General features: G+C 57.1%; 1 protein-coding gene across 3 annotated transcripts; it reads left to right on the plus strand.

Moving 5' to 3' along the window:
• Positions 1–3353: 3353 nt before the first annotated feature.
• Positions 3354–46870, plus strand: KCNJ12 (potassium inwardly rectifying channel subfamily J member 12). 3 transcript variants are annotated; one of them, XM_074388324.1, is made up of 4 exons: positions 3354–4072; positions 28891–29092; positions 35377–35498; positions 42322–46870. In XM_074388324.1, exon 4 carries the CDS (start codon positions 42378–42380, stop codon positions 43677–43679), a length of 1302 nt encoding a protein of 433 aa, XP_074244425.1. In that variant the 5' UTR covers positions 3354–4072; positions 28891–29092; positions 35377–35498; positions 42322–42377; the 3' UTR covers positions 43680–46870. The 3 variants fall into 3 exon arrangements, with proteins under 3 accessions (XP_074244425.1, XP_003929371.1, XP_010338258.2); XM_003929322.4 differs by lacking the exon at positions 28891–29092; XM_010339956.3 differs by lacking the exons at positions 3354–4072; positions 28891–29092; positions 35377–35498 and adding an exon at positions 37365–39540.
• The last annotated feature ends 22658 nt before the right edge of the window (positions 46871–69528 follow it).

The raw sequence follows: 69528 nt of genomic DNA on the forward strand, positions 1-69528 counted from the left end.
TGGATGGCCAGCCAGTGTGTTCAGAAGAGAGTGGCTGAGGGGAGGGTGTCTGTGGCCTCAGGGACTTTGGCTATCTCTCCTAGAAGGGTGAAACTGGGCGTGCTGACAGCTCATTTCACATCTTGACAGTGGGAGGACTTGAGGGCCAAAGCCAGGCCAAGGTCTAGGGCAGACAGGGAAAGTCTCAGTGGGCTCTGGGGAGTAGGCATTCCTGGCTGGAAGGAGATGCTGGGACTCTGGGAACACTGGGTGCAGCTGCCTGCAGGCCAAGCAAAGCCGCCGGGGAAGGACCGTCTGGTTCTCACATCTCACTCGGTGATGGCCTTAGGCCTGCCACAGGCACATCGGCATTGTGGCATCAAGACGTGATTACCATGAGAGGCTGCAGCTCTGGGGCTCCGGCACACAGGGTGGCAAACCTAGCCTTTGGGACACCTGCCTTGGGCAGCTTAGTGGTCACAGAAGCCACCTCCCCTCTCTGGGCCTTGCTTTCCTCAAAACAAAGGCAGGATTCCAAATGAGCCCGGGAGCTCTTCCGCCTCCTGGGCCTGTGGCTCTGAGGACACTCAGATATGCAAAGGTATCCTGAGCAGCCAGTATGCCCACCCGAGGCTGGGAGAGACTGGGTGCAAGCAAGCCTCAGTCCCACTCCTGTCTTGGAGAAACTCCTATCCTGGAGGTGAAGAAAGAATCGGGATCAAGGGGAAGCCAGGCGCAGGGCACACAATTCAGGGCGTTGGGAGGGTGTGTGCGTCGTGGGACACCCGACTGCTGTTCGTCTCCTCGGCTGCTCCCATGGCTGTGCCGGGGAACTTACTACTCTCACGGCCTCGGTTGTCACTGTCAGCCCCATTTTACAGAGAGGGAAGCAAATCGTCAGCAGGGGACGTGTCCCAGGTCCCCTGTTGGGCAGTGTTGGCTCTGGGCTCAGTCCATTTGGCCCCACCTGGCCACCCTTGATACTGCCCCCTCCACGCTATAGGGGGCATGATGTCCCCTACTCTGGCTGCAGGCACACCCCAGGAGGGCTGTGAGCCCCTCTGCCCAGGTGAGGAGCCCTGAGGCAGATGTGTGAGCTGCCTAGAGAGAGATCTGCCCACATCCCTGCCTCTCTGTGTCCCAGCCCCTCCTGGAGGGAGGCTGGTGCCCAGCGGCCAGGCCCTTTGCTTTGAGGGGCCCGTAATGGCTGCTCATGGGTTGCAATTACAATTAAGAACTGAACTCTGCCCTGCAAGTGGGTTGGGAAGGTGGGACGTGGAGCTCAAGGGCAGTGGCCCAGTGAGTCAGGCTTGCATCTCTGCTGGGTGACCTTGGGCAAGACACTTGCCCTCTTTGTGAAGTGGGTCTCATAATGGCTCTGGGGATGGGAGAGGGGACGGGCTGACACCTGGCCTGCCTCACACTGGCCATCTTGGGTGGTGACCCCTAGGCAGGGGCCCTGTGTGTGTATGGGGGCGATGGGGGTGTGTGTTCCAGGCTTGAGGATGCCCTGGGCGCAGCCCCTCGTCCCAGGAGCTATCAGAATCTTAGACCCAGAGGAGCCCTGAAGTGTTCCCGTTCATTCCCTTGCCCCTCTTTGGGCCCACAGAGTAAGGCTTCAAGGGAGGGGTGTCCCAGGCCCCATTCCTCTTGGGACAGCTGAGTGGTCTCTGAGGGTGGAAGCGGGGCTGGTGAGAGGCTTCTTCCGCACTGGCTTGGGCTTCCCCATCTGGGAAACAGAGGAGGGGCAGGTGGGGAGCTGAGTCATTTCCCTCCATGGTCACTTGGAGGGAGAAGGAGGAAGTTTCCTGAGAGCTTTCAGTCCCCTGGGAGGCTGTTCTCCCAGGAGGAGGAGGAAATCAGGACACAGTGTGCCAGGCAGGGCGGGGCGGGGGCTGCAGTCTCCTGCCATGCCCCTTCTCTCTCCACTGCAGGTCTAAGTTGGGGACACACCTGGTTCTGAGTGCTGGTTCCACCGTCCAGTAGCTCTGTAATTAAGCAAGTGACCACCCCTCTGTGCCTCAGTTCCTTCATTTGTAAAATGGAGCCAACGAGCTTGTCTCCCCCAGAGGGCCACAGTGGTAACGAAATCATTCTAGCTGGGGCCGTAGCACAGAACTCAGCACATATTGAGTGCTCATCCTGACCGTCTGACCCCAGGACAAGTGCTAAGCGCTTTAGGTATACTCATCTCATTTAATTCTTGCAGCAGCTCCGTAAGGATAGTGAGTTGTACTGACAACAGGGAAATGGAGGTGCTGAGTGGTGAAGTGACCTGTTTCCGCAGCTGGTCAGTTGAGGAGGTGGGATCCAAACTCAGGGCAGACTGAGGTCAGTGAGTGCTGGCCTGGACTGCACCCACCAGCTGCCTGGGGCCAGGATCCTTGGGCTGGTGGGACCTGCAGATCACTCTGGTCTGAGCTGCCAGCAATCTGGGCGCGGGCCAGAGAGCCGTCCTCCTTGGTTAGAATCCTGCAGCCAGCCTCCCTGCTGTGCAGACACATAATTATATTTCACATTAAAGGGGAAGCTGGAGGCCAAGGGGGCCAAGGAGCCCTTTGAGGCTCATGCTCTGGGCACAGATTGGCCTCCTCGGCCCAATTCTGAGGCCCTAGGGATGAGCTGGGGGTCAGACCAGTGACAAAATGGGGTTTCCCTGGGTCAATGTCCAGGCGGGCAGGTCTGTCTGCCAGGATGAAAGGCTTGGCCCCTGCAGGAGGCCCAGAGATATGAGGCCCAGACAATAGGCCTCAGAAGGCTGGGAGGGCAGGGCATTTGGGGACAGGCTGGGAAGAAAGCCTGTGCCTCCAGAGACAGGGGTTGGAAAGAGAAGGGGGTCACATGGGGGATCCGGTCGGCAGGGAGAGGTCCAGGGAGGAGCACAGAGAAGGCAGGAGATGGGAGAAGTCAAGCAGAGCTCCTGATAGAGAGGAGAAAAATGCTGTTAGGGTGGGATGGTGTGTGTAGAGGGGTGTGTGCCCGGTGTGCAGGGGGAAAGGGTTTCGTAGGAATGCACGAGCTTAGACCTGTGTGTGCGTGTGCACACGTGCAGATACCAGCCTGCATGTGCACATATAAGCGTGTGTGCCCCTGTGCACCTGCGAACATCATGCATGTAGGGGCATGTATTTTGCATGTGTATATATGACACCCGAGATTGTGTATCCGGCTGTGTGGATGCCTCTTCAAGATTCCCTTGCCTGTATGTTTATGCCTGTATGTGTGCTCGCCATGCACCTGGGTGTGCGCGCGTGTCCCCCGGGGGACGTGCCTGCATGTGTGTGTATGTATGTGTGCGCGCATGTCCCCGGGAAGACGTGCCTGTGTGTGTGTGTGTGTGTGTGTGTGTGTGTCTGTGTGTCTGTGTGTATGTGTGTCTGCGCGCGCGCGCGCATCCGAGTGCGCAAGTGGCTGGCGGTGTGTGTGTAGGGGGCGGCCCGGGACTAGGAGGGGCTCCGGGCCAGGCCGGAGCCGTGGTAGGCGGGTGCAGCGGCGGCGCGGCGCGGGGCGGGCGTGCTCTCCGCGGAGAGTTAGAGGAGTTGCCGAGCTGAGCTCCGGTGGAGCTAGGCGCGGAGCTGGGTGCGCGCCGAGCCTCTGCCTCCCGCCGCCTCCTCGCCCTCCATTCCTCGCTACCCGTCTTCTCCCGGCCACGCCGCCGCTGCTGCCGCCTCCCTGGGAACAGTAGCCGGGGGAGGGGGATTGGCGCGGTCGGAGCCTGCGAGGAGCTGCGGGGCGCCGGGGCGTAGGGGAGCGCGCCTGGCCCTGCCCGGGATCAGATAACAGCCGGCGGGGGAGGGGGTGGGCTGGCCGTGCTCACAGCCTGACCGAGGGACAGACGCCAGCCGCCCCGGCCCGAGCGAACGCCCAGCGGCCGGGGGCGCCGTCCAGGCGCGCGCCCCCGACCCGTGGCTGGACCCAGGCGATCCGCTTAGCGGACCGACTAGCCCCCTCGGCATGGAGCGCCCCCGGGGGCTGCCCTGAAGCGGTGGCGGCAGCGGCGGCGATGCAGCCACCGCGGCAGCTGCCGGGGCCAGGAACGGCCGCCCGGAGCTGGGAGGACGCCGAGCGCGCCGCGCCCCGGCCACTGACCGAGGTAAGTGCGCGGCCGTGGGCGCATGGTCCCCCGGGGGCCCGGCCCCAGTTCCCCTCAGGCTGCCCCCCGCCACTAGCCCGGCCCGGAGCGAGCACGAGGTGGTGCAGCAACAGGGAAGGTGGAGCGGGAGGGTGTTTTCTTCCTCTGGTTTTCATTTTTTTTCCTTCCTTGGTGAGACATCGGAGGAAATGCTGACTGTGAGCTTTTCTTTCCCTGCCATGTCTCCGGCTACCACCACAAGGAACTTTGCTCCTGGCTAACCTTCGTCCTGGGGGGCGCTCCGGGAAACTTTGAGGAGCCCTCGGTTCCCCTCTGGCTGGTTTGCACTAGGGGGCTCGGGAGGGAGCCTGCGGAAGCTCTCGGGCGCGACGCACGGGTCTTAGGCTTGACCTTCCCAGAGACCCCGCGATCGAGGTGGGGCTCAGAGGCGGGCGCCGGGGCTATATGAGCCGCCCCGAGAATGCCTCCCGCCAGAGACCTGCGGGTCCCTGGAGTCTTGTCTCTTTCTCACCTCCCGTGCTGTAACGGAGTAAAAATATTCTGGAAATGATTCCATGCCAGCTAGTCAGCCAAGTCCAGAGGCTCCCTTTTGCTTTTAGAAGTCGGCCTTGATCTCCGAGGGGATGGCCGCTGGCTGAGAAGCTCCCAGGGTTTCAGGGCCAGGGTCTACCCTGCACGCGCACGGCCTCTCCGAGCGCCCCGGGGGAGCGGGGCAGGAATCGGGGACTCTTGGACAGAGGCGGGTGGGGTGGGGCGCTCTTTGGGGGGTTAAGATGGGAGTGGAGGCCCAAGCGAGTGCCTGTGCCTCGTTTTGATCCAGCGGGCACATGTCATGTGAATATTTTGAAACCTGTGTTCGGAATGGGGGTCAAAGTGTTTCTTTGGGGTCGGTCTTGTTCTGGGAGGTTCTCCTGCCTCCTCACAGCCTGGACTCGCTGGGACCTGGGACCTCCCCCTCCCCATTTCCCAGGGGGCGTTCCCATCTCCGAGTGCGGCGCTGCCTGTGGCCATTTCTAGTTTCTTTTTTGCTCCTCTATACCCAGGCTCGAGCCCTGCAATAAAGCGTTGGGGACCTCCTGGCCCCCACATCCGCGCCCCCAAACCCCGGCTCCCAGGCTCGGTTTCCGAGAGTGCCGAGGCGCCCACACACCGCTGAAATCGGCAGCCGCCTTTGGAAGGTGCGAACCCGGAAGGCGTTAGCCTTCGGCCTAGCCTTCGCCCCCTCTGACGTGCCAGAGGAGGGCCGGTCCCGGGCCGCGCGGCTGGACCCCAGCCTCCTTCCGCGGCGCTGCCCCTCCGCGGCCCCTCCTCGCGCAGCTCCGCCCTGGACCGCCGCCCTGTGGCGGGCGAGGGTCAGGGAGGAGAGGTGCATCTCCGCCCTTGGCGCCTGTGGAGGCTCGCGCTCTTTTTGAGGGGTACTCCTTCCCGTATTCTAAGAAGAGCCCCTCAGTGTCTGCTGGGGACCCCCGCAAGAGACTTCTCAGCAAAGTCTGCCCCTCAGTTCTCTGGTGACACCTCCAACAACCAGGGGACCTGAGGTTGGCGGCCCTAGGATGGGGACTCCGCGGGGGCCTGCCATTTGGTGGTGCCACGCCCCCTGAGAGAGAGTAGGGAGTGAGGGGTGAAGGGGCTCACTCGAGCACCCTGGGGACGAGGATGGTGGCTCCAGTGTGCTGGGCCACAGGGACATCCCTCTTCTCCACCAGAGCGCTGCTGTGGGCATACAATAGGCACTCTGTAAATGCTGGCTGTTGACTCAGAGCTGGCAGGTAGGGACTCCAAGTCCCCTATCACCTCCTTTTAGCCCTTCCAGAGGAGGGCATGGCTGACACCCCCCTCCCCAGCACCGAAGGGGTGGAGCCTTCTCTGGGAGGGGCAGGACCTGAGCTGTCAGTCCATCTCTGGACACTCCCCCTGCAGCTACTCCGTCAAACACCCAGAGGGTTTCCAGGCTGCCGGAGGACCCCTCCAGGAATGTGCCTCACTGCGCTGGGAGGAAGAGGTGCCTGGGAGGTGGTAGAGGGGTCTCGCCTAAATCTACCCTGCAGTGGGTTGTGTTTGGACAGATGCCTTCACCTAGCTGTCCCCACCCCAGGGGCTTGCCCCACCAGCCTTCCTGCCCCAGGGCCATGGTGTCCCCATCCTCTGGTCTCCTCGAAGCAGGACAAGGTAACACTGAGTGGCCATGCAACAGCAAAGTAATGATGGCAGTGATCACAGTAGTCGAAGCAGCAGCAGCTGCAGCTCTGCAGCACAGGGCCACTTCTGCCTGGCCAGGCCTCCAGTACCCTGGGCCACAGTTGGCAGTACCAAGCATGGCACCCGGAGGCCTTGGCATACGGCTGGATCGGAAGTGACTGCATCATCACTGTCATCAACCTCTGTGGCCCTCGCCAGGTCCCCAGGCAGAAGGCTACTGGTACACACGGTGCCCACCCAGTAGCCACCCTCAGCCCCTGCTCCCACGCCCAGCTCTGGGCTGTGCCCTTCCTCCAACAGGCGCAGCTGGTGCCTGTGGCTGGGCCCTGGCCAGGGCATTACTGTGAGAGACCCGTGGGCACACCTGCCCCTCCCTGGGCCTACCCTTGGAGCCCTGCCTCAGGCTGGCATGGAGGAGAGTCAGGGAGGGGGCAGCTTGCTGGTGACAGGAGGAGTGGAGGCTTGGCCAGCCACATGGGAGGTGCGGTGGGCAAGGGCTTCAGCCCCACGGGATGGCTGTGCCGGGAACTGGCAGCGTGCTAGGGACACGGCAGCAGGGAAAGGCTGAAGATGAAAGAGAGCTGGCCTGAAACTGGGCCGTGTGCAGGTTGGCCAGAGCTTCAGAGGCGCCACGGGGGTGGGGGCGGGGAGGCTGGGCAGAGGCAGGTGGGTTTTCCGAGGTGCTGGGCTCAGGGCAGGCCCAGAGCCCCCACTGGCCACTGGCCAAGGACCCATCCCTCAGCCAGCTGACTTAATTTTCTAATGGCCTGCCAGTGTAGAGGGTGGCATTAGCTCCATTTGTGCAGACAGGGATTGGAGACCCAGGAGGCACTGGAGGCAGCAGCCTGCCGTCCTCAGACCCGGAGCCCTGGTGCTTTCCCAGGAGCAGAACTGCTCCTTCCCTCATTCCGCAGACAGGCCGCTCAGGGGCGCTTGACTGTCAGGCTGGCCTTCTCCCTGCCTCACCACCAGGCAGGTCCCACACAGGGACTGGGGCCTGCATGCCATCCCAGCTCCCGGGAGTTCTATCCCTAGGACCTAGTGAAGCCCTGGCATACAGTAGGTGCTCAGTAAATGCTCCGTGATTCCATGTCTGGACTGTTTTTTTCCAGCCGCAGAGGCCCCACTGTGCTGGTAAGAACTGTGGGGGCTGTGAGTTCTGGGGCTGGAGTTCCCAGACCGTTTCCTAGCTGTGACTCTGCGCTGGGTAGACATACAGAAGTACTTAATAAGTGGGTATTGCATTTGGGGAGATCCTGCCCCTGCCCTCAGGGATCTCACTGTCTCAGAGGAGACTCTTGGGCAGATGGGCGGGGCAAGAGAGGCAGGTGTTGCAGCCGAGATCGGGTCACTCTTCCTGGCCTCAGTTCATCATCTGTGAAGTGGGACTGAAGCCTGGGCCGGGAGGCTCCCGAGAGTGCCCATGATGGGGCAGCAGGAACGTGAGACTTGGAGTATGCCTCTAGGAGGTGGGCGTGGGGAGGGGCAGGTCTCAGTAGAAATGGGCGAGTGGAGAGGGGGATCTGGGAAGGAGAAGGCGTGAGCGTTTGTGGAGCGGGAGCCTGGGGAGCTCATTTCCATCCAGGCTTCCCTTGGACATCTGGGAAACAGGCCCAGGGGAGGGCAGCACTTTGCTGCAGCAGTGGGCCCCAGATGGCAGTGGGCCCCGAGGCAGGCCTCCTGTTTCCTGGTGCGTCCTCAGTGTCCCCCAGACCCCGCCACCACTGGTGCTCCATAGCTCACGCCTTCCTGCCCGGCTGCTGAAGTGGCGGCGTGAGACTGTGGGGACCTTGAGGACCCCCGCCCAGCCCTGTAATTAGCCTTCAGCTCTGCATGGTTGGGCATGGCTCCATTTGCTTGGCCAGATAAGAGAGGGAACCCCCTTCTCAGCTGCCCCAGGGAGCACTTCCTCCGTGGCTGTGCATTAATGCTGTCCTGGAGTCAGTGGGCACAGCCTCCTGATCCTGCCTGACTCCCCACCCACCTGGACCGAGCCCTTCCTCCTGCCTGGGCAGCCAAAGCCTCCCTCTCCTGCCCTCACCTGCAGGCCGGGCCTCTTTGAAGGACTCAGGCTTGGAGAGGGGCCAGGGAACAAACAATAAAGATTATGGAGTGGCGGCTCCCACTAGAGCCACTCTGGGCATTGTTCCTTGAGCACCTACTCTGTGTCTGGTGCACTCTGGGTGTTAGGGCCCTCCGCCGATTCCCACCAAACTCCTCCCCGGGGCCCTCAGGGCCCTGCGCAGTCTGGCCTCCCTCCCAGCACTCTTGCTGCCTCCCCGGGGCCACCCTGCTGCCTGCCTTGCCGTGCCTCCAACAGATCAGGCCCGCTCCTACCTCAGGGCCTTTGCACATGCTGCTGTCTCTGCCTGGAATGCTCTTCCCCAGATCTCTGCACGGCCCCTCCCTCACTACCTTTATGTCCTGCTCAGATGCCACCCTCTTTATTAGGCCCCCCCTTACTGCCCAGCAGGCCGCTGCAGCCTCGCTTTCCCCCATGGCCCTCTTCCTGCCTTATTTTCCTCTGTAGAACTTCGTGCCTCTGCCACAGTGTCCTTTATTTGCCTATCTTGTTCATCGTCCATCTCTCCCTTGGAACAGGAGCTCCTCTTTGCGGGCCTGCTCTACCACAGCTGTGTCCCCAGCGCCTAAGCGGTAGGCAGGAGACAGGAGATGGCAGGCACCCAGTACACACGGGGCGTGAATGTGCTGCTTCAGCCATGCCTGGTGCCTGACATGCAGCGAGTGCTTGGTAGCAATGTTAGCTGGCATTGTCAGCCCATTCTGCAGATGAGAAAACTGAGCCCTGGAGAGGTCATGTCATTGTCCTAGAACTGTGGCACTTGTCTCTGAGCCTTTGGCCTGCCATCTGCCTGGGCGAGCGGGAGGGAGCTGGGGCTTCCTTCAGGCCCCCGCTCCGGGTGGAGGGCTTTATGTCTGTAACCTCGCTGCTTCAAGCTCCAAGCCCTGCTGTGTCCCCTGGCACTCGGCCTGCTCCGGCTCAGGGTGTCCGCGTCCCACTCCTTCCCAGGATCACGAGCCATTCCCGTGGTAGATCCCAGCAAACTGAGGCCCGAGGCGTGGGCCTGCCGTCTCTCAGCTGGTGGCTGATGCCTTTCTCCTGCCTTCGGTACACACCTCTGGGGGGGTGGCTTTGGCGGGGGGAGCTGGCAGGGAGGGGACAGTGTTTCTGTTTCTTGCCCAGTTAAACATTCTAGACTCCCAGTGGTCACTGAGTTTCATGTCAGTGCATTTCACCTCGCCTTTCCAGTCTTTTTTTTTTTTTTTTTTTTAACATGACCCTCAGGTTTAAAAATTTTAAAAAATGTTTACAATTTGCAGTGTAAAGTCAACTCCAGTGGCTTTAGTGAGCAGCAGCGATCACCTCTGAACTGTAGAGACCGGAATGCTTTCTGCTTGCCTGAGCACGGCCTGGCCCTCCTCCCCCGGATGTCCACGTTGCCTCAGAAAAGACAGGGCTGGTGGCTCCATTTGTGGGGAGCAGACAGGTTCTGGACCTGGGCCTCAGCCAGGTGTTCCCTGTCAGCCAGGTGTGCCCAGACAAGGTGTGCCAGGACCAGGTGTGCCGGGACGGGGCCTTGTCTCCTGCGGCTCACCTGGGGAGTAGGGGCAGAAAAGGACACCAGGTAATGGTGACCGGCAGCAGGGATCCTTCGCAGCCCTCCCTGCCTGCCTCCACCCCAGAGGGTGTACATGAGGGTGCGACGGGGCACCTTCACCGTGGGAGCGGGCATCCTGGGGCCCAAGAGGGTCCCCACAGCCCGAGGTCACACGATTCCCAGAGGAAGCCTGGGGCGCAGCCTTGAGGCCGCAGACCCTCTGTCCCTGAAGCTTCCAGGCAGCTGTTTGGGAACTTGGCAGGGGAGGGGCCGGGGAGGAGGGAGCGTGTGAAGACTGGGGTGTGTATGACGGAGAGGCTGAAAGGCTGGGGGCAGGAGAGGTCACGGGGGATGGAGTGGCCTGGTGGCCGGAGGTGTGCCCTCGCCCCTGCCCGCCCCAATTGCTCCAGCTGCAGCCGGCCCGAGCTGGCGGCTCCAGGCCTGCAATTCTCCAGCACTTAAAGCAAAAATAAATCGCTGCCAGCAGCTGGCGTTCTGTGTGGCAGCAGCCGAGCCGCCCCCGCCCCGACCCTCTGCCTCGGGGCTCCTGGTTCCAGGCCAAGCCAGGCTTCCATTCAGGCCTGGGGCACTGAGGCCAGGGAGGGCCATGGGGAGCTGGGCGTGGCCCAGAGGGGGCGGGTCCTGGCATGATCACAGGGAGGCCAGAGGCGGATGGACAGCTGGGGCTGCAGGGGTGCTGGGATCTGGGGCAGGTTGGGGGTGCTCAAAAGCGGGGCTTCCGGCAGTCTTGGGTCTTGTGGAAATACGGGCCGGGAGGGGCAAACTCGGGGGTCACGGCCACCTGTTTGGCTCTGGGGATCCCCATTCACAAGCTACCCCCAGCCTGTCCCCTGGGTGCCCCTTCCTTTCCATCCCCTCCCTTCCCTTTCCAGAGAATCCTAGAGGTCCTGACTTGTCAGGTATTCGTGTGGTGGGCTCTGAGCATGTAGGATTTTGGCCTCATTCCTGAGCTCAGCAGGTGGCTGGGGACGTGGCCTGCACCAGACCCCTGTCTGAGGGGCTGACATCTCAGTGGGTGGGGCAAGATGAAATAGACAAGAAACACATGAGCCATCACAGACGTTGTCGTGTTTTGTTGACTATGACAGTTTTTAATTCTAAGAGTGTTATGTGCTCACAGTAAAGTGATAAACTATTGTAAGGGGAAAAGCGAGTCTCTCCTCCTCACCCCCTGCCTCCCCCACCAGCAAGCTTCATGTCCTCGCGGTGACCATCACTGGAGAGCCTTCTGGGTTTCTCAGTGCTTATGCAGACGTGAATATGTGAACGGAGGCATAGAAACGTGCTAATGTTGAAGTTGCCTTTGCTTTTCAATTCACGTGGGATCGGTGCATACATGTCATGGCGTCCCCTGCACCATGCGTGCTGATGTGTGGTGCCCGTGCCCACAGGACCTGGGGTCTCAGCCTGTCTTCCTGGGCATGGGTTGAGGGCTGAGTCTTGGGACTGTAGTGTCATTTGTGGTGTCTGAATGCACAGAGCCACCGAAGTCCGTGAGTCATGGGTTCTTTTCGTTGTCGTCTTAGCTGCGTTGAGACGCAGATCCTGGAATTGCAGAATGGGTGCTTTAAGAACCAGGAGAGGCGCTGAGTCCTTGCCTGTGCCTCCTTCCTCGGATCCCTCTGGAGTTGGGATAATCCAGATCTCCCGCCTCCATCCCCAGAGCTCAGAGGGTCTGGGGGACTTGGGAGTCACAGCCCAGCCCCGGCTGCAGTCGAGTCCCACAGGGCTTTGGGACCCCTGGGCGAACCTGGCTCCCATGCAGGGCAGAGTAGACACGGAGCTCTGAGGGGCGCTCACTGCCGCTCCAGCTGGGGTCCTTGCCTCTCTTGTTCCCTTAGCCTTGACCTCCTGGAAGCAGGGTCACTTGCTCTTTCACTGTCTTCAGGCCGCACAGGCCTCTGAGTGGGGAATGTCACTTTGACCTGTCTCTAAGCTTCCACATCAGTGCTTGTCCCCGCCTTGTCATTCCTCGGAACTCGGCCTGAGACGCATCAGGAGGGTCCCGCTGGGCTCCACCAGGACCCCTTATTAGAAAAGATCTGATACACCGATTGGGAGAGGGACCAGTCCGTGTCACTCTCAGTATCTGTGTCAGTATCTGTGGGGATCAGATACTGACCCCTGGTCCCCTTCTTTCATGAGCCGCGGTTTCCCTGTTTGTGAAACAGGCAGGCAGTCCACTCCCATATCTGGGCATCGATTCTCTCCTCCCCTCTGGGCTCAGACCCTGCAGGCAGGACAGGGCAGCTTCCTGGCCTCCCTGCTCCCCACTCTGCTGTGTGGCCGGAGGCTCAGCCCTGCCATTACCTCGGCCTGCTGGGCTGCAAGCTGTCAGCAGCACCTGCCCAGCCAGAGCAGCCAGGTCCCTCCCCAGGCCCTGGGAGCCTTGAAGACCGCTGGAGGCAGTGCCCCAGGAGCAGCCATAGAGTGGCCCAGGCCCTCCGGGGGTGGGAGTATGTAACAGAGGAGACCCTACTGCCCTCCTCTTCTCCTCTGCGGGGTGGAGGCTGGCCTGGGCCCTGGAACAGCCTCCGGGCCACCCATGGGTCCTGGCCTCCATCCCACAGTGGATGCCCTGACCCTGCAGCTCCAGGGCCCATGATCAGGGTCTTGGTGGCCTCAGGACCCGCTGTGGCTGGGTGGGGATGCCCCAGTTCAAAAGCAGGTAATAGAGAGGAGACTAGGAGGACAGTGGGTGCGGAGCAGGAGCCCTGGGAGCCTCAGTGTCCCCCCTGGGAAATGGGAACACCAGAGAAAGTGGGGTGGGCAAACCCACACGCCTACCATTTTGTCTGGGGTGTGGCAGGAGCACTGGGGCAGGAGTCTGGCGGCACCACCAACCAGGTGCCGGAGAGAAAGCAGAGGCAGGGATTGGGGGGGCGGCAAGCCAGTGAGACCCGTGTCCGTTTCCCGCTGCCACCACCTAACAGATGCCCACGGACTGGGTCCCCTAAAACAATGCAAATGCAGTGTCCCCGGTTCTGGAGGCCAGACATCTGAAACCGAAGTGTCTGCAGGGCTGGTTCCTCGTGGAGCCTCGGAGGGAGAAGCCGTTCTGGGGCTCTCCCCCTGCTTCTGGGGGCTCCCGGCAGTCCCAGCGTTCCTCAGCTTGCGGGCCTCACTGCGGTCTCTGCCTGTGTCTTTCCACGTTCCCCTCTCCCTGTGCTTCCTCTAGCTCTCTTCGCTCGTGCCCTTTGTCTTTTGAGACAGCGTTGCTCTGTCACTCATGGCTCACTGTGGCCTGAAATTCCCAGGCTCAGGTGATCCTCCTGCCTTGGCCTCCCAAGTAGTCGCCGGGATTACAGACATACACCACTGTGCCTGGCAAATTTTTTGTTTTTACAATTTTTAAGAATTGTTTTTAATTATTATTATTTTTTGAGACGGAGTTTCACTCTGTCGCCAGGCTGGAGTGCAGTGGCGTGATCTCGGCTCACTGCAACCTCCACCTCCCGGGTTCAAGCGATTCTCCTGCCTCAGCCTCGTGAGTAGCTGGGACTACAGGCATGCATTACCAAGCCCGGCTAATTTTTGTATTTTTAGTAGAGACGGGGTTTCACCATGTTGGCCAGGATGGTCTCAAACTCTTGACCCCGTGATCCACCTGCGTCGGCCTCCCAGAGTGCTGGGATTACAGGTGTGAGCCACTGTGCCAGGACCTCGAAGTCTAAGGACACTTGTCATTAAACGTGGGGCCCACCCTAATACAGGATGGTCTGACATCCAAACTCTTCTGTTAATTATACTTGCAAATGCTCTTTTCCTCTGAATAAGGTCATATTCACAGGTTCTATGTGGACATCTCTTTGGGGAGGGCCCTGTTCAGCCACTACTCCTGGCTAACTTTAATATACCACCCTGCATCCTTTTTCTCTCTCTCTTTTTTGAGACAGAGTTTTGCTCTGTCACCAGGTGCCAGGCTGGAGTGCAGTGGCACAATCTCAGCTCACTGCAACCTCCACCTCCTGGGTTCAAGCAATTCTCCTGCCTCAGCCTCTCAGGTAGCTGGGACTACAGGCACGCGCCACCACGCCCAACTAATTTTTGTATTTTTAGTAGAGACGGGGTTTCACTATGTTGGCCAGGACGGTCTCGATTTCTTGACCTCGTGATCCGCCTGCCTCAGCCTCCCAAAGTGCTGGGATTACGGACGTGAGCCACTGTGCCAGGCCATCCTTTTTCTCGTTTAAGAAACGTGCACAGTGGCTCCTGCCTGTAATCTCAGCACTTTGGGAGGCCGAGGTGGGCGGATCACGAGGTCAGGAGTTTGAGACAAGTCTGGTCAACATGGTGAAACTGCCCCCCTGTCTCTACGAAAGATTCAAAAACATTAGCCGGGTGTGGTGCTGTGAGCCTGTAATCCCAGTTACTCGGGAGGCTGAGGCAGGAGAATGGCTTTAACCCGGGAGGCGGAGGGCCACTGCACTCCAGCCTGGGTGACAGGGCGAGACTCCATCTCAAAAAAAAAGGAATGTGCTCGGTTTTAGAAAACTCTTCGGAGACCTGGAGCACTGGGGTGCGGTGTTTTGGGATCTGCTCCCAGCAGTGCGTCCTCGGGAAGTTTCCCAGCTGTCTGTGCCTCAGTTTCCTCACCGGGAAGTGGAGCTGTGAACGGTCCTTCCCCTGTCAGAGGCTATGGGAGATGACACCTTTTATTATTATATCTGTCAGCAACTGGTTTGAACAGCTAACTGGTATTTCTGCAGGAGGCTGGATGTCTGTTTAGTGAACCTCCTCCCTGATGCGCTGACTTTCAGGTTTCCCTGCAGCCGTCCGCTGTCGGTGACGCAATACTGCTGTAATACCGGACAGTGAGGCCCTCCTGCCCTGGCTGTCCAAGAGAAAGTTCTGGAAATGGCCTGTTTGCTCGAGGGGCTGTGCCTTTGTGGTTTCGAACTGTCACCGCTGTGCCCTCCGAGGGTTGTGCCCTTGGCAGAGTTTGTGTGCACTGGGTCCCTACCTTCCACCCCTCCAGCTGAGGCCACCGGTCCTGGCGGTGAAGATGGCAACCCTGCTGCCATCCTTTTGCTTGGAACCCCCTTTGTTTTAGAGGTATAGTGGCTTTTCAAGTTAAAACCTCTTGTAGCTCCATTTCTGGCAGCTGCCAGCTCCTGCAGGGAGGGTGTTTTCCTGACCTTACCCTTCCTGGTGGGGGAGCCCTCAGGGAGTGGGGGGCATGTCCTGGCCACATGCCAGCCCTTTCTCATCCTCCTGGGTCTCTGCTGCTCACCCAGGGATGGGAAGGAGTGGCCTTCCTTCACAGATGCCCGAGTGGGGCATCGGGAGGACCTGCCACAGCTCATCCCGTCCCAGTGTTCCTGCCTGCTCCAGGCCATGGAGCTCGAGAGTGGGAGTCCCCACCGCCGGGAGGGAGGGGTGGGCTCACACCTGCCACCCCGTTGCCGCACCCTGGTCCCTCGGAGGTGGGTGTAGGTGGGATTGCTGTAATGACCCTTGGCCAAGGGAGCCTGGGTATCCTCGGCCCCTTCCTGTGGCTCCCGACTGTTGCCCGGAAATGTGGGAGCTCCAGCAATACGGATGGCCTGGCGGCGAACGCGGCAGCCGTGGTGTCACCGGGTGCCTTTATTTCTCAGGAAGCAGTGTGACGTCGTGCTGAGGCTTGGCACCCAGAAACAATAACGAAAATGACTGCTTGGCCAGCGCTGTGCTCAGTGCTTTCCCAAACGTTATCTCACTTAATTCTCAGAATGACCCAGCCAGGCAAGGAGTGGAGCTTGAGAGATGAGACCATGGCGGGAGGCGGTGGGCAAGCCGGGTTCGAACCCCAGTGGGGAAGCTTTGGTTCTCTCAAGAAGGCCTCGCTGGGCTCCCCCTTGATGGAAGGCAGGCAAATCCTGTGCCCGGAATCTGGGAGGCGTCTTGCTACTGAGATGTCTCTGGCTTGGAGTGGCAGCGCTGGACATGATCTGGGGGCCTGGATTGACCCGAGCTGCTCTCCCACCCCCATCTGCTGTGTGACTTGACGTAAGCCACGTCACCTCTCTGAACCTTATTTCCTTACTGTGAGAAATGGAGCCAAATTTACCCCATTTAAACTGCAATTGTGCAGGGAACTTCCCTGGCCAGGCGTTAGGCTGTTCCAGAATTCTCGATGATGGGGTCTGAGTCCTGCCATCCACAGGTGGAGAAACGGAGGCTGGGAGAAGGGGAGGGACTGCCCAGAGTCTTACCTCCCACTTGTGACCTCAGCCACAAAGCATGGCTGGTCCAGGTGCCTCTTTCTTATTCCGAGACCAAGCTAGGAGAGGCCACTGCCTGAGCACTGCTGTGTGCTGGGGACACAGGCAGCAGAGACTCTGCTCTCAGGGTGGGGCTGCCCCTTCACCCGTTCCCTAGAGGTGAAATGGCCTCTCTCTGTGTGTGCCACGTCCCGGAGCCCTCGTCCCCGGGCTGGGCTCAGGCTTCCCATGGATCTGTGGACCCTGTGTGACGCCGCAGGCTGTGGTGGCGGTGGCTTTACTGCTTGTGGAGTAAGTCGATGACTTGCTTACCCACTCACTCATTCACTTAACTTTGGGGACCCCCAATCCTGAGGGGGAAGCAGCTGTGCCGTCAGAGCCCCATGGCTGAGTGGAGGTCTCTGCAGAGGGTGGGGGTGCTATGGGGCAGGGACGGCTTCCTGGGGAAGAGGCCCTGGATTCTGGCCCCATGACAGGTTGGGGGCTGCTGTGGCATCTGTGTCCCCCAGGACCAGTGTTCAGCCCAGGGGAGCCCTTACAGAGCCTTTCAGAACCATCCCCAGGCCCTAGGCAGGTCCCCAGCCACCTGCCTCCTAGCCCTCCCCGGGACATGTGAACCCCCGAGTCCAGCCGTGGCCGGGCTCCTCAGGGCTGTCCGTCAGCCTTGCCGCCCCCCCACTGCACGTCCTGCTTCTGAACTGGGGTGCTGGTCCCGGACCCCTCTCCTGCTTCCTTCCAGAACCCACTCTCTCTTTCTTGGGCCCAGCCCCCAGGGCCCCACTCCTGCTCCGTGCCCGGCTTTCCGCCTCGAGGGTCCTTGGCTTTCCACCAGCAGGGTGACCACCTCTTTCACTGAGAAAATCAAAGAAGAGAATTTCCACTCATGCCCATCACAGCTCCCTTCCCCGTGATGGACTGCCACCCCTCACCCACAGGGCCCACCCCTCTCGCCTACCGAAGGCTATCGATGTCTAGAGGTGCTCTCCCTCCACTGGACCTGCACTACACCCTGGTTGAGAATTAATTCTTTGGAAGGTGATGACAGAGGGCCCCCCGGGACTGGCACTGCTCCCCAGGCCCTAGGATACTCCAGGGCACTGGACAAAGTCCTGCCCCATGGAGCTTCTGTGCCAGTGGACAACTGCCATAGACTCCATGGGAAAGAGATTCGCTTCTGGAGAAGGGGCCCAGACCCACGTGGAGTCAGTGCAGGAGCTGGGAGGACGTCCGGGGGAAGAGGGGCCCATGGCCAGAGGTGTACAGAGCCTGATCAAGGGGCAGGGGCATGGGGGCGGGGAGGGGAGCGATCGCAGGGTCTGGAGGCTGCAGAAGCATGTCTGGTTTTCTTTCTTTCCTTCCCTCCTTCTTTCTTGCTTATAACAATAAGCATTTCTTCCCGCTCCCTGGTCCAGGGTTTGGCTGTGGCTTTGCTGAGCTGCGGGGAGGAGCTGGGCTTGGCTCCGTTAGGTCGAAGTTGGTTGCAAATCTCCTTCGTATGTCTACTTCTCAACTTTTTTATCTTCTTGGAGGTGATCTTCAGTATTTTTTTCTTGGCGGCGAAATTCACATAAGATGAAATTAACCACTTAAAAGTGAACAATTCAGTGGTATTTAGTGCATTCACAAAGTTGTGTACCCACCACCTCTGTCTAGCTCCAAAACCTTTCCCCCACCCAGAAAGGAAGCCCTGTCCCCACCCCATCCCCTGGCAGCCACTAAACCACTTAACGCGGCTGTGGATCTTCCTAATCTGGACGTCGTCTGTGCGTGGGGCCCCGGCACCGGCAGCCTTCCGCGGCTGGCTTCCCCGTCTCCAGGCTCCGCCCTGGTGTGCCGTGTGTCGGCACCGCCTTCTTTGTCATGGCCGAGGCCGGCCTGGTGTGGATGGACACCCATTCTGCCTGCCCGTTTGTCCGTGGTGGACACTGGGCTGCTCGGCCTTTGGCACCTGTGAACGGTGCTGCCACGGACATGGGACACAGGGTCCCCTGGATGCCGGATTCCAGGTCTCTCCATGTTCCTAGAGGTGGAGTGGCTGGGCCTGCAGCAGCTCTGCCGAACTCTGGAGGAGCTGTTACCTTTGGAGGAGCCTCTGACTCTGGGGCACCCTCCCTGGAGCCCTCCAGCCTGAGTTATTGCTGTGCCCCGGGACCACCCCACAAGGCGGTTCCGCTGATCCCCAGCTTCTCCTCATGGCCGCCCCCTGCGATGCCTCAGCAACGTTTAGAACAGGTCACTAGTCACCTGGTTTGTCTGAACCTGCGTCCTCTGGGGGCACCTGCCTTTCGGCGCCCTGCCCAGCCCCGCTCCTCCGCCTCTCCTCCGGAGCATACTCCCTCTCCTGCACACCTGGCCTCCTCCAGCCCCAGGTTCAGGTCTAGCCCAGGCCTTCCTTCCCCTACCTGCCCAGATGACGTCTCCCCTGGGGTCTGCAGGCACCTGGATCCTACATGGCCAGAACGGGGCTCCCGCCTTCCTGGAGCCTGTGGGCCCCCCACTCCAGTCTCCTTGTCACTGGAAAGGGGACAGGCTGAAGACCTCCCCTGCCACCGGTCCTGCCTTGGCCAGTGGGTGGGAGGGCCAAACGTGCGGTCATGTCTGGCAAGGTGGCCTCCCAACTGTGGGGCATTGCATGGCTGCAGGCTCCGGGCCGGGGCTCCTCATCTGAAAGTGGCCGCAGGAGTCCCTGTCTCACTCACTTCCTAGGGCTGCGGTTGAGGGGGAACAGGGTGACTTACGCTGAGTGTGGCGGCGGGGCCTGCAGGCTCCTGGACAGCTTCCTTCCCTCTCTCCCGAGCTGCGATGACTTCGTGGGAGGAGGTGCAGCCTCCAGCAAAGCCTTCCTGAGAGTTCGTGTCCCCAGGCGTCAGTGTGAATAAGAGGCTGCCTTACCCCTTGCACACAGCACCGCTGGACCTAGCCGAGCAGGCTTCCCAGAGTCCACCGCACACTGCAGGCGCCCAGCACGTGCTCACTTGTAGGTCATGGAAGCCGGCTGTGTTTGCTCAGAGAACCCAGTCCAGTGGGCTGGGCCCTCAGGGAAAGATGGGTTTGGCTGCCGCAGCGGGGAGCAAAGGCAGATGGGGACACACGCCCCACCAACGGGGGCCCTCTGCCTCTGGCCCCACCAGGCTGCAGCTGCTTGAGGTGGGGGGCAGGAGCCCAGCTGGTGCCCGCTTGTTCATCATCTTGTTGGCACTTAGGACCGGCAGGAGCCCCACCAGGGCTGCACCCGGCACTGGCCTTGGGGGGGTGCCAAGCCACCTGGCTCCCTTGGCCTGGGAGTGTTGGTTCTATAGGGAGGGGGCTTCATGGGCTCCCCGCCCCCCACCAAGTGGGTTCAGAGAATGAGGCCTGAGACTGGCTGTGTAGACGGGTTGTCTAAATGTCAGACGGTTGCGGTCCATGGTGATGGCCACAGCACTGGGGCAGTGTAGACGGAGGTGGATGGTGGAGATAAGTGGAAGGCCTGAGGGTGGGTGTTGGGAGCGCGGTCAGGGCAACCTTGATGTTGTGACTGCAGGCACAGGCCATGTAGCTGGGTCTGAATTTCGCAGGCGACAGGTGTGTGTGGAGATGCAGGGGTGGTGGGGGGTGGGGAGGCCAGGACAGCAAGATGTGGACAGTGTCCCTGGGTCTGGGCACAGGTGGGGTCCTTAACTTCTGCCCTTCTTGCCCAGCCCCCTACTTTCTGGGGAGGGGCCGGAGGCAGCTCCCAGGCCTGGACTGGAATTGTAACTCCATGCACCTCCCTGCACGGCCACCATACCAACCCTCCCCTGCTCTCCCCTGCCCTCCCCTATTGGAAAGGACATTTGTCAGAAGCTTGTGCTGCTGAGGAGTTTCGGGGGCTGACTCATCGCTTTCTGTGCTGGAAAGTGCCAGTCCTTGTCCCCGTTTTGCAGATAGGGACACCGAGGCTCAGAGAGGTGGAGGGAATCTTCTGGAGCCCATGGTGCTTTCTCGAGCCATGGTAGAGGGGTCTGGGTCTGGCTGATGGGGCAGTCCTTGGAGGCCCCGCTTCAGGCCCTCAAACAGTCTGAGGCTGTCCCTGGAGGCCGGCTGTCCCCTGGGCTGACCTGCACACCCTGCGTCTCTGCCAGAGCCTCTACGGCCCCGGCCTCTGCGCGTGGCCTCCCCTCTGCCCCGGTACGTTTTTGCTCTTGCTCACGAGGAGCGCTGGCCATCTATCGGGCTAGCCCTGTCATGCCCCTCTGGGAGCCTCAGACCCCCATGCGTGTTGAGCCGCCAGCAGAGGGTGAAGGCCTGAGGGCAGCATGCCCGCAGACCCGGGGCCCTGGGCCCTCCACCTTGTCGTTCCGCGATTGCTGAGCTGAGCACCTGTTCCTTGCCAGGCGCTGGGATTGTCTCACTTAGTCTCCTCATGGCCCATTTTACAGATGAAGCCACAGGGGCCTGGAAGGCACAATTCAATCCTGTGTGTCTGACACCAGCCCCATGCCCCCAGGCCTCTACCCTGAGCAGTAGGGCAAACACCTCGCCGGTGGCCTGAGGCTGAGCCTCCTCCCAGGGCTGTGGAGCACGTGGCCTCTCTAAGCTTGGGGCCAAGGCTGCCACTCGGGGCACTGCTGGTCTCTAGCGCTGGCCTCTTACACCTCACCCACAGGACCCAGGCAAAGGAGGACAGCTTGGAGTAGCGAGGGGTTTGGTCTAGGCAGCGGTCGACCTGAAGCCCCCAGTGTGTGAAGGCCAGCTCCCTGGGCCTCAGTGCACTCATCGGTAAGATTATAATATCTATCTCGGGGGTCTCGTCACATGTGGACTAATGACATTTCAGTCAATGACAGATGGCGAGTACGTCCCGAATGGGCTGCGCTCTACAGGTGTACCACTTTTAATCTTTCATACTGTATTTTTGCTGTACCTTTTCAACGTTTAACTGTGTTTAGACACGCAGATGCTCCCCGTTGTGTTTCAGTTGCCTGTACATGCTATACAGCCCCGCAGCTGAGGAGCAGCAGGCCCCGCCACATGGCCTGGGTGTGCAGTAGGCGGTACCGTCTAGCCGTGTGTAGGTCTGTCTGTGACGTTAGCTCAGTGATGACATTGCCCGATAGCACATTTCTCAGCAGGTGTCCCCCTCGTTCATCCAGGCATCGTTGTCTGGTACTCGGGGGCTAAGCCTGCCTGACACATAGTAAGTGCTCAATAAACCTAAGCTCTCATTATAGATGTCTGTTGAGGTTCTAGAACAGACACAGGGCCCCTGCTCTTGCCTGCCCTGTGCTGGGTGAAGCAGTGGTTCTGAGATGAATCAGGACTGGAGGTGCAACTTGAGGCTGTGGGTGGGGAGGGTGAAGACAGTGACTGCCGGTGCGGTCAGGGCTGTGGCAGAGAGAAACCCTGGCATGGGCACCCTGGGAGGTGACCGGTGTGGCCTCAGACGTTGGAGGTGGGAACTGCTGGGAGTTTGGTGTTGCCAGGGGTAAACCATTAGAAATTATTTATTTTATTTCCAGAAATTCTTTCCAAGCCCTGCTGGGGGCCACAGCAAAGGGGTCCCTGGAAGTGCTAAGGGACCCCCAAGGCTGGCAGGCCTGGACAGAGACCATGATCACATCGGCTCCATGGGCTGCTTCCTGCTTTAACCCAGTGCGTGGCACAGAAACGTTGATGATGATGCCTGGGCAAGGTGGCTCACACCTGCAATCCCAGCATTTTGGGAGGCTGAGGCAGGAAGATTCCTTGAGGCCAGAAGTTTAAGACCAGCCTTGGCAATATAGTGAGACCCCATCTCTACACAAATGAAACATTAGCTGGGTGTGCTGGAGCATACCTGCAGTCCCAGCTACCCAGGAGGCTGAGGAGGGAGGATCACCTGAGCCCAGGAGTTCCAGGCTACACTGAGCTCTGATTAAGCCGCTGCACTCCAGGTTGGGTGACAGAGCAAGACCTTGCCTTTTTAAAAAAAAAAAAAAAAAAAAAAAACAAACCAGAACACAGGGCACAGTGACTCAATCCTGTAATCCCAGCACTTTGGGAGGCCAAAGCAGGAGGATCACTTGAGGCCAGGGGACCGAGACCAGCCTGGCCGACATGGCAAAACCTCATCTCTACTAAAAATACAAAAATTAGCCGGCATGGTGGCACCTGCCTCTAGGAGGCTGAGGCATGAGAGTCGCTTGAACCTAGGATGCAGAGGTTGCAGTGAGCCAAGATCGCGCCACTACACTCCAGTGAGACTGTCTTAAAAAAAAAAAAAAGAAAGAAAGAATGGATGCCATGGTAACAGGGATAGTGAAAGAATATTTCCTGATGCCAAGCCTGGCTCTGAGCTCTTTAGGAACTCATTCATCCTCATGACAGTCACATCATATTGCCCTCATGTTACAGATGGAGAAACTGATGCCAGAGGTGAAATGACCTGCCCAAGGTCTTACCATGACTGGGTGGCAGAGGTAGACAGACCTTGGGCACTGGCCTGGGGAAAGGGGAAGAGTATTTGGGGTTCAGCTGAGGCAGAGGAGTGGCTGGAGCCCCCCACTTGGTGGGCAGGGCCATTTCCAGAGCGTGGCTTGCCTGCCCCGCCTGCCTGGCTATGTGGCTTAGCATAGCCTTCCCTCCCTGGGCTCTGAGCCTCTGCAGCCAGCCCAGGAGGTCCTCGGGCTTCTCGGCTAGGCCACAGCCCTGCTGTCCCTGGGTCCCTGCCAGTCCTGTTATGGTGGCCGCCTTGGTTCCTTGGGAGCAGCTAGGGGCCAGGAGTCACTCCAAGGTGCCAGCTGCCCTGGCCTTGGGGTTGGAATGGGGGTGAGGGGCTGGCTGGGCTCTCAAGAGCTTGCTGAGGCTAGAGCCAGGTGCTACACACACCTGGACTCCTTGTTTCCCCTACAACCTTGAGACATCCTTAGCTAACAGGTAGGGAAACTGAGGCTCAGAGAGGGGCAGCCAGGAATCTGAGATGACACAGCCAGAGAGTCACAGAGCCAGCTGGCTGCAAAGCCCTGCCTCCCACTTTGCAGGTGACATGGATGACAACCACAGCTTCTACTTACCTGGTGCTTACTGAGCACAGGCCTGTGCTGGGCGGCAAGTCCTGGCATGCCCATTCCAGTCCTCCAAGGGGCTGTCCGTGCCCATCTTACAGATGAGGATACCGAGGCTCAGAGAGACATGCCGGTGCCTGGCTGGTGTTCTAGCCAGCTCAGCTCCCACTGGTCTCAGGAGCCAGTGGTTATGGGCTGTCTGGGGGTGGGCGTCAGCCTCGTGTGGATGGGGAGGGCCGTCCCGGTTGTGTTGAGGGGCCACTTCTCCCTGAGGATGACGACAAGAGGATGTGATTCAGAGGCTCTTCACAGTAGCCACTGTCCTAACCCCTGGACCCCTGGAGCCACCAGAGCCGGCCAAGCTGGGCCTCCACTCAGTTTCTGGGGGTGGGGCTGGGCATCAGGTTCTGGGCACCGTGGCTGTGGCCTCAGGCAGCCATGGGGACGGACTTCCCAGAGCCTCCCAGGGAGGCTTCCTGGATGCACGCAGGTGTTTGGGAGGGTCTGGCTGGGGTCATAATTCAAGGGGGTCTCCCAGGGCACAGATTGGAGCACATTGCCCCTCAAGGTCCTCGCTGTGTGACCCTGAGTGAATCTCTTTAGCTCTCTGGGCCTCAGCTTCCTCATCTTTAAAACAGATTTTCATGGGGTTGCTTGGGGACCACATTTGGGCGGCTGGATGACTGGCAGTAGAGTCATGGGCTTATTCCCCAGCTCTGCCTCTTACAGTCTGTTTGGCCTTGGGTAAGAAGCTTCGCTCTCGGAAGCTCAGTCTCCTCATCTGCCCAATGGGGATACCAGCAGACTCTTCCCTGCAGAGCTTTCTCAGGGCGCAGTGAGGCAGTCAAGGTAACGTCCCTGTGGCTGCGATCACAGTGCCTGCTGCAAGCTCTCTAGCAAAGGCCACCCCAAAGAACGCAGGAAGCCTCAGCTGCTCATCCCTGAGATCGCTGCCGAGTGGGGCTCCAGCGCCCGGCTGCCTGCGGGGAGCGGATCACCGGCGGCTCCATCCCCATGCACTCTTGTCTGATGAAATATAAATAGCACGCGATGTTTTCGAGCAAGGCTAGGGAAGCGTCTGTGGGTCGTCCTCCCCGCCCGGCAGAGGCTGATGAGCTGGCCTGGGGACGGGAAGGAGATGGGAGCTCCTGAATAAATCATCGTTGGAGCTGGGCTAATGCACTGGCCACGGGCAGTGTGTGCAATTAGTGCGTTAATTGTCCAGAGAGGATGACTTTGTGAGGGTGTGGCCGAGTCCGCCGGTTTGCAGAGTGCCTGATGTCTGGGGTGCCTGCCTTGGAAGCTCCATGACTCTGGGAAAGGACCCTGAGCCCAGGGACTAGGCCAGCTGGGCCTGACGTGGGGCCTCACTCTGCACTGCCCCCTCCAGCTCCCCCAGCAGCCCTCAGCTGGGGCTGACACAGGGCGCAGCAGGGAATAGCATGTGGACCGGGAGCAGAGCCTGGGGGCCGAGACTTGCCCCCGCCACCACCCCTCCCTTCTCCTTTTCTCCTTTCGGCCTCTGCTCCGTGGTTTGGTTTTGTTTTTTGCCTTTGAACCAAGGCTGTCCCAGACTTAGCCGCTCCTGCCCCGTTGCCAAGGTGACCAGACCATTCCTGCCACCCTTCGGTCACCGCCAGGACTGGGCGAGGCACACAGCCCTGGACGTGTGTGTGTGTCCATGCCTGTGTACATATGTGTACACAGACTCGCGGGGACCCCAGGGTGTACAGCCCCACGCGAATGTGGGCATGGATTCATTGTTTGGGGAAGGACGCAGGCTGAGTGTGTGCATGCTGGGGACACCCACAGGTGGACGGTACACACCCATGCGTGCCCACGCAGGCGCTCCCCGGTGGCGCCCCACACTTCTCTGGCACCGAGGCCCTGCCCAGCACCTCCTCTGGCCACTGGAGCCTCCTGCATGTGCTGCTGAGGGAATGAGCGTGTCCTCCCCTGCCTGGCAGCCCCTGTGGCCGGCGGCATCCAGACACCAGGCCAGACCTCTACGGCCCCCACTGCCCACAGCACGTGGAGCCATCCTTCCAAGGGGCTTCCTTGTTGTGGATAACTCTGGGACGTGTTCTATCCCCAGGAGGCCGGAGCCCGGGGATTCTCAGCAGTGACCTGCCCGTCTGTGCAGCCTTTCTGGCTGCTGTCCTGTCCCCATCTCATGTCCGCACTCCCCTGTGCTTCCTGGTGTTGCCTCCCAAGTAAACTCCCTCCTCCCAAATCCTTGACTGAAGATCTGTTTCTGGGGAAAGAACTGGAATGGCACACACGCTTGCCCCAGGCCGTGTGTCCGTGTACACATGCAACACGTTGCCGGCAGAGCCGTGGTGGCGAGCGCGGGCGCGTGCTGCACGTATTGTGTAGTGTGTGGTATGCTGGACCTGTTCTGGGCACTGTGCGCAGATGAATGTCTGCTGGGCCAGGGAGGCAGTATGGTGAGGCCCATTCCAAAGATGTGGAAACTGAGGCCAGGATGAATCCATAAAGTTGTGCCTTAGGGGTGGAGGAGGGGCAGGAGCTGGGATCCACCCTAGGAAGCAAGAATTTGTGCCCCCCCACAGGACGCTGGAGGTGGCAGGGGACACATTCATCTTCAGCCCCCACGGAGCACAGCTGGCGCCCCCCACACGCTTCTAGCCCTGCATCCCAGAGCCTGGGCGTATGCGCCCTTTCCAGGACAGCTGACGTCCATATGCTGCACAACCGTGTGGCCGTGGGGCTCTGGATTCCCTTTCTGATCCTATTTCTTCCTCTTCAGGCAAGGAGAGTCCCCGGCCGTGTCTCTTGGGGTTGTCAAGAGATGCACAAAGTAGGTCCTTTTCTTCCTGCTCATTTCTTCCTGCTCCAGGCATGAGAAAGCATTTCCTGGCCATCTCAGCAGCCACCCACCTGCTTTCTGAGCAGACATTGCTGGTCACACCTCTGCTCTGGGACAAATGTCCCGCTGGATCCCCTCTCAGAGAAAGACCGTAGGTCCAGGTGAAGTCAGCACAGCAGGGGTCAAACAGGAGCCAGGCATCAGGGCCCCACAGCTCCTGCCTCCTCACAGCACCAACTAGCTGCCACCAGAGGGATGGGGGAGAGGCAGGCAAGAGCCACATAGTCAGGGAAAGCTTCCTGGAGGAGGTGGTCCAAGCCAGGCCTGGAGAGGCTGTGGTGTCTCCTAGAGACACCAGGGCCAATGTGCGTGGTCAAGTCCCAGGTCTCCGTTTCCACAGCCTGGAAGCCCTGAATTTCTATCCCGGCCCTGCCATGGACTGGCTGCGTGTCCCTGGACATGGCACTCACCCTCTCCGAGCCCCAGTTTCTCACCTCTATCAAAAGAAACCGGTGTGAATGGAAGTGGCGTGTGTCACAGTGACGGGTGTTCCTGACGCATAGCAGTTGCGCAGTCCCAGTTTACTGGGGTTGGAAAACGTGTGTGGCAGTAAGAGGGCCGTGCAAGGCGGTGTGGGGTCAGAACGGCCTCTGCAGGCCCCCGCTCGCCACCGTCTAGCTGTGGGGTGCCTGAGTCTCCTCGCTGTGAAATCAGGCCATGTAGAGCCACCTGCCACCCAGGCCTAAGGGCGTGCAGGAAAATGTGCAGCTATTGCTGTCCAGACCCTTTCCTGTCTGTGGCCGTGAAGGGCTCCCCATCCCGCTGGGTGGGCTGCACGTGCGGAGGTGATCTGGGGGTGGGCAGCAAGCTCCTGGCCTCTGAGCGGCCTGCTGCCGCCCTGTCCCCTCTCAGAGCTCATTTCTCTGCCCCTCCCTCCTCTCTCCTCACACCCTGCCCTGTGTCCGGGGCCCAGGGTCCCGCTCCTCTTCCAGCCCTGCTGCCCCCCAGCCGGCCTCGAGTCCCTCTTCCCGGTGGTCCCACAGCCCCGCCTGCAGCCGGCATCTCCTGTGCTTCCCCGGTTTCCCCTGGAATGTCTGTCTCCCACCATGTGTGAGGAGCCGGGCGCAGGGCTGACCACCCTCTTCGCGCTGTACCCCGCACAGAGCCCGGCACAGGTTTGGTGCTCAGGGAAGACTCATTTGCGTAATGAACGAGGAATGAACAAGTGGCTGGATGGGTGGGCGAGGGGCCAGGCCGCCCTGCCCTTTCCTGGCCAGATGCTCAGCCCTTCTGCCTCCTCTGACCCAGCGTGCTGAGCTGTTCGTGTGCTGGGGATGCCTTTGACATCCTCTTTCTCAGAATAACACGTTTGAATGCAAGAGAGAACCCGTATGGGGCTGCAGAGGAAACCAGAAGTAAGTGTTGCAATACTTATCAAAACGTTATTTTAAAACTAGTAATTAGCATGCTGTTGCCTGTGAGCGCCTTAACTAGGGAGACCTGGTGGCAGCCGTCCTGCCGATGGCTCCTCCCCGGAGCGGGGAGGAGAGCCGAGCGTCACCAGGTGTCTGCATTGCTCTAGGGCCTGGGGGAGCTCAGGCTCTGTGTGTCTGGCACACATTTCACAGAGAGGTTGAAGACGGGGAAGTTGATGATTTTCCCCGCGTCAGGTTCACAGAGCCCTGGCGTCTGTCCTTGAACCCTGCGGCGGGACCTCCGGGACCCTGCTCCTTCGTCTTGGGGACTGCAAAGCCTGGCCCTGCTTTGCCCGGCCCCCTTGCCTTGCCCCCAGTCTCCTGGGGCAGCCTTCCTGGGGGTCTGGGGACCAAGGCAGGCATCCTGACCGCGACCTGAGCTTCAAGTTTCCCAGCCGTGGTGGGGGAGAGAGGGTCAGGGGTCAGCCACACCCCCAGGCCCCCACGCCTGGCTGTTGTGGGTGAAATGCCCAAGCCAGTCATTGTGAGTCCCCTAGCGAGGTCATAGAGCAGGGAGGCTCCCCCATCACCCCCCAGGCTCAGCTGGAAGCCTCCTACTGGCCTGGCAAAAAGCTGGCATTTCCTGCCCTGTGGGCCAAGCTCAGAGCTCAGCAGGGGTCAGAGAGTGACAGCCATGCTTCCTCCCTGCAAGGGCTGCCCTGCTGTGAGCAGTTAGTAAGGGAGGAAGCTGGAGCCGCCCTGTTCCCAAGCCATGGGGCCTCTCATTTGACACATGGGGAAACTGAGGCCCAGAAGGGACAGGGACAGGGGCAGTCTCGTGGTGAGCTGAAGCTGGAGTGGTCTTGGGTGGGGCACAGTGCTGCCTGCCGTCTTGTGATGCAGACTTTAAGGGCTCTAGAGCCCTGGGCCACAGGGGACAGAATCCTACTTCCCAATCCCTTAGCTTTCCCCGGAAACCTGGTCCTGTGCTGAGACTGCTCAACACAGTCAGACCCGTGTTTTACCCTCGGGGGACCCCTGGCCTGGTGGAGAGACTCAGATAGACTGACTGCATCCAGCATGGTCTGGTCCAGGACAGAGGGAAGCATAAGAGATGGGCTTGGAAATGGGTGTTGAAGGATGCATAGGAGTTTGAGGGAGAATGGGGAAGGGAGAGCCTTGGGTAGTGTCTGGCATATGGCAAGGCAGTGGGTGGGAAGCCTTTCCTCTGACTGCCGGCGATGAAGAGGAGGCCTGGGTGCTCTGGTCTGCCCAGCCGGCTGTGCGTCCTGGAGCTCCATCCCCACCGCCCTCCCCCGGCCCAGCCTCCAGGCCTTTGCGGCTGCACTTCCCCCTTCAAGGAGTATCCTCCTCCCTCAGTCTCTTCTCCCCAGCTCTTGATGAGATGTCGCCTCCTCAGCGTCTTCCCTGACCTCTGGAATAGTCTCCACCCGTCTCTGGATTTACTCAAAATTTTTTTTCCCTTCCGGCATGTTTTTTTTTTTTTGGTCTGTCTTGCCCAGCAGCACGTGGCCCCCAAGCACGATGTCAGCGCGTAGCAGAGGCTGGGCAGACGCCGCTGACGGAGTGAGTCGATGCCGAGCGTGACTCTGGCAGCAGAGCCAGGCCACGGCGCCTCGCGGATCTGAGCTGTAAATGGGGCCTGGGCAGAGCGATCAGCCGTCTGGAAAAAGCCTACCCTCTTTCCCCGGACTCCACATCTCCGAGGTCAGCCTCCTGCCCATGCTAAGGTGAACCCCAGAGCCCTTAGAGTCTGTCAGGCCCTCCCAGGGAACCTTCTGTACCTGAAATAAGGCCAGATTGACAAAATAGGGAATCAAAAAAGAGGAAGCTAAGAGCACAATGGTCACGTGCTCTCCTACAGAGAGCAGTCGGTTATGGGGGGCTGAGGCCCTAATCCTGGCTGGCCCTTTGTGAAGAAAGAAGTGCAGCCCCCATGTGGGGGCCTTCCTTGCTAGGAGCAAGGCAGCCCTGGAGGGCTCACTGGGGGGCTGGTCGCTGGAGTACAGAGGGACTGAGGTAGGGCACCTGGATGCTAGGTCCTGCTCTCTCTGGTGACCTTGGGCATGGCTCCTCTCTGTACTCATTTCTTCCTCTCAAAGAAGCTGGGGCCACTCCACCTGGGACTTCTCTGATGCAGTGAGCAGAAACCAGGTGCTGGGTCCTAGGGGCTCAAGAAACATGCTAGGAGTACTCACAGAGGAGCAAGGGACTTGGAGAAATCTTGGAAGGCTTCATGGAGGAGGCATCCTTTGCGCCTGAAGGATGTACTGTGTTCCGAGAGGCAGACAAAAGCATTCCATGGTGAGGGGCCAGCTTGGGCTGAGGCTCTGAGGTGTGGGACATTCCAGAGGCATTGGGAGCCCAACCCTAGTTCTCTGCTCATTCCGACTGTGTCCTTTTTTCTTATTGATTTTTAAGAACTCTTTATATATTGAGCCCATGGATCCTTTTTAATAACAAACACTTATTTATCTTTTGTTTCACTTATGGGTTTTGACGGCATCATACGTGTTTTTATGTTGGCAAATGTTCCAGCCTTTCCTTTGGTGGTCTTTCTGGTCCCTTGTGTCCTTACCTTGGGTCCTTGCTCTCCTGTGCACATGCTGGCTGCTCAGGACATGTATGAGACTCAAATTAAGTGGAAGCTGGAAAATTGACAGCTGTGTGAAAACCAGAAGCCATGTGCCTTTGCTGACTTCTGCCTCCCTCTGGGGTTCCTGCCCATCATTCCTTTTTGCCTGGAGCGGGGTCCAGCTGAGGCCCTAAAGGGGCCTGTGACTCTCTGCAGGGTGGGGCAGGGGCTCATAGCTGTGTTGAGGGGGAGGGTGGGGACAGGGAGTTCCCCGCTGGCCAGTCACTCATGGAAACCCCATCGCAACCCCCTGAGACAGGTGCTGTGCTTAGTTCCATTTTACAGGTGAGAAGACTGCAGTTCAGAGAGGTTATGTGGCTTGCCCAAGGCCACACAGGAAGCGATGAAGACAGGATTTGAATTCAGGCCTTGTTGCCCCAGAACACTTCCAGTTTCAAGCTCTCTTATGGCCCTTGGGCTCCCCATTGCCTTTGGGATCAAGCCCAGGCTTGTTAATGTGACATCCGAGGCCTCCTGGGGCCGCTGTTTCTTCATCTGCCAAGGTGCTGCCTTCGCCTCTGGACCTGCACATGCCCCCCTGCCCTGATGGGATGGTGCCAAGGCTGTGCCCCTCTCTCCACACCTTCCCCGCAAACCCCAAATGGTTTAGATCCTGGAATGAGAGGCTGGCAGGGCTTCTGTGGAGCAGCCGGGTCCGCCCCTGGTTTGCAGTCAGGGTGGGCCTTGCCCAAGGCCCGGTGCCTGGGGAGTGGAGCTGGAATCTGCACCCAGACTGCGGGACTCTGGTGCTCCCCACGACGCCCCGGGGTGACCTGAGCTGCTCTTGGCTGTGTCACTGTGCTACGGTCGGTCAGCTGGTTGCAGGGAGGATTCTCTCCCCTCCTGCTCGCTGCCCCCCCTCCCCGCTGTCAGATGCTCCTCTAGGAAGCACCCCTCCCGCCACTGGGTTACGCACCTGCCCTGGGCTTCCCGGGGCCCAGTGAGCTGTGAGTGCTGACTTACCGTCTGCCCCGCAAGGCAGGGTTCCCCATGAAGGAAGGCGCCCAGTGCTTCCCCTTCAAGTCCTTGGTGCCCAGCAAGGACTTGAAGAGGGAGGCCCAGAGAGGGGCAGAGCCCTGCCCCAGGTCACACAGCAAGGTGGGGAAGAACCAGGAGCCCGAGGAGGGCCCCAAGACCCTCCAGGTCCCCCCTTCCTGAGACTTCATGGAGCCCAGGGAAGTGGCAGTGTCTGTGACGGTCACCCCAGCAGAGGGCACTGCTGGAGGGCCTCTGTTCTCTGCTGCTCCCGGGGGCCTGGGGCCAAGGACGCCCTCTCTCCCGCTTGCTCCCACCCTCTGTGAAGGGTGTTCTCAAGATAAAAATACCTTCAGAAACATCCGCTGCTGTTCCGTGTGAGTGCTGTCCACCCTGCGGGGCCGGAACCTTCTGACCTGGCCTCACCTCGGGCTCGAGGGCGGACGTCGGCCTTCTCTGGCCCCTTGGCGCAGCCTCTTGGGGTTGACATGTCCAGCCCCCATTTCCACGCCACAGAATGTGAGGGGCCCGCGGGGTCAGGGTCACTGCAGGTTTCTGAGCACCCTCTGTGGGCTGGCCCTGCCCTGGGGGCTGATGTGTTTTGTGATTCCTTGCGGGCCAGGAGGCTTCTGAGGACCTCCGGCAGCCACAGGGAGCCTCGGGCCCAGCCAGCTTTCCGTCCTGTTGGGAAGCCTGTTTCTGCTCTCGTGCCCGAGTGGCGTCAGGAACGCCCGTCTCAGTAAATGCCAGCAGGACCCGCACTGTCGAGGCCAGGGCGGGGCTCATCTCACGACAGTCTCCTGAGGTGCGTGGGGTCTCTGCATTTTGCAGATGGGGAGTCTCAGGCCTCAGTGGGCTGGGCGGCTGCCAGGCCCCTCCAGGGAGGGTGACAGCTGCCACCTCTCAGAGACCTGCTGGTGCCAGGCCCAGTGCCCGGCCTGCACCTTCATCACCAGCTTCTGTTTCAAGGCTCATCATCTGGGAGGCCTGGCAGGTGTCGCCAGCCTCGTGTTTCAGGGGAAGCTGAGCCTCAGGAAGGGGAAGTGCCTTGTCCTGTCCCGTGGGTGGTTTAGGCCCCAGCCTCCACCCAGGCCCTGCCCTCCCCTGCGGGAGGCTGTGGGCCAGCCCGGCCTGTTGGCCCTCAGTCCTGGTCATGGGGAAGCACCGCCCCTACATCCCACCTCCCCATCCAGGATTGTGACGGTGACCCCGGGAAACATTTGTGGGACTTGGCGGGGTGAGCTCACATGGCGGCTGCCGTGGCCCCTGCAGGCGGCGGGAGCTCTGGCCAGGGCATCAGGAAGGCTGGTTCCTGTTTGCAGAGTCCCGCCTCACCCTGTGATTTCTGGCAAGTCGCTTCTCTGCTCCACGTCTCAGTACCCCTTGTGTAAAGTGGAGCTAATTTTGTCTTCCTCCTAGATAAGAACACATCCAGCTGGATTTGTGGTCTGGGAATGCCCCTTCCAGGTAGTAGGGAGTGAGGGACGAGGTTGGGAGAGCCTAGGGCTGGCCAGGTGACCAGCAGGACGTGGGGAGACGCTTCTGGCCCCCACCCCTACTTGGCTCCTCATGGCCCTGTGGCAGTATCCCACCTCCACTGCTCAAGAGTTCCAGCTCCAGGTGACTGGGGCAGGTGACTTATCCTCTCTCAGCCTCAGTTTCCCTGTCTGTCTAGAGGGGAGAATCGTCCCTGTTCCAAGGCAGGGCTGTGAGCGTCGGGATGACTAGACAGCTGCTGAGCGTGCAGGGTCCGGCCCAGTGTGGGCGCACTCGGGGAAGGGCACGGACCCAAGTCCCTGGCATGGAGGCTTCCAGCTATGTGACACTGGCTTGTGACAGAACCTCTCTGAACCTCTGTGTCCCCATCAGTTTTGAGAGTGGAATGGCAGAGAGGCGAAGAGCGGGCCTGTGGCATCTGCTTTCAGAATGAGGGATGGGGAAGAAGGGGCTGGGGACCAGGGGACTTGGAAGTGAAGAGGGACTGAAGGGTTACTAGAGACGAGGTCATTCCTTTTCAGAGCAAGCTGAGAGAGGGGAAGTGACTCACCCCAGGTCACACAGCTTGTGAGGGGCAGAGCTGGGATTTGAATCCAGGTCTGTGTGCCCCTAAACCTCTGTCACCTGTCCCAGGAGCTGACGAGGTGCGGGTGACTCACCAACAGTTTCTTAATCCCAGCCAGAAAAACCAGTGTGACAATCCTGCCTTGGCTGTAACCTTAGAAAGGGCAGGCCCCATGAACTCCCTAGTTGGGAGGTGGGGAGGCCAGAAGCATGTCAGGTGACTCACCTCTGGAGATCCCCAGAGCCCCTTCCCACCACACTCTCCTGTGATTCTCACGGCACACTGGACAGGAGGCAGGAGGCCCCTTCGACAGGTGGGAAAATTGCATCTTGGGGAGTGCAGGGACCAGGTAGGATGTGTGTGTGCCCAAGGCAAGTCTCTGGCAAATTACTGATGTGTGCCCATCCATGTAGTTAGCCATGTGCCCACCCGCTCATCCATCTAGTCATCTATCCTACTCACCTAAACACCCTATCCACCCATCTGCCCACTCATCACCCATCCTTACACCCATCCACCCATCTGTCCACCCATTCATCCATCCCTCTATTCATTCATTTATCCATCAACCCATCCACTCATTCATTCACCCATCTACCCTCCATCCATCCATCCACCCATCACCCATCCATCCATCCATCCATCCACCCACCCATCCACCCATTCACTCATCTATCCATACATATACCCACCCACCCATCTATCTCTCCATTCATTTCTCTACTCACCCATACACTCATCTATCCATCCATCCATCCATCTACCCATCCATCCACCCACCCATCCACTCACCAGTCCATTCACCCATTTATCCATCCACACACCCCTCCATTCACCCATCTGTCTTTCCATCCACCCATCCATCCCTCTATCCATTCATTTCTTTTTTTTTTTTTTTTTTTTTTTTTTTTGTGAGACTGAGTTTCGCTCTCGTTACCCAGGCTGGAGTGCAATGGCGCGATCTCGGCTCACCGCAACCTCCGCCTCCTAGGTTCAGGCAATTCTCCTGCCTCAGCCTCCTGAGTAGCTGGGATTACAGGCACGCGCCACCATGCCCAGCTAATTTTTTGTATTTTTAGTAGAGACGGGGCATTCATTTCTTTACCCACCCATACACTCATCCACCTGTCCATCCACCCATCCACTCATCCACTTAGTCACTCACCCATCCATCACCCAACAATCCATTCATCCATCCACCCATCACCCATTCATGCATTAATCCATACATCCACCCTCTCACCCATCTACCCAGCCGTCCATCCCTCTATCCATTCATTTCTCCACCCACCCATCCACTCATTCACTCATGCATCCATCCAATCAATCATCCATCCATCCATCCATCCATCCATCCATCCATCCATCCATGCATCCATCCATCCATCCCATTCATCTACCCATCCTTCCACCCACCATTACCATTCATCCACCTATCACTCACTGATTACCCAGCTATCCATCCATCCATTCCCTCCATCCCTCCATTCCTTCATCTACCTATCCACTCAGTCACCCACCCATCTACCCTTCATTCATCGATCTGTCTATCCATCCAGCCATCTACCTTCACACTTATCATCCGTCTGTTCCTCTTTCCTCCATTCATCCCTCCCTCCCTTCATCCATCTGTCCTTCTGTCCATTCATCCACTCATCCATTCACCCATTCACCCAATCATCCATTCTCGCATCCAACCAGACGTCCACCCTCACACCCAGCCACTCATTCACCCATCCATCCATCCACCCACCCATGTATTCATTCATTCATCCATGTATTCATCCACCTACCCATTCATCCCTGCATCCATTTATCCGCCCACCCATCCATCATTCATCCTTCCATCCACCCACCCATTCATTCATCCACCCACCCAGTTATTCACAACTGACTCCAGGGTTGGTGTTGGGAAGCCTCTGCAGGTGGTGGCTGGGAGTACAGGCTTGTGATTGTAGGAGAATTACCACATTACCCACTTCTCTGGAATAGTCCCAACCTTGTGGGATTGTGAGGATTATGTGAGATGATGTATGGGAAATGCCTGCTATAGTGTCTGGCATGCTGTAGGCACGCACTAATTGTCAGCTGTTATTTTTCTCTGACACCCATCTTGTTCTGCCCTGCTCTGGTTCTGGATGGTTGCTATGCTGTGAAGGTGTGGGGTCTCAAAGGTGCAGGCCAGAGGCCCCTCCACCTCTGTGGAGCCCTGGGGAAGTGAGCAGAAATGTGTGTTCATGTGGTTACGTCTTACTTGTGAGCTCCTCTGAGAAGAGCAGCCCCGCCTACAGTAACTCGGCTTTACTCTGTTAACTTCAGGGTGTTCCAGTGACTGGATCCTCTCCAGCTGGTGCCTGGAAAATGGCAGCCACTGCTAGCTCGGCCTTGAAGACAGTACCTTGCCCACTCAGCACCATTACGTAGAAGACAGAACTCAAGAGGTAAGAGAGAAGTCACTGAGGTGCTCCTGTGCATCTAGGCGCTCCTCCCACCAGACTCATCTGCACGCCCTTCACCCCTCCAGCCACCATGCCATCCGTCCATCACCCACTCCCCACCCATTCATCTGCTCAGCCTTCCGTCCACCCTCCCATGCCTCCACCCTCCACCCATCCCCTCACCCATGCCATCATTTCATCCACTCCACACCCATTCATCTGCTCAGCCCTCATGCACCCACCCTTCCACCCGCCGAGCCAGTCCCTCTATCTGGTCACCCCTGTTGTCCACCCACCCATCTGTCAACCCGATTTTCTACCCACCTGTTAATTCAGTCACCCTTCCACCCATCTCCTCATTCATCCCATTCAGCGGCTTAGTCCTTCACCCTTCATCTGGCTAGGGGGCATTTCCCGGGTGCCCCTCTTTACTAGGGCCTGCATCAGCCTCTCTGGACCTCTGAGCTTAGTCAGAGGTGGCGCCTGGGCAAGATCAACTCTCACGCAATATGGGAAGTAGCTTCTGGCCTGAACAGGAAAAGCCCAGTGATACAGGATCATAAAGGGTTTCATGGAGGAGGAAGGGGAGGAGGAGGAGGGGAAGAAGGAAAGGGAGGAAGGGAGGGAGGAGGGGGAGGAAGAGGAGAGGAAAGGGGAGGAGGGGGAGGGGAAGGGGGGGAGGGGAAGGGGGAGGAGGAAACTTGATGTTTCAGGCATCCGGGAAGCGGGGCCAGCGTTCAGGAGCCTTTGATGAGGGGAGGCTGCCAGAGACCCTGTGAGGAAGGCCCAGGAGACAAAGCTTCCAATGCGAGTGGTTTCCTGGGAAGAGATCCCAGGAAGTCAGGAAACGAGATGAGAAAGAGAAGGAAGTAATAAAGGGCATGCCATTGACACAGTTACTGCTGGGGCGCTGGCACCCAGTCCGGCTGGGGAGGCCAGGGAGACGGCGCCCACTCTTGGCCACCCCCCTCCCCAGGGGCAGCTTTCTGGGGCCCAGTCACCTGCTCCCATCAGTCACTGATCGAAAGCTGTCCTGGCAGCATCAGCTCCCCTGCCCTCTGAGTGGCAGAGCGTGCCCATGGCTAGAGAGAGCTTCTGGGCAGAAAGACACTGTGATTGGTGTAGGAACTGAGACAGGTGGGCCTGGGACACGAGTGGGGCACCCACCACCCCATGCCCGGCACACGGGAACACGTTGCTGCTGCGTCTCTCCTCGGGCCTAGTCTGCTTGTGGCATAGGCAGTCGGCATGGCATTGGACCGAGATGTTTGCAGGCCATGGATGAGCTTGGTGGGCAGAGGCCAGCTGAGCCTCTGGTGGGGAAGTTTGGCCTGGAAACGGGATGGGCACAAGAGGTCATCATCTTTTCAGATGATGAGACCTAGGAATGCTGCCCCCCACTCTCCCCCTCCACACCAGCCTGGGCTCTTCTCAGTCAGCCAACTTCCCTCACTGCCACCAGGGTGCCCAGCACATCCTTGCCTCCCACTCCTGGCTCTGGCATTGCCCCTCGGGAGTGCCCCTCCTGGCTGCCCACGCCCAGCCTGGCCTCGATGTGGTCCCACACCCTGGGCAGGGCCTGGCCCTGCCTCTCGCCCCCTATGGGTTGGAGCAAGGGCACTGGCCCAGAGCCTCAGTCTCCCCATCTGCAAAGGAAAGGCTGGGCTTTCCTGGCCCCGTGCCGCGTCTGATGAATGCTGGCTGGATTAGGGAAGATTCCGAGCTGCCCTGGACGCAGCGGGTGAAGCCCTGTGGCTGAGGAGTGGGGCTTGGCTGGGTGAGGCTGGAGCAGGTGCCTTGGGTGGCGGGAGTGGGGTGTGGGGGCCAGGGGACTGGGGGCGGGTCGTGCACCAGTCTTCCCTGCGCTGAGTGATCGTGGAGGAGTCTTCCAATGGCGCAGCTTGCTCATGAGGTAGAGTGGCCCGTCTCCAAATGAGGGTGAATGGCTGTGGGTCGGAGCGCCGGTGAGGGCCGCTTCGGCGCGCTGGTTTGCGGCAGTCTCCGGTCTCATCCCTGCCGGGATTGCAGGGGCTTGGGACCAAAAGCATTGCAGTGCCACGCACTCAGCCAGGCCTCGAGTCTTGGGGTTGTGGGGCACTGGTTTTGCCCTCCAAGCCCAGCCTGGAAGCTTCACTCCTGAAAGGCTGTGTGACCCTCACAGTGACTCAATCCTTCTAAGCTTCCGCTTGCTCGTCTGGAAAATGGGGATGGTAGTCAGTGTGATGGCAGGGATGAAATGAATCTGTTTATTAAAGCTCTTAGAAGAGCACCTGGCAGGCAGTTAGCACTTGACAGATACTGAGAGCTGTGCTCGTGTCTCGGGAGGAGCCCCAGCTAGCTGGACACTCTCTGCTTGGTGGGTGGGGGCGTTGGCGCCTCCCACTCTGAGTCCCTGTGTCTTAGCCTGGGTGGTGTCAGCCCCTGCACTCTCCCTTCCTGTTGGTGCTTTCTTGGTGTCTGGGAATGTGGGTCCAGGCCTTGCCCTGGACTCCTCCCGGATGTCACCGAAACCTGAGAAGCCCAGGGCTTCAGGGCAGTGGGCATGGGGCGTCCAGCTTTATCCGGAAGCACCTCCCAGTGACTCCTGGACCCCACCCTTAGGACATGTGGCAGCTGCCATCTGGCGTCCTCTCTAAAAGCTCCCAGCCCAGGACCTGGTCTGTTCTTCAAGTGGCCTGGTCACCGGGAGGCTGTGTCTGTAGGCACTGTGGCCAGCAGAAAGGCAGGCTAGCAAGGCGGCTGGGCTGGGACCAGCTTTGCCATCTCCGGGGTCTGCCGGGTCTGTGCTGTCTCCCTGCTACCTGCTCTCTGCCTGCTGGGCTTGATTCACCGCCCCTTGGTGCTGAAACCGCCTCGTCTAGCTCAGGTAGTGTACCCCAGCGCCCCTCTCCCGTTCTCCTCCCGGCAACCCTGGGCCCCTGGCGGGCCAGCCTGGGCGTCTGCAGAAGACAGTCCTAATTGTAATAGTGAGTGCCTCTTCCTGGCCCTTGAATTGCTTTGTGGCCTGGGCAAAGTCTCTTTTTCTCTTTTGGACTTGGTTCTCCCATCGGTGAAATGGGGAGCTGGCCTCTGCTAAGGCCTCTTCCAGCAAAACAAATTCTCAGAGATTCTCCTGTCTTGTCCGATTTCACTGTATGCACCCCATTGAGCAAGAGTCAGAAAGGCCTGTGCGTCCCTGGTGGAGGATATTGTCCCGTGTTTCTTAAATTACATCCTTAAAGGCCGCCTGGTTGTGTAATTTCTTGCCACGCCTGTGTTTATGCAGGAGTGTTCTTGGGACATTGTCTTGCCTGTGGTGCTGGGGTTTCTATGTCAGGGTCCCCTTCTGGGTCTGTCTTTGTGGTGCTGTATTCACCAAGTGCCCAGTGAGAGGGCTTCTGGCGCCCCGGGGAGGGGCTTTGTCTCTCACACTCAGGTACACACAGCAGAGCAGGGCCATGAGAGGCTCAGGACTGACGCTGTAGGCTCCAACTCTGTCTCTTCCTGGGACAGGTGACTTTGATCCAAGTCAATTTTGGGCTTTGAGAAATTAAGGAGTGGGGCGTGAACTTGACCTTGTTGATGAATATCAACAGAAGTAGGGGTTTCTAAGCCTGTATGACACTGTCTGGGCAGGTCTTGGGTGCCCAGCCCTGGTATAGATGCCAGGAGCTGTGGCAGCACCCTCACCTGCCTGGTAGCTGGCCAGTTTCGAGGCTGCCAGCTGCTTGTGCGGACGGAGCTCTCCGGCCTTTGATTCTTGTGATTCTGTTCCTTGCAGGCCTCGAGCTGCTTGGAGCACGGGCTGGAGCAGCCATGACCCGCTGGACATCCCTCAAGGCCCTGGGGCCACACAAATCCAGCCCCTGCCAGCGGGTGGCCTCACGCCGGCGTCTGAGTGCCCCGGCCGTGGCTGCCTCCCTCTGGAGGGTCCAGGAATCTGGGGCTGAGCCCCCTTCCCAGCACAGCCTCACGGGTGCTCCCTGCCGCCGGCTCCCTACTTCCTGGCTCAGGCAGAAGCAGTGCCCGCCATTCCAGCCCTGGGTCCCAGCTCCTCAGAATCATGGTGAGGTGGTCAGCCTCAGCGGCGTTGGGGGAGGACGTCAGAGTGAGGAAAGGCGTCCCCTGCAGAGCCTGGGGGCCCATGGTGGGAGACTGTGCTCGAGGTGGTTTAAATCTCAGCTCTCCTGCTTTATGGCTGTGTAGCCTAGGGGGAGTCACTTAACCTCTCTGAACCTAGATGGTGGCTGCACCCCTGGGTTGTTGAGAAGATGAACTGAGAGCAGCTGCTAATGGGTCTGCCCCACGAGGCACCTGGGACCCCGCCTGCTCTCCCTGGGTCACTCCTGCTTGGACCACTGGCTGGGCGCCCAGTGACAGGGGCAGCCCCGGGAGTGTTCCATAGCCTGGCTGGGCAGGCGGCTTCGCCCTCACCGGCGCTCGGGTGTTTGGAGTAGAGGTCAGAGGCCGCGCGCGCTCCGAAGCCCGGAATAGACGGGCCACGAAGACCGGGGCTGAATCCCGCCCAGGGGACTGGGGCACGTTCACTCCGGCTTCTGAGCCTCCAGGTTCTTGTTTGTACAGCAGGGTGGCCCACCCCTCCCTGGAGGGCCTGAGGCCTGCAGACGGCCATGTGCGCTGCCCCGCCCGCGGTGGTCCCAGCCACCCAGGACCTTCTCTTGGGGTCTCAGTGTCTTCATAACCGAGGAACGTGGTTGCAGGTGTGCCAGAGACAAAGCTCTGTGTAGCTTTGAGGTCACAGTGTAACAGGACCGGGACTTGGGGTGCAGGGTCCCCGTGGCTGGGGAGGGGTGGGCCTGTCCGGCTCCTCAGTGCGGCGCTGATGCTGGAAGGCCCAGGTCTCCCTGCTTCCAGCCTAGCCCAGCCGAGGCAAGTTGCCATCCAGATGCGGCTGCAGGCCAGGAGGTGCCATAGCTGCACGCTTGCAGATGCCCTGGCCTGGCACCGACAGGCCAGCGTGGGGCCTGTAGTGGGGGCAGCGCAGCCTGTGTGTCCTCGGGGTGGGCACGTTGGCGGCTGAGAGCCGGCTTTGTTCTGGCTGGCATGGGCACCCTGCTGTGGGGCCTGCCTTGGGGTGACCCTGTGTGCATGAATGTGTGGTAGGCTGGCCCCGAGCCAGGCGCTGCCTGCAGTGAGCTGAGGACAGTGCTGCCAATAGGTGACACCCCTGAGCGCTGCCCAGGTGCCTGGTGATGGCCTCGAAATCTTCCTCAGAGACGTGGGAGGCAGGGGCTGTGGAGAGCCCTTGGCTGAGTTCAGCCAGGGAGAGACCTGAATTTGGGTGCCAGGTCTTGCCCTCCTTGGCACTGCCAGTGACCAAGAGGCTGCAAGCATGGCATGTGGGTGGACACTGCGGGGTGGGGTGTGTGGGTGTCCGGGGGGTGGTGAGCCCCAGTTTGAGGTGTTCCAAGTGGGTGGCAACAGGGGTGGCAGGCCCTGTTCTAGGCCCTGGGAGGGACAACAGGAAGCAAAATGGAAAATGTGCTGCCGTTGAGGAATGGGGTCTCAAGGTGGGATGTGGGGAAGCCCCCACTACCTTCTTGTTATTGCTGCCGCCATTGTGCCCTCAGAAAGGGCAGTGCTGTATGGGAAGGGGCAGTGCCGCAGACACGGGGGGGACGGGAAGGGGCAGTTCTGTGGATATAGGGGGGATGGGAAGGGGCAGTTCTGTGGATATAGGGGGGATGGGAAGGGGCAGTTCTGCGGATACAGGGGGGACGGGAAGGGGCAGTGCCGCGGATACAGGGGGGATGGGAAGGGGCAGTGCTGTGGATACTGGGGAGACGGGAAGGGGCAGTGCTGCGGATACAGGGGGGACAGGAAGGGGCAGTGCTGTGGATACGGAGGGACGGGAAGGGGCAGTGCCGCGGATACGGGGGGACGGGAAAGGGCAGTGCTGTGGATACGGAGGGATGGGAAGGGGCAGTGCCGTGGATACGGGGGGACGGGAAGGGGCAGTGCTGTGGATACGGGGGGATGGGAAGGGGCAGTGCCGTGGATACAGGGGGGATGGGAAGGAGCAGTGCTGTGGATACTGGGGGACGGGAAGGGGCAGTGCTGTGGATACGGGGGGATGGGAAGGGGCAGTGCTGTGGATACTGGGAGCGTGTAGGAAAGGGCAGTGCTGTGGATACTGGGTTGGGGGGTAGGAAAGGGCAGTGTGATGGATACAGCGGGAGGTGGTGTCTTCCTGGGGCACAGGGAAGCCTCTCGTCCCAAGGTGGTAAGGTAGGGGCCGGATAGCTGGATGGAGGTTGTCCAGGGTGGGTTTGAGGAACAGTCTAGGGCCAGGGGCTGGGGCAGGAAGAGGAGTCTGTTGGAGGAGACTGGGAAGTGAAGTTTAAGGGGTCAGGGGCTTCCCTGTGCAGGTCCTGCATGTCCCGAGGAGACTCTGGCATTGAGCAGGGGAGGGACAGTCACCGACTCAGCTTCCACAGGCTCTCCGAGGCTGCTATGGAGACTGGGGGGCCACAGGCAGAGGCAGAGAGGCTGGCAAGGTGTCACCCAAACTGGCTGGGCAGGCACTGGTAAGATTCAGGCCTTGAGGGTGGGAGAAGGGGTGGATCCTAACAGACTCTGAAGGCAGAGCCCTCTGTGTGGGAGTAAGGTGTGGAGCTGAGGGCTTTGGCTGGAGCTGCTGTGGGGACAGAGGGGGTGGCCACTCGTACTGAGAAGGCAGAGTGGGGAGTTGGCTTCCGAAAGACCAGAGCACGACTGTGGGTCAGTAGGGTGGAAGCATCCTCCTGTCACGTCTGGAGGCCTTGGGAAGAGGGTGGAGCAGCCCAGAGCCACCAGCCAGCCAGACATGGTCTCCTCTCTGTTGCAGGAGCCGTCCCTCCTGGAGCCAGCCTGGGTGCAAGCCAGGGCCCCCGAGCCCCCGGGATGACTGCGGCCAGCCGGGCCAACCCCTACAGCATTGTGTCATCGGAGGAGGACGGGCTGCACCTGGTCACCATGTCGGGCGCCAATGGCTTCGGCAACGGCAAGGTGCACACGCGGCGGAGGTGCCGGAACCGCTTCGTCAAGAAGAACGGCCAGTGCAACATTGAGTTCGCCAACATGGACGAGAAGTCACAGCGCTACCTGGCCGACATGTTCACCACCTGTGTGGACATCCGCTGGCGTTACATGCTGCTCATCTTCTCACTGGCCTTCCTCGCCTCCTGGCTGCTGTTTGGCATCATCTTCTGGGTCATCGCCGTGGCCCACGGTGACCTGGAGCCAGCTGAGGGCCGTGGCCGCACGCCCTGTGTGATGCAGGTGCACGGCTTCATGGCGGCCTTTCTCTTCTCCATCGAGACACAGACCACCATCGGCTACGGGCTGCGCTGTGTGACGGAGGAGTGCCCGGTGGCCGTCTTCATGGTGGTGGCCCAGTCCATCGTGGGCTGCATCATCGACTCCTTCATGATCGGCGCCATCATGGCCAAGATGGCGAGGCCCAAGAAGCGGGCGCAGACGCTGCTGTTCAGCCACAACGCCGTGGTGGCCCTGCGCGACGGCAAGCTCTGCCTCATGTGGCGCGTGGGCAACCTGCGCAAGAGCCACATCGTGGAGGCCCACGTGCGCGCGCAGCTCATCAAACCACGGGTGACTGAGGAGGGCGAGTACATCCCGCTGGACCAGATCGACATCGACGTGGGCTTCGACAAGGGCCTGGACCGCATCTTTCTGGTGTCGCCCATCACCATCCTGCACGAGATTGACGAGGCCAGCCCGCTGTTCGGCATCAGTCGGCAGGACCTGGAGACGGACGACTTTGAGATCGTGGTCATCCTGGAGGGCATGGTGGAGGCCACAGCCATGACCACCCAGGCCCGCAGCTCCTACCTGGCCAACGAGATCCTGTGGGGCCACCGCTTTGAGCCTGTGCTCTTCGAGGAGAAGAACCAGTACAAGATCGACTACTCGCACTTCCACAAGACCTATGAGGTGCCCTCGACGCCCCGCTGCAGCGCTAAGGATCTGGTGGAGAACAAGTTCCTGCTGCCCAGCGCCAACTCCTTCTGCTACGAGAATGAGCTGGCCTTCTTGAGCCGTGACGAGGAGGAGGAGGCGGACGGAGACCAGGATGGCCGAAGCCGGGACGGCCTCAGCCCCCAGGCCAGGCATGACTTCGACAGACTCCAGGCTGGCGGCGGGGCCCTGGAGCAGCGGCCCTACAGACGGGAGTCAGAGATCTGAGCCAGTCTTGGCCACATGCAGCATCCACCCCCTGCCGGGGAGAGGCCCTGCCGTCCCTCAGGGGCCCCGGGTTTGAGCAGAACGGGCCCGGTGCCCTGGGTTGCAGACTCAGTAGCGTTTTAGTCGTTTTATGTTTCTTTGCAACAGCCTCAGGAGGTTGGCCGGAGAGGGGGCAGCCAGAGCGGCAGTCCCCGGCCTCAGAGGCTATCGCAGGCTCAGGGCAAAGAAGTGGCTTCTTGGGGGGCCAGGCCTCGGGGGCCAGGGTTTCTGCCTGAAGATGGAGCTGCCACCTGCGGGGAGGCAGCTCAGCTCCATGGTGGGCCCAGCCTCTGCTGTCTGAAGCTGGCCGGCTGCGGTGCTCCTTGCTGGTTTTTAACTTGGGGAGAAACACTGGGTTTCAGTTTTCTTGACCTTAGCTTGGGTAAGACTGTTTACAAAAAAAAAAAAATTACGATGCGATTGAAAAAAAATTTTTTTAATTCATAGGGGGCAAAAAGAACACTTAGAATTCCATGGGTCGGCCAGGATGCAGCTGGCTGGAGGCTCCAGAGGGTTCCCCGAGGTGGGACCGGCCTCTCCCCGTGTGTGGGCACTGCAGCTCCCGGGCATGCAGGTTGCTCGGGGACCCCACTTCGTCGAGCTCTCCAGCCTGCTAGGCTCTGTTTGTGATAGAAAAATCAAGACCATGTTAACGATCGTAATAAAAGCTTTCTACTCTCATTGGGGTGGTGGGTGGGGCTGGGAAGAAACTGGTTTGAGCTTTTAGAGTTTGACTTTGTACCTTAGAGATGTGTCTCAGGGCCAGCATGGGACCTGCCGTCGAGGGTTCCTCCCCCCACCCCCAATTTTCCTGTTGCGCTTCTCTCTCCATTTCTGCCCAGGCCTCCGCCCCTTCCACAGCGAGGGGGCCGTTAGGAGCCATAGGCCGGGATGGCTCCTTGGGAAGGGAAGTTGGGATCCCAGGCTAGGAGGAAGCCGGCAGCCCCGTCCCCACTGGGCCCACAGTGAGTCGTGCCTTAGAGACTCCGGGTTGTCCTGTTCTTACTGGGCTCGCTCGTCTACCCCCCACCCTGTCCCAGTCCGCCCCCCCACCCCCATACCTCCACTGCTGCCCTTCCCACTAGCCCCTCTGTCTGCCTTGTGAAGGTGGCAGGGGCCAGACCTGCCTGACATAGGACCACATCCTGTCCCTCCCTCACCTGGGATAGCACAGCGGAATCCAGGTGGGGCACAGCCAGACCCTGGTCAGCGTTGAATGGCAGAGAAAAGATCTTAGGAAAGGAGAGGAATCGTCACCTCCTCCCGCCAACTGAGATGACTGGGGAGTACCATGCTCATTCAAAGCTGCATCAGAAACCGGCCGAGGAACAGAATTCCGGCTGAGGCTTCTGGGGCCACTCCTCCACCGCCTTCCCCGAGGTGGAGGCACTGTGGCACCCTAGTCAGGAAGAGGTTTGGGGTTCCCTTGGTGTCCCTGGCCACTGGCTCTGCCACCCGATCTTGTTCTTGGCAGCTGGTCGGGGTGGGTCCGGGATGGATCCAGGCCCTTCCTAGGGCTGCAGGGAAACCTGCTCTCCACCAGCCGGGCCTCTCCAGAAGCCGGTGAGCAGACAGCCCGTGTCTCCTGCTCCAACTCTGCCCCTGAGGCACCTCAGAGCCAGAAGGCACCAGGGACTCTCTGGCCCAAGTGGGGAAGTTGAGGCAGAGAGCAGCGAAGGGGTCATGCAGTGAGCAGTGGGGCATGGGAGGCAAAGAAGGGCCGGGGGGCCTGGGGTGGGGGCGCCTGCCTCTTCCCTCCGCCTCCTCACCTCCTTCCAGGCAGCTGAAGACTCAGCCCTGAGGACTCGGGCCATGGAAGTCAAGACACCTGATCCCCGAACCCTGGGTGGGCCTGACTCAGCCTCCTGTCCCGGCTTCAGCCCCACCCTCATTTCTGACAGAGAAGATTCAGCCGAGGCAGCTCTTTGCCCTTGGGGTCTGCCGGAGATGCCTCAGCTGGTTCCTGCTGCCAGGCCTGGCCCTGAAGCCTGAGGGGCTTTCTCAGCCTTAGCCCTGGGTGCTGGGGTGAAGTCAGCAGGGGAGAGCTTGGTTTTCACTTCCGCCTCCCTGATGGCCATGCTGAGGGACAGTGGTGACCCTGGTCACTTGGTACTGGTGTAGGGGCCTGTGCCCTTCCAGGCCCGGTGAGCCAGGCTTCTACCCTCCCGACCCAGAGCTGAGTCCGGTGGCCCTAGGCCCACCCCCTGGCCCTCTCCGAGGTCTGTGCCCTAGCTGCCCGGCCCCCACCCAGCAGGAGAGCCGCCTCATCTCCCACAGGCAGGCAGATGCTTGATTCTCCTGTCCTCTTTCTTCCTTCCCCTGTATTTATTTATTTACTTATTTATGGCTTGTGCTAAAGACCAAAATAGTCTCCCTCTTTAGTGCACTTGAAGTGGGAGGGCGGATGGGACGAGCCAGGAGCGAGGGAGACTTGGCCCCTGGGGAGTGTGTGTGTGAAGGCGTGTGCCCGTGTGAGCCTGCGGGCATACATGGGTGGCACACACGTGCACCCTCAGCTCTTCATGCGTATGACTGGGTCAGTCATACAGGTGCGTGATCTCTCCATGTGTGTGTATGTGTGTGTGTGTGCACGTGGTTATGTGTCTATCTACCCACCGGTGTGTCTGTGTGCAGGTTTCCTACGAGGGGGACTGTGAGGCTGGGCACCCACCTGTCAGGTTGGGCACTGGCCACAGACACTGGCACAGTTGAACCCCCCAGTCCCTGACCCTCTGCCCTGATTACGCACGTCTGTGCCTGAGTAGAGCTCATTTTCCTGGATGAGGTACCTAGAGGTGAGTGCGTGCATCTGGCTCGTGTGTAGGGGGCTGTGTGTGTGCCCATGTGAGCCCGTGTACCTGAGTGTGTGTGTGCAGCCCGTGCGTGCTGCTCAGAGCACGGTGGCTGCCCCCTGAGCCTCTACTGGTGCTGTGCTGCCCGGTCCCTACCCAGAGGGTCCTGGGGGGCAGGGAGGAGCCACCATTGGGAGGCCCCTGTGCAGGGTGTCTGCCCTGCATGAGGTCATAGAATGTCAAATTATTTTAAATGGTGAAACCGGAGAATTTTCATGTTATTTTCAATACATAGCAGTATCTAAAGACGTAGGCGATGAGACTAGACCACATTAAATGCATTTTGATCTCTTTGAGGTCCCCTGTGTCGAGATGTGTTATCTGAAGGTCCCCTGCATGGCTCCGCAGCGTGCTGGGCATCCGCCGTCTTCCTCAGCCTCCGCCTTGGTGGGGGCTCCTGGGGCTTCCTCATGGGTAAGGGTGGGGCACGGTGGCAGCTGTTGGGAGAAGCAGAACGCAGCCTCCTGGCAGCTCCCAATGGCCTCCAGCAAGCACACGGGGCTTCTTCCCATGATGTCACCCCTCCTGCCTTCCTTGCTGTTGCAGCGGCGCCCTCCCCAGACTGGACGGGCAACCCCTTTAGGGGCTGAGGAGGAGTGTCAGAGCATGCCGGCAGCTCCACTGAGGTGACGAGAGGAGCCTGGGGTGGGGTGGGGGAACACACGTGGCCCATTTTTGGGAAACCGACTCATCTGTGCCTGGAGGCTCAGCCTCATCTCCAAGGTCTTCAGCAGGGGCTTGTCGGGAGAGAATTCCTTCCCTTCCCAAACGATTTCTGTCAGTGGAGAGTTCGCCACTCCTCCGCATCAGCAAAGGACTCAGGAGACCCTCTTTCTGCAGGATTTAGATGATGATTCCAGACAAACCCCCGTCCCACTCATTCCCGGCTGATGGTGCCATGCATGGCAGGTGTGGAGCACGGGCTTGGGGGCTAGGGCCCCGGAGGTCACCAAGGCTTCCCAGTGGGAGCTCCCTTGGGTTGGACCTGTGGTGACAGGGGGACACTGGAGCTGGCTTGGTTTGGTTGGGACCTCCCCTCTGACTCTGGAGCCCTCCTGGGACCCCAGTAGCTAACTGGGGCCAAAACACGATGCCATCTGTCTCCACTCCACTCAAGTCCTCTGGGCCATTCACACTGCACTGACTGATAGGCACGGGCCCCAGGGGCATGAGGCCCTTGCTCCAGTTGGTGCTCAGCAAATATTTATTATAGAGGCTTTAGGTGCCATGTCCTGGCTGTGCTAATCCCGCAAAGGGTCCTGGGTCAGAACCCAGGCCACTCATTTGCTGGGGAACCTCCAGTGAATTCCTTTCCCCATCCAGCCTCGGTCTCCCCATCTGCAAAAAGAGGCTGGCAGGAGAATGGCCTAAGAATGGCCAGCTGGCAGGAGAAAGAAGGAGGAGAAAGAACCCCGATGTAGTGAGTGGTGCCCGGAGGCTGCCCTCTGCTAAGGCGTATTGTGCTGGCACTGCCCACCCTCCGGAGGGGCACACAGAGGCACCATGCTGGCTCAGGGTCATAGCAAGAATTGCACAGACCTGACCACAGGTCTGTGTGACTTCCACACACTTCCCTGCCTTTCCAGGGGTGACGTGAGCTCAACCCAGAATCTGCTTTAAAACAGGTAGAGCTGGGGTGGGGGTGGAGAGCTTGTGAGTGTTCACTGGGAGCCTGTGAACTTGAAGTTTGAGGCCTGCTCAGGCCTCAGCCTTGATCTTGGACGGGCCCCTGCCAGCAGACCTCAGAGGAGCCGCTAACCTGTTTTAGAGGAGGTTGGTGGAGGGAGGCTGAGGGACTTGCTTGAGGCCCCCACAGGGTAGTTCCTCAAGCTGGGATCTAAGCCAGGCCCTGGACCCTTGGGTCAGCTGACCCAGATGCTGCCACCCTGCTGGGCACTGGACCCCTCGGGGCCTCCGCCTGCTGGTCCCAGGGCTGGGCTGTGGTCTCGGCCAGCGGAGGGATGGCCCAGCTGGGGCCTGCTCCAGACTCATCTCCACTTTGCCCTTCCTAAAGCCAGCCTGCAGGGAGGACCCCCACAACTCGGGAGGAATCAGAGCGGAGATCAGAGCTGCCCATGTGCTCCCCAACAACAGTGGGGGCCCCCAAGGACACACCCCACCCCCTTCACCCCACTCTCCACCCAGCACCAGAGTGGTCTTCTTACAACCGGCCCCCTGTCTGAAACCCTCCCTGGCTTCTCCCCAGCACTGGGGATAGAGTCCCAGCTGCTCTCTGCCTCCTTCTCCTCTGCGAGCCTGAGCCGGCCTCGTGCAGCGCACCCCTCCCTGCTGTCCCTCCCACTCCTGCCCCTCTGCTGCGGGCACCCTGCCCCTTGAGTTCCACATGTCCCCCCATCCCAGGACCTTAGCACATGCCTTCCCTCTGCCTGACACTTTCCCCCTGGGTCTTAGCAGACACAGCCACTCAATTTTTGAGTCTAGGCCTTCCCGGACCCAGTGTGAGGGTGGCAGATGCTCCCCCTGGAGGCAGCCGTCACCCCCAGGCTTGCTCTCTGCTGCTCTCACTGGGCCGTGAGCTCTGTGGGGCAGGGACCGTCGCTGCTCCCCGCTGGTGCCCAGTGCCAGGAGCAGGGCACGGAGGAGCTCCACGTGTGCTTGGATGCGGGGTGCGGGCCCCGAGGGCGTCTCTCCCACACAGAGGGCTCCGCAGGTCTTCCAACCTGAGGCCCCTTCCCGCTGACCCAGCCTGACTGAGGCCCAGCCACCAGCCGCAGCCAGGGGAGAGCAGCGTAGCCTGGGGCAGCTGGAACCAGGAGCCGGGAATGCGGCAGGTGAGGGCTTTGTGCTAGAGGCGATCTGAGCCCAGGAAGGGTCTGGGGACGCCACCCGCTTTCCTCCTCGGTGCTGCCAGGAAAACACAGGAGGCGGTCCCCCTCGCCACAGCTGGACTGGGGCCTGGATGGCTTCTGGACTCTGCCCTTCATTGTTTATCACTGGACGACTCTGGGCCTCAGTATGAGTTCCATTCATTCCTTCAACAAGTATTTATGAGCCGCCACCAAGGGCATCAGGGGCTGGGTGGGGAGGAAGCCTGGCCCAGCAGAAGCTGAACAAGGGTCTGGGCCCATGTCCTCTAGAAGTGGGGATTGTGGAGCAGGGGATGGAGAGGGGAGAGGGTAGCAGCCCTGGCAGGAAGGAGTCGAGGAGGGGCGTGGGTGCCATGGGAGCCCAGTGCTGGGGCACTCCGAGGAGCGTGAAGAGGGGCGAGGGGTTGTCCTCCTTAGATGTGTGGGGGAAGGCGGGGGCGGCGGCTGCTGATGCACTCCTCGGTCAGTCCTTGCCTGCAGCAACCCTGGGAGGTGAGGTGGCTCCTGTGGATCCAGGACGATCAGGGAAGGATAGCGGCGAGACGGGCACTGCTCCCTGGAACGGGGATCTGAGTGGCCCCAACCATGTCCGCTGCAGTAAGGGGCTACAGAGCAGCATGCTTGGCTGGGGTGGGCGGGTCACCGAGAGCCCGAGGACCCTGCATAGGGTCCTCGAGCCCCCTCCCCGGCCTCCACCATAGCCCACCTGGGTTGTTAGGCCTTGGGAGCAGGACTTTTTGTTCCGCTTGGTTCGTGGCTGGGTCCCAGCCCCAGAACTGCCAGCGCCAGCACCCTGTGGGCACTCAGGAAATCCTTAGCTGCTCCACGGTGTGAAAGGACCTCTGATCGTGAGTCAGGGCAGTGTGAGCTCATCCCTGGGGGGCCTGGGACCCTGCTGCCGGGTGGGGTAGGGTGGGAACCACTAGTGACCGGGAACAGGGAGGGATGGGGCCCACAGGGGGTCCAGGGGCTCCTCTGCACAGCCGATGCCTGAGGTGCTGGGGAGTGGGCCACACGAGCAACCCCAGCCTCAGATTAGGGACCCACTGACCAGGATCCACTGTGCTGTCAGAATAACATTTCGAAAGGGAAAAAATAAAACATGTAAGGTTTCAATGGAAATCTGCTTTATTGAAAGGCAGTTACCAAAATATGAACAAATACCTTGGTGATACACCAATGGCCCTGCTTCCTCATGGACCTGCCGCCGGCCCCTGCCTCCCTGGCTGGTGAGCACAGCCCCTCCCCAGGGGGCCAGCAACGTCATAGGGCGTGGGAATGCTTCCAATCTGTGGGGGACAGGAAGGCAGGCACTGGGCAGTGCTCACCTTTGTCTGTAAAGGAAGAAATTGCAAACCGTCTCTGAGAGGGAGGTGCAGTTGGGATGGAATCCTTCCCCTTTCCCAGTGCACGGGCCCGAGGCTTAGCCCCACACCCTCAGGGAGTTCAGGCCACAGTGGTGGGGCTGGGCCAGAGTAATTTCTTGAACCGATGCTGACCCTCGAACCTCTGGAGTCCTTCTGCCTCCCGGCACCTTCTGCTCAGCCTGAGGGAGGATGGGGTGCTCTCCACGGAGCACCAGGACAGTCAAGGGTCTTTGCCCTGCACTTGTTTGGAGGCCGCAATGGTGGGTCGTGGGTGTTGCTCCATGGCTCCTACCGGGCACTCTCTCTGTGCTTGGCCCAGAAGCCATAAACTCTCTGAATGCCACAGACAAGCGAATAGCAGGGAATGAAAGCTGGGGGTCCTCTTGGGCATGACCCTATGTCAGTCCTTTGAGGACTCTGAAGACCTTGGCTGCACGAACTTCACTGTGCCTCAGTTTTCTCCTCTGTAAAATGGGGATGATAAAGTCACGGGTAAGAAGTAGGCAAGTCCCTGTGACAGTGCTCGGCACGTGGGGGCTGCCTGAGCACCAGCTTTCCTCTCTTGCTGCCGCGATCTGGGGGACAAGCATCCCAGGCAGAGCGTTGCTGGGCTGGTGCTCTGTGGCTGGAGGTGAAAGGGAAGGTCAGTGGGGCTGGGCCAGTTAGATCCAGAGAGGAGGAGTTCTTTGGGGCCAGGCTGGGATCTGCTGACTCCAGGTGTGATGGAAGCAAGAAAGCCTTGACATGTTTCACTTCCCAGGATCATTCCTGTTACCATGTAGGTGAGCCAGGGAGGAAGGCCCTGGGGCCAGAGTGGGAGGCTAAAAATGCAGCCCAAGAAGGGGCCGAGGGAGCATCACGGCATCCAGACCGGTCTGTAGACTTGGGCTGGAGCAGCCAGGCAGAAGCGGAGGACTAGAGAGGAGAGGTTTGGGCGGAGCGATGGCCTCTCTGGATGCTTTAAAATGCAAACGAAGGCGCCGCCACTTTGGAGGTTGGTTTGCAGTTTCTTTCTTTTTTTTTTTTTTATGAGGCGGAGTTTCGCTCTTGTTACCCAGGCTGGAGTGCAATGGCGCGATCTCGGCTCACCGCAACCTCCGCCTCCTGGGTTCAGGCAATTCTCCTGCCTCAGCCTCCTGAGTAGCTGGGATTACAGGCACGAGCCACCATGCCCAGCTAATTTTTTGTATTTTTAGTAGAGACGGGGTTTCACCATGTTGACCAGGATGGTCTCGATCTCTTGACCTCGTGATCCACAAGCCCGATCCAGCCATTTGCCAACTAGGTGCTACTCAAGAGAAATGAGACTCATGTTCACACAAAAACTTGTAAGTGGATATTTATAGCAGTTTTACTAGAAATCACCCAAATGAGGAAGTGGCACCCATGTGCTTCACCTGGTGAGGCGGGGAGCAAGCCGTGATCCCCCACCCCCCGAGATGGAAGCGTCCGGAGCAGGGAGAAGGGCGGATATTGACACCCGGCACCACAGGCGTGTCCCGAAGGAAGTGGCTGAGTGGAAGGAGCCAGGCCCAGCCGCTTCCTGCCGTGGGTCCCACACATGTGCGTGGAAGCTGGGAACTTGGTTGGGGGATGGAAGCACATCCACAGCTGCCAGGGGGCTGGGGCTGAAGGTGTGGTTACCACGAGGGACAGGAGGCCGTTTTGGGGCTTGGTGTCTTGATGATGGCTACACGAATATGTGCACTTTGTCAAAACTCACAGGACAGTGCAAAGGATGAGTATAGGTAAATTACACCTTAATATATATATATTTTTAGGCCGGGTGCGGTGGCTCACACCTGTAATCCTAGCACTTTGGGAGGCTGAGGCGGGTGAATCACGTGGTCAGGAGATCGAGACCATCCTGGCCAACATGGTGAAACCCTGTCTCTACTAAAAATACAAAAATTAGCCAGGCATGGTGGCGCGCATCTGTAGTCCCAGCTACTTGGGAGGCTGAGGCAGGAGAATCGCTTGAACCTAGGAGGTGGAGGTTGCAGTGAGCTGGAATCACACCACTGTACTCCAGACTGGTGACAGAGCGAGATTCCATCTCAAAAAAAAAGTGCTGTTTTTTTGTTTTTGTTTTTTTTTTTTTAAAGGGGGGAATTGGGCAGGTGCGATGGCTCACACTTGTATTTCCAGCACTTTGGGAGACCGAGGCGAGTGGATCACCTGAGGTCAGGAGTTCGAAACCAGCCTGACCAATATGGAGAAATCCCATCTCTACTAAAAATACAAAAATAGGTGGGCATTGTGGCACATGCCTGTAATCCCAGCTACTTGGCAGGCTGAGGTAGGAGAATTGCTTAAACCTGGGAGGTGGAGGTTGCGGTGAGCCAAGATCTTGCCATTGCACTCCAGCCTGGGCAACAAGAGTGAAACTCCATCTCAAAAAAAAAAGAGGGGGGTGGCAGGGGAGAAGAAAAAGAAGTTGCCACAAAATACTTGTATGTAGAGCCACCAACCTGTCTGGATTTCAGACACATTGGAGGAGAGGTCAGGTCTGCAGGTTGAGCTGTGGACGGAGCCGAGAGGTTAAAGACACCAGACACCCGATGCTGAGGATGCAGCCGGGCGAGGCTGGGGGAGGGCACAGGGTCAGGAGGCGCTGGGGATGACAGAGGCAAATTGACAGGAAGATTGACACACAGATAAAAAGAGACGGTCCGATGAGCAGAAGGACAGGCAGAGAGACAGACGTGGACTAATAGGCACGCAGAAAGTGGAGGAGACAAAGACAAATATCCATTCATTGAGCAACAGGTAGACAGAAAGACAGACGCCGGAAAGATAGAAAGGTGAGTAAGTGGATGGATGGAGCTCAAGGTAGCTCTCAGGTGGACACAGATAGGAGTGCGGACAGCTGTCTCGGCTTACGGGTGCATGAACAGCCTGTCCTGAGGTTTTCAGGACATCTTGGATCTTCCACGTCTTGGATCTATGACGAAGGCATTGACTTGCGTCCTCTTTGGAGCCAGAGATGACTCCTGCAGCTCAGTGCCCTGCTCCACACTTCCCTTCAGCGGGGCCTTCTGCTGCACAAGCGGCTGCAGAAACCCCTCCCGGCAAGGACCCGGGAAGGCAGGCTGGGCTGCTGTGTGCCCGGGGCATTTCCTGAGTTGTGAAAAGGGTGCTCTCCAGGTGGTGTGGGCCGTGCAAAGGCCGGAAAGGGTTTCAGCGCGTAGCATCTGGAGTAGGGTGTGTGCTGGGGAGAGGGGACGAGGATCTCTGTGGATGGAAAACCATCCGCAGGGTTAGGAAGGACGGCTTATATTGACTGTAATTTCATTAAAATGTGCAAAATTCATGACTGAAATGTTCTTTCACTGACTGGATGTAACGCCTGACTTACAGAATATTTTGATTCCCAAGTTGCACTTTGCCCTGAGTTACACAGCAGATGTGTCCACAGTAATTCTGCACCCCAGGCCTTTCTAGTGATTCTGGAAGCCACCGGCTGGCCCTTGGCTGAAACGACCCAAATCAAAAGCCCCTACCTTTCTGCTAATGGGCACTCGAGAGACTGACCAGTGAAGAGTTTATAGACAAGAAGCAGGAATGCACATTTAACATGGACAGACATCAGCCCAGTCCCAGGCCTGGCCAGCTCCCATCAGCGTTCCGTACCCCTTGCTCTGAACTGGCTGTGACCTGCACTTTCTCTGGTGATCATGCCTAGGAAATGAAGGTGCAGGCATGGGCAGGTGAGCAGGGGCGTGGAGCCACATCTGTTTCTAGCACATTGATGCTAAGGGAGGAACAGGGTCTCTGTTGGAGAACACGGGGCCGGCGGCTGGAGAAAGGGAAGCTACAGCCTCTTTTAGTATATCCCTCGAGTCCTAAGACATTGTCAGCTGACTTACGTTGGGATGTGGCACATGTGGCATTGTCTGTCTTTGAAAAGGGTTTTTCTGTGAGGGCTTGCAATGAAGGCACTCTACTTAGAAAATGGCAGTGGAAAGTCATGCCCCCAAAAGGAGCCATTAGTGAACCCCACTATTAATTGTACGTCTTAGATTCTGGACTCAATATTGCCGTTTTCATGATGTCCAAGGTCCAAACCATGTGAACCTCAAAACGAATGTGGGGACAGAATACTTCCCGCTCTTCGACTCTTTGAGCACATACATCAGGCTTTCCATATTTTTATTTATTTTATTTTGCCTGTTTTTGGGTTTAAGGGGAAACTTTCATGATAATTGTCCCCTGAAGCCATTTTCCTGAAATGTTCTGGGCAAGGGATTCCCAGGAAAACGCTAGTCATTAGGATGTGTTGCTTCATCTGGGGACACTGTAAGGGAATCAACTCCAGGCCCCTGGTGTCTGGCTTTTGCGCATCTGGTAAATTGACATGACTCCAGGATCGGCAGCAGGCCCATACATCTTTGATGAATACAGTGAAGGCTTTTGCTTTTACCAGCACTCAGTTGGCCAAATATCTTTTCTGGCAAGGAGATGTCAGAGAACACAGTAAAGTGACTCAAATCAGGGTAAAAAAAAAAATAACAGTTTTCCTTAAAATCGTGTTTATGGAAGGTCCAGTGGGGTCAGGTTAGGTAGTCAATAACAAGACAGAACGAGTATTTCACCGAGATTTCAATTTTAAGCTTGCCTTTTCCCCTTTGTGTTTCATTATTTACTCATTGTACATTCACAGAAATACATTTGCTAAGCCAACAGAATGACGTTTGGAAGATAAGTGATCGAGTAGTGTCTAACAGCTTGATCTCTAACAACTAACAACGCCGCTAGTAACATGGGCTCTTCATTCACCTCTGGCAACAATTCAACATCTATTCATCAGTGTGTCAGATGCAAGAATAAAACTGCCATCTCTGAGATAATAAGACGTATGTTCAAAAAATGCATCCTTATTTTTTTTTTTTTTTTTTTTTTTTTAGAGACAGGGTCTGGCTGTGTTGCCCAGGCTGGTCTTGAACTCCTGGTCTCAAGCAATCCTCCCACCTGACCCTCCCAATGTGCTGGAATTGCAGGCATGAGCCACCACGCCTGACCATCCTTAATTTTTAAGACTCCAAATTAAGTTGGAATAGACCGATACATATAAATCAGTTGAAGCATGTTTCGCTTTAAACAAGGGAACTTACAAAACAGGATTTTTGTTACGTGAGCTGAGAGGTAAGAAAGCCTTACTTGACAGTGGGCTAGGTACCCACGATGGCAGTATGAAGACACAGACAGAAGGAATCAAAGCTATTGCAATGTGCAAGAGAACACGGTTCTTTAGGGTCAGAGGAAGGCTTTCTTTGTGCTCTTTTCAGGAAGCATGGTATTCATGATGTGTGAACGCGAAATGAAATCCCAGTGTCCTTCGGCACAGAACCACACTCGTTTGTTCATGAACTGTCGATGGCTGCTTCTACAAAACCACGGCAGAATTGAGTAGTTGTGACAGAGACCATATGGCCTGCAAAGCCTAAAATATTTAATATCTCACCACTTATAGAAAAAGTATGGAGAGCTCTGATGTCAGCTCCAAGCAGCAGCCAACTTCGTTTTGTGCACAGACATTCTAGCTCATAAGGAAGGCGTTTATTGAATTTGTAATGGATGAGTGGATAGACGGATGGATGGAGGGATGGATGGACAGTGCCCACACAGTGTTGGAGCTGAACAATGCTCAGACCATACATTTATAGCAGCAGAATCTACAACCTTATGGGAGCTTATCCCACAGGTTTCAGCCTCTTACTATGAAGCAGGCTTTGAAGAGACCAAGAGCAGAGCCCTCCCAGGAAGAAGTGATAGATGGGGAGCAGGTGGTGCTGATGGGAGTGGCTGGGTGGGGTCTGTGCAGACCTCCACAGGTGAGGAGGCTGCAGGCGCTGACGGACGGGAGAAAGTTGGCATTAGACACCAGCCTGCACTCGAGAGAAGGCAGAGCAGTTCCCGTGATGAGGCTGTACCCGAACTCCACTTTCTAAATTGCATTTTCTGTCCGTTTCATCCAAATCATTCCCCCCGTATCAAAGGACTTCTCCATCCCCGTCCTCCTGTGCTAGCCCACCAAATGCACGGGAGCTGTGTGCCTCATGCTACGGCTGCGTCCCCACCACTGAAACGCTGAAGCCCTAAGCCTGGTGCCTCAGAGGGTGACTGTGTTTGAAGATGGCATCTTTAAAGAGGTAAAGTGGAGTGAGGTCATGAGGGTGGCCCTAATTCAATCCGACGGATGTCCTTATAAGAAGAGATTAGGATGAAGATGCTCACGAGGACACAGGGAGAAGACGGCCGTCTACTGCCAGGAAAAGCCTGAGATGGCACCATTTCCCAGGATCCCCGTGACAGAGTGATTGCGTTTGATCACTTCCAGGATGCAGAGGGCAGCAAGCTGCTTTCCCTGGAAGAGGCGCTTACTCTGAATACAGGCTTATCTTCTAAACCTGTATTGCGTCCCTGGCGGTACAATCTGTGAACCACAGACCTTTTCACCATCACGGTGTCCCGCTCAGAATTGCTCTGACTCAGGAAGCCACTTTTTATCAAAGGAATGTGGCACTGGGTTAGGGTTTGCGGAATTCACTGGAGCTGCCATGTTCCCTGCCTTCCCAAAGCAGCTGATCTGGGAGAATGGTGGAATGGAGATGTTTCTCTCTGAGGCAAAGGAAAAAGAAAATAACTTCACTTGATTATGACTTTCTCTCAGTAGAAACATGATATCGCCAAATGCTGCAGACACTAATACAAATGGATGACAAGGTCCTTGCCAGCACACTCGAGCAGGGTCAGAGAAGGCACATTGCAGTGGGTGGAATCCCAGCCCCTGGATTATCCAGGCCCTCACCCCGACACCTGGGAATGTTCCCTTACGCAGAAGAAAGGTCTTTGCAGATGTGATTGAGTTAAGGTCTTGAGAATCGGGGGACTGGGACAGATTACCCAGGTGGTCCTAAATGCATATCAGAGGGAGGCAGAGGGAGATTTTTCTACAGACAGAAGAGGAGGTGGGCATGTGACCCCGGAGGCAGAGGGTGGAGGTGGCCGGCAGCCACCAGAAACTGGAGGAGGCGAGGATCGCGGTCTCCTGGAGCCTGTGGAGGGAGCACATTCCAGCCCAGAGAGGCAGGTTTAGGACTCCTGGCCTCCGAACTGTGAGAGAATAAATATCTGTTGTTTTCAGCCACCAAGTTTGTGGTAATTTGTTAGAGCAACCACAGGAAATGAACATACCCCTGCCAAAATTAATACATGGATTCTATTTTATATTCTTTTCCAACCTTAAAATAAAGCCAACAAGTGCTTCCAGATTTTTATATTTCTCTTTGTACATTCCGTTCAGTAAATGTTAAAAAGGGTAAAACATTTATAAAATGTGATGCCAAATTGCATAAAATTGACCAGACTAAAGGGGAAACTTTACCATTTTATGAAATAAAATAGAAAATAGAATTTACAGATCACCAGCATTAATTTATACCATGTTCTGGTTGGGCTTCCAAATCCTGTTGGCAATTCTACCCTGGAAAAATATCATGAACCGAATAGGAAAACTGGTATTCTAAATACACTTCCTTCATGTGACACATTTCTTGTGTGTGGATGTAATGAGAATTCAAAAAAAGAAAAAAAAGATGTGTTTTTATTCCTCCCTTTATTGCCAAAATTTAGGCAGTAAAAACAGGCACAAAAGTAGTGAGTTGAGATGGATTTAGAAGCAGGCAAGGGGAAGGCAGGCAGGCCAGAATTCTAAGATGAGTGTTAAGGCCCCACCCTTCTCCTTCGTGGTGACCCTGGGATGTGATGTGATGTCACTCCCGTGGTTACGGCACATTTCACGGCAGAGATGATTTCTGCAGATGCGGAGATAGAGGCTTTTCTCCTGATGGCCTTGAAGGGGAAAAAGCCATGTTGTGGGGACAGCCACCTGGTGGGGAACGGATGGGCTTTAACTCTTCTTTAAATGTTTGGCAGCATTTAACAGGAAAGATTCCGCTTATTCCAGGTGCTGTAGTCTGTGTGTTTGACCCCTTCAACTCTCACGTTGAAATTTATCCCCAGCGTTGGCGATGGGGCGATGGGGAGGTATTTGGGTCACTGAGGGTGGAGTCCTCATGAATAGATTAGTGCTTTCCCTCAAGGTGAGTGAGTTCTTGTTCTACTAGCTCCTGGGAAAGCTGGTTGTTAAAAAGAGCCTGGCACCTCCTCCCTCTCTCTTTTGCCTCCTGTCTCGCCGTGTGACCTCTGCGCACACTGGCTCCCCTTCCCCTTCTGTCATGAGTGGAAACTCCTTGAGGCCTCACCGGAAGCAGATGTTGGTGCCATGCTTCCTACACAGGCTGCAGAACTGCGAGCCAAACAAATCTCTTTTCTTTATAAATTACCTAGCCTCGGGTATTCCTTTACAGCACCACGTAAGAGACTAAGACAGTCCACGTGATGGATAAGTGAAATCACACAAACCGTGGCCTTTCGTGATTGGCTTGTTTCACTCAGCATCACGTTTCCAACGTCCATCATGTGGCAGTGTGCATCTGGACTCCTTTTCATAGCTGAATAACAATCCATTGCAAGTTTAACCGCATCTGACGCGCTCCTTCGTTCGTGGCTGGCCACTCGGGTTGTCTACCCCTTTGGGCTATTAGGAATAATACTTTTATTAACATTGGCATGCAAGTATCTGTTTAGTCCCTATTTTCAATTCTTTTGGGATTATACCTAGGCGCGGAAATGCAGGGCCATATGGTAATTCTATGTTTAACTTGTTGAGGAACCTCCGTACCGTTTGCCACAGCGGCGGCGTTTTACATTCTCGCCAGCAATATACAAGAGTCCCCATTTCTCCACATCCTGGCCAACACTTGTTATTTTCCACCAAAAAAATTATAGGCATCCTAGTAAGTGTGAACTGCTACCTTATTACGGTTTTTATTTTCATTTCCCCAGTGACAAAAGATGTGAGGATCTGGTGGCCCTGCGGGCGGGGGTATCTGCTGGGCTGGATGGCGGGGAGGGTTCCCCTGCCTCCTTCTTCCCCTCCTCGAGCTCAGGATGTTTTGTGACCATTCCATAGCTCTGTGATGTGGGCCTGAACTCCAGTCGGAAGAACATATTCTCTGCTTAGTCGCCGGAGGCAGCTGTGAGCTTCAGATGATGAAGATGTTTGGTTTTCTCTCCATTTTAGAGATCCCTGGAACTTTGGTTCCATTTTTTTCATTTGTATGGACTTGGGATCATCTTTCTAACATGTCCCTGCATTCCATGCTGCTCACCTTTGCTACTTTGGAAGAAAACGTGTACACAGATCAGGTAATGAAACCGAAGGGCTGCCCACCTAAAGCAGCAGGCTTTCATCTTCCTTTCCCAATCCCCATCTTTCTAAACCTATTACTGAGATGAAAAGATTTGAGGATGGGAAGATCCTCTTGGGAGATTCGAACATCAGTAGTTTAGAATAGGTTGAGCAGGGACCACCTGCTAGGCATGGGGCAGGCTTCCAGGGTGAAACCCCACACCGTGGCGCAGGCTGAGGACCAGCTCCCCTGCCCCCTGCCTCCCACCACCTGCCCACTGCCGGAGTCTCTGGGTCATGCCATTCCCTGTTGGTGGGCTGGGCAGGATAGTGCTGCTGGCTTCCGGTAGGCTGGTAGGATTCACAGGAGCTGTCCTCAGGGGCTGGACCCTGCAGAATACAGCCTGCATGTACCTGAACAGCTGAGATTCCATGGCCCGCAATTCAGAAACCCATGTAGAAAAGAACTCTATTTGAGATTGGTGGAGAAGGATCAGAAGACCATATTTTTAAAATTGATTTTTATGTATGTATGTCTATATTTATTTTTTATTTAGTTTTCCACCTACACTACACACAGTATCAATCAATTTTAAAAATGAATAACATGGAAATGAGACAGATGTCAATGAAACCCATGTAGGATTATTAATCACATGATTCTTTTTTTTTTTTTTTTTTTTTTGAGACGGAGTTTCGCTCTTGTTACCCAGGCTGGAGTGCAATGGCGCGATCTCGGCTCACCGCAACCTCCGCCTCCTGGGTTCAGGCAATTCTCCTGCCTCAGCCTCCTGAGTAGCTGGGCTTACAGGCACGCACCACCATGCCCAGCTAATTTTTTGTATTTTTAGTAGAGACGGGATTTCACCATGTTGACCAGGATGGTCTCGATCTCTTGACCTCATGATCCACCCACCTCAGCCTCCGAAAGTGCTGGGATTACAGGCTTGAGCCACCGCACCCGGCCAATCACATGATTCTTAATCACACTCTCTCAGGATCTCAAGCTCACCAGAATGGACCTGCCTCCTGGATTCCGTGGCGAACAGGCCATGAGAATGTCCCTTCTGGTTCTACTCACAGGCTGGCAGAGGCTCCGCAGGCTGCAGAGGGCAGCGAACAGGTCAAGAACCTGTCATCGGCTCAAGAGCAGCCAAAGAGACCCTTAGCCATGGAGGGAGACATAGGCCTGCAGGACTCGAGACCCCTCGCCCGGGACGATGAGCGGGTCCTGCCCCCCAGTTCCCTCCATGGGGTCCACCAAAGAGGACCTTAGCGTCAGTGCTTTCCTGTGCTGAAGACAGGGCAAGGGAAACCTACCCATGGCATGAAGCCTTGGGCAGAGCCCTGGCCCACCGGGAGCTGTCCCTGGAGCAAAGGGCATAGGAACCCCTGGAGACAAGTGAGCCATTGCCTAGAGCCTCTAGAGGACAGCAGGCTCTTACCTGGAACCAACACAAGGAAAGGAAGTCCACTCAAGGGGGTGCTCCAGGCCCAGGCAGAGCCACCCTGTGATTACGGGGCACCCACCTCCCCGAGCACAGCAAAGGGTGGAGAGCTGCGCCTCTGTGCGCCTGAGTGTCACAGAGCTCCGCGCAGCAGGAAGGTCACAGGCAGAGAGCGAGAAACCAAGCAGCCCTGCAGGCCGCACTCCCAGGCTTCCAGGGAATGGTTCCCCGCCAGGCTCTGACAGCCTGGACCAGAGCGGCACAGCCACGGGCCATGCTTGGCAGTTCTCTTGAGTTACCCAGAAAGTTCTCCTTCACCCCCAATCCCAGCGAAATGATGGCCTTACTTCTCACTACCAGCCACTCCGAGTCTTCCTGAGTGGAGGCATTTCTTCACCAAGGAAGGATGCTGTGTTTTCCTCTCTCTGCTGAATTTGGGGGAAGTTTAGAATATCCCAGAAACTGGAGCTGAAGGAAAAGGTTGGCTTCAGCTCTGGCTGAGAGCCGGCTTGGACTTCTGGAAACTGACCAGCACCCGGTAGGGGGTTTGAAGCAGCGTGGCACATCCGTGGTCATCCCAGGTTTCTTCACTTGTCTCTGTGGACACTGCCTTTAGAAAACAAATACCAAACAACAGCAAAACCCCCCAAGCACCGAGGGACTTAGAAAGTGAGAAGACTCATCAAAGGACAAGCGTCAGGACCTGGTCTGGTCAGTCCTTCTGTGTCCGCGTTCTACCGAGCTGCACAGCCACCAGGGTGCGGGGGCTGCTCGGGAATCAGACGGTCACACTTCTACTGTTCAGTCTCCAGGGCAAAAAGAAACCAGAACCTTTACGTATCCCAAACATGGAACTCAGATTTGGGAGTCTTGAGGCTCTAAGTTCAGAAGGGTGAGGAGCAATGGCCATGACAGAATATTTGGGAGGAGAATTGTTTTCGTGTTCCCTGAGACCCCCATCCACCCCAGCTGGAGGCTGGGGACACCAGCACTGCTCCCCGACTCTTAGCTTAGCCTCAGCTCACCCCGAGCTTCCCCGTCCCTCCCTGTGTGGGAACCCAGCCCTCCTGGCGCAGCCTGTGTCTTGACAGCAGGGAGGGAGGCCGAGGGGCAGGCAGGGAGGGCAGGGCCCCGGTAAACCTGGCAGTGGAAGAAGCTGTCACCAGGTGGGGCAAAGAGCACAGGGAGCCCCACAGCTCTTCCGGTAGCACCGGCTTGCTCTCCAGCCACTGGACGGAGCTGATGCCCTGCTCGGGACGTGGAAATTAACCCATAGCCCACCACCTGCCGCACCCCACAAGACAGCCCCATCTGAAAGGAGGCATGCTTACCTTAACACAAAGCTTATATACACAGGCAAAGGAACTGGCAAAGCTAACGCAATTTTGAAAAACAAGGCCAGGGGAGATGGCTCATGCCTGTAATCCCAGCACTTTGGAAGGCCGAGGTGGGCAGATCACTTGAGGCCCGGAATTGGAGACTGGCCTGGTCAACATGGTGAAACCCTGTCTCTGCTAAAAATGCAAAAATTAGCCGGGTGTGGTGGCACTCACCTGTAACTCCAGCTACTTGGGAGGCTGAATTGCTTGAACCCGAGAGGTGGAGGTTGTAGCGAGCCAAGATTTCGACACTGTTCTCCAGCCTGTGCAACAGAGCGTGACTCTGTCTCAAAAAAAAAGATAAAAAGACTAGGTTGGGCATGGAGGCTCAAACCTATAATCCCAGCAGTTTGGGAGGCCGAGGCAGGTGGATCACGAGGTCAAGAGATCGAGACCATCCTGGTCAACATGGTGAAACCCCGTCTCTACTAAAAATACGAAAATTAGCTGGGCATAGTGGCATGGGCCTTTAGTCCCAGCTACTCGGGACGCTGAGGCGGAAGAATTGCTTGAACCCAGGAGGCGGAGGTTGCGGCGAGCCGAGATCGTGCCATTGCACTCCAGCCTGGGTGACAAGAGTGAAAGTCCGTCTCAGAAAAATAAAAAAAAGGAATAAAGTTGCCCGTTTCAACACTTACTATACAGCGAATAAAAACTCTGTGCCCATAGGCAGAGGGATAGACCCCTTGATCAACAGGACGGAATGAAGACCCCGATACAAGTGCCCAGCTGATTTTTGACAAATGTGCAGAAGCAATTCCTGGGAGGAAAGGTGGCCTCTGTCACGTGGAAGTAGGGAAATTGCATACCGCAGGCACAGCAAGCAGGCAGGCGAAGAGAGAACCCTTGACCTAGACTCCGAAGCCTAACCTTGTACATTCACTCGAGGTGGATCACGCACTTCAGTGTGAAACGTAAAGCTGAAAAACTTGAGGGAAAAGGATTCAAAAGGAAAAGTTAGGTCTCTGGGGCTAGGTAAAGATCTTTGACGACTTGGCCGCAAAAGCGTGAGCTGTAAAGAGACACGGATGCATCGGAAGTCATCAAAATAAAAACTCCTGCCACATGAAAGATCCTCTTAAGAGGATGAGATGACTAAACACGGACCTGGAGAGAATAGTCACTCCTCACGGATCTGACCCAGGACTCGTATCCAGACATATAAAGATCCCTCAAAACGCTTCAATAACTTGAGTGGGCCATGATCAGCCTCCTGGCCTCCCCTCCCTGCCTTGAAGTTCCCAGGCTCCCGTGGGCCCCCTCAGAATTAGAGAATCTTACAGGGTCCCTGGACTCTCCTTTCTGCATGGATGACAGGAAGGGGGACCCAGGCAGGAATGCACAGGTGCTATACTCGTGCTAATGGAGTGGGCATCTACTGCATGAGACACACCACACGCCACTGCTCAACAGCACAGAGACTACGGGAAGGACAAGAGGGACATGCTACATGGGGCAGGGTGCGGTCCAGAGTGCAGCCACGCTCCTCCGGGATCTCCTGGGGAGATGGCGGGCACGTCCAGCTGGGAGGAGAAGCGATCTTTCAGAAGAGGAGGAGACAGCTTTCCAGGGCTAGGGCCAAAGCCTTCCTCATCTGCCATCTCTCCATTCCTCATTCTTCCTCCTCACTCACCACAGTGGTGGGGGCTGAGTTTCTGAATTCCTAAGACTCGCCTCTCCAGGGGATCTCGATGGCTGTCCTGCCCACCTCTCCGATGACTCCTCCCATCCCTGGCCACGTCCACCTCTGGATGCTTTTTCCATCACAGAGTCCCATCCCCTCAACTGAGCACCCACAGGGTTTAGAATCCTGCCGCCGCTGGCCCCAGGCTTTGACTCCATGGGCTGAGGCCTTTACAAGGACATCAGCAGAACTGAGCCACAGGGGCGCTGCCCACCCAGCCTGTGGCCGGAGAACACTGATGCCGGGAGTGGGAAGCAGGATTTAGTTACTGAAACCTTGTTTACACAAAGATATTCTGAGAGAACTCATAGGAGTAAACCAGTCTCTGTGGCCCATGGAGAGAGGCTCTGGACAAGTGGGGTCATGGAGAGGAGACGTGAGCAGAGGATGAAAAGCAGGAAGTTTCAATGTATGTGGTTTGAATGGCCTGGCTCAGCAGGACCCCAGGGCTTCTAAGTCGGTTCCTGGTGGGGCCCTGAATAACCCATCTCTGCAGGCAGTAGGGAGCCACTGCAGGTGTGGGAGGGAGGGAGGGGCATCATGAATAGTGGGTTTGAGAGATTCCTAGGTTGTTTTCTTCATACTCTCACGATGGGGTTAGGTGAGCAGCCTCAGCCTCAACACCCCTCCTGCTGCCGGCTTTGCCCTCAGATTCTGCCTCTGGGTCTTCAGGCAAAGACGCTGCTGCCCAGGAGAGGGCGCTTGATCTTCCAAAGGTTCCCGCTGCTCAGAGGCACACAGTTTCGCATATCATTAGAGCAGGAAACAGGGAATACAGGGCTAGTTCCCAGGAAACATTTCCTCTGGGCGCAGTCCGCTGCGTCTGCTGCAGCGGCACCCGATGGCCTACCCACAGGCTTTCGCATCACACGTCCATTTTGGACCCTTTCTCACAAAGGAATGAAATGAAAAGAAAGTTGAATGCAAACTAAGTACACTCTGCAGCAGCCTCGCTATCAGGGTTTCCTGGATCTACAGCACAGAAACCTTTCAGACATCGCTCCGACTACAAAGCAGTCATTGGAATGATTCTTTTGCCAAATATTCAAAGAAAAGAAGCGCAGAGCATTTACAAAGGTTCCAGAGGGTGCAAAGAAAGCCTTTCTATTGCTAGGCACAAAACTCTCACAAAGCAACAGGGCTGTGAGGGTCCGCAGAGCAAATTAGTACATATAAAAAGGGTAAGTTGCTCCCTTCCACTGGATCTAGGAACACCTTGAAAAAAAGGAACGACTGGGGTTGAAGGCAGCTAACTCCATTATATGTATCTACACACACACACACACACACACACACACACATTTTGCCAGATCTATAATATACTGGAAAGTGTCTTTACTAAAACCATAATATACAGCACAGCAAATGACCAAGTGACCCATGAGGACTACAAAGCCTGGAAATTATCCCAGCTAAGTGTGGGAATCTGGTGTGTGGTAAAATCGGTTGCATGTCCAATCACTGAGGAAAAGATAGACTTTTAAATAAACAGTGCTGGGAAGTCTAGATGGCCGTCCTGGAAACAATGAGATTGGGTACATATCTCACATGTCACACAAGATTTCCAATTGATTGGAAATTTAAATGTGGAAACTGAAAGCATGTAAGAACTAGAAGCAGACCCGAGTAATTCTGTGACAACCTGGGTGTAGAGAGGGCTTTTATCACTATGCTTCAAAGAATCTGATGCACTCACAGAATGAACTGTCAAATTAATACATAAATATTAAACAAAACCTTACATGGCCCCAAACGCCATAAATGATAGCAAAATACAAGTAAGAAAATGGAAGACAATGTTTGCAGCAGATAGAGGGTTCATCTAGCTAATATTTAAAATGTCTTGAAATTGACAGAAAAAAAAACAAAAAGAAAAATGCGAAGACAAATGGTCCTTACAGCATCTTTGAATGTTTGCAGCTCAGATGTGGAGACCCTCAGGAATCCTGCTGTCAGCCACCTGCGGGAGGAAACAAAAATTCGACCACTCAGTACTGTGAGGTGACCCCTGCAGTCCTCTCTGGACATGTGCTGTTCAGACTCAAACCAGCCCACACTCCAGGTGTATGGAAGAAGCCTGGTGAGGGCGGGAGGGGACAGTGAGGGCCCACAGAACGTTCAAGTCCACCAGACGTGGCCCACCCCAAGGGCTGGGATCCTAGGCACTTGGTGACTGGGGAAACCCCGGTGGGTGTTTGGATGACTCTGCCTGGGCCCGTGTCCAAGGATGCAAATGATTGCCCACAGTGATTAAAACAAGGCCAGGGAGGCCTCGCCTTGGTCAGGGAGCTGCAGGTGGCAACTTGGAGCCCTGGCTGAGCAGGCAGGGACCCTGGCTGACTCAGTGTGACCCAGGATGAGTCAAGACTGAATGAGTCAAGTGTCCAATCCTCTTGCTGGTGGGTTGGGTCACGTCCCTCAACTGGAAACAGGGCGGGCTCTGAGACAGCTGCGCCCCCTAAATGGTGGGGAAAGATTCACCTGCTGGTTTCTGGCCCAGGACTCAAGACACTGGCCCCTTTCCCTGACTGTCTCTTGGAGCTTTCTCTTCATGATCCCTGAGCCTCCAGGGAAGAAGTCTGACCACCTGTGACCTGCAGGCTGGAGGCCAGGTGCCGGTGCTCGGGGAGCAGCCCTTCCAAGGCACGAGTGCAGCCATCCAGCTCTGAAACCAGCCCAGACACCACTGAAAACTGTCATGCGTCCCCAGTGGAGACCACATGGAGCAGAAGAATCATACAGGAAGGACTTGGGATTCCTAGAAGTAGTCTTGGTATGACAGTCATACAAGTCCATAGAAAGACACACAGGTATTGTCATGGTTGAGTTTGTTTCATGGAAACAATGGGACTAATTACAAATTTCATTAAAAGATACGAGCGAAGACCGAGGACCAAACTGTTGTATATGTTAAGTGTGTGCACATAGATCTTCTATTTCCTTAGAACTCTTCAGGAAATTTGTATGAGAAATGGCCAATGACTATCTCTTGGAACGAGAGCAAGAGGTGATGGATGGCAGTTTGTTTTGATTTTATACACTCTTTACTATATGATCATTTTACACTAAATACTCATAATAAAAATAAAATCTGACAATTCACATAAATATGAGATTCACAATATGAGAGAGAAATACCTCTAAAAACAAAAGAGACCCAGGGAATTGCATCCCATGTGATCCAATCGTGTCACTTTAAATTTTTCTAAAGGAATTACGCACATTGGCTAAGATTTCTAAATAATGTGATTCTTCTCATTTCTCTCTAAGAGTGACAAATTGGAAACATAACATTGATCTCACATTGGATCTTGTATGAAAACAATGGACTATCTAATGCAATGATGTTTATATTAAATTTGCTTATGTAATTAAACACATCAAAGAGTTAGAGGGCGGAGTATGATTGTCTGGAATCAGAAGTGCTCACAGTGATATCCACTGTTGGCTGAAGATTTGAGCCAGCGGCCTGGGAGACCAAGTCAGTGGGCTGGAGTCTAGGCTTCACTGCTTTTTGGATCAGGTAACTTTAACTTTGTGTCCGTTTCATCGTTTACTTAGCTCTGCTGGTACAAACGCAGAAGAGCAATTGATCCCCACTGGGCTCTTCGGGGGCAGCCGGTGTAGGCGAAGGTGGGTTGGGAGGAAGGTGGCATTTTGGGAGGGAAAAGCGTTCACTCCCCAAGTAGTTTGATTTTCTGGGGCTGTCTCTTTGCCCCCAAAGATGAACACTTACTGTTTGTTTTCTATTTCTCTGAGCTCCCTCTGAGAATCACAGGTTGAGAATTGTTTTTGGTACTAGTACTAATGATGATAAACTTTTGATTTTCCTGCCAATTTAAAAAATGAGATTCCATTTTTCTGCAATCACAGTAGCAAATCTGTGAACAGATGCTTTGCCTGTATTAAATTCTGCTTTCATGAATCTAGTTACACAGTATTTACTTTTCACCCTTTATTGATTACAAATACCATTTCAATGAAAGCAGTTTTTTGAGTCTTGCAGGAGAAAAGGGCTTTCCATAGGTAAGGCAGGTGGGAGTGAGATCAAGTTAGGACGTTGACCAAGAAAGGTTTACACAGCAAAGCAGCACTTACAGCTACAAATGTGCTCACAGGCAGCTGTCTGGCAGCCTCCTCAGTAGAAAAGCTCCTATCCTGCTCTTTATGTGAATGTCTTTAACGCCTCATTCCGTTTCCCTGGAGATGTGGACTTTCTCCATTTTTTTCACTTCTGGCCACCTTGTGCAGATATTTCCAGGATGGGGAATCTTTATTCCTGTTTCTTCCCAAGTCCATTCCTGGGTAGCTCTATTATAGCTTGGAGGTTTGTTTTCTCCAAATCTCATGTTGAAATGTATCCTCAGTGTTGGAGGTGGTACCTAGTGGGGGCCGATCCTTCATGAATGGATTTAATGCCCTCCCTCAGGAGTGAGTGAGCTCTTGAGTTCTATTAATCCCCAGGAGAGCTGGTTGTTAAAAAGAGCCTGGCACTGCCCCCTTCTCTGTTGCCTCCTGTCTCAGCAGGTAACCACTGCACAGGCCAGCTCCCCTTCCCCTTCTGCCACAAGCAGAAGCCTCTTGAGGTCTCACCAGAAGTGGAGCAGATGCCAGCACCATGCTTCCAATACAGCCTACAGACCATAAGCCAAACAGACCTATCATTTTCCTTATAAACTACCCACTCTCAGGTATTCTTTTATAGCCGCACGAAACAGACCAAGACAAGCTTCCTTCCTTCGTTTGCCCTAACTGTTGAGACATTTGTTTTCTTGGTTTTGTTTTTCTTAATTGTTTTTGACTTTGCCTGGTCTCCTTCCTCAGTTGTAATCTATATCTAGGAGCATCTGTTTCACCGGGATAAAATATTCACTAATGTATACTTTTATTTTCACCCACATTTTAAAAAGATACATTTCTCTTTTGTGGTAGCAAATGTAGGAGATTTTCACTACTGAAGGACATTTTTTTTTTTTTTTTTTTGAGACGGAGTTTC

This window comes from Saimiri boliviensis, chromosome 17 (genome assembly GCF_048565385.1).
Source record: "Saimiri boliviensis isolate mSaiBol1 chromosome 17, mSaiBol1.pri, whole genome shotgun sequence".
Classification (NCBI taxonomy): domain Eukaryota; kingdom Metazoa; phylum Chordata; class Mammalia; order Primates; family Cebidae; genus Saimiri; species Saimiri boliviensis.

Coding starts and splice junctions, on each gene's coding strand:
- KCNJ12 (XM_010339956.3), top strand. CDS start 39,093: ATGACACTGTCTGGGCAGGTCTTGGGTGCCCAGCCCTGGTATAGATGC. Junction 39,541..42,321: donor CCCAGCTCCTCAGAATCATG/GTGAGGTGGTCA, acceptor TCTCTGTTGCAG/GAGCCGTCCCTCCTGGAGCC.